The following is a 59,619-nucleotide window of genomic DNA, read 5'->3' on the forward strand; positions in this document are numbered from 1 at the left end:
TGCTTTGCTTTGCTCTTGCTGGCACGGTTTTGCTTTTCCATACCTCCTTTCCTCTGCTGTTCTTGCCCCTGCTTTGCCTCAGAGTGTTTTGCTCTTTCTCTCCTGAAAATACTTTGCATTTCCTTGTGCTACTTTCCTTTGCTTTGCTTTTCCTTGCTCTGCTTTGCCTTCCCTGGCCTTGCTTTGTTTTGCTTTATCAGGCCATGCTTTCCTTGGTTTAGCTTTGCTTTATAGACCTGGCACTGCTTTGCTTTTCCTACCCGTGCTGTGCTTTGCCTTGCCTCAAAGTGCTTTGCTTTCCTTTGTTTGCTTTGTCCTCCCTGGTTATGCTTTGCTTTTCCTGGTGCTACTTTCCTTTGCTCAGCTTTGCCTTCCCTGGCCGTGCTTTGTTTTGCTTTACGGGGCCACGCTTGCCTTTTTTTACCTTTGCCTTGCTCTCTTTTGCCTCACCTGCTCCTGCTCTCACTTCCATTTTCAGGCCATGCTTACCTTTGTTTTGCTTTACTTTGTATTCCTGGCATTGCTTTGCTTTTCCTTTTGCTACTTTCTTTTGTTCTGCTTTGCCTTGCCTGGCCATGTTTTCCTTTGCCTAGCTTTGTATTCCTGGCATTGCTTTGCTTTTCCTTCTCTGCTCTGCTTAGCTTCTCTTAACCCTGCTCTGATTTGCCTTACCTTGAACTTTTTCGCTTTGTTGTGGTTTTATTTATTTTTTGATTGTTTGTTTGTTTTTATTTTTTTCTCATTAATATTTCTTTTCTTTCTCTTTACCAGCACTGCTTTGCATTTCCTGGTACTACTTTCCTTTGCTCTGCTTTGCCTTCCTGTGCTTTGCCTTCCCTGGCCTTGCTTTGTTTTGCTTTATCAGGCCATGCTTTCCTTGGTTTACCTTTGGTTTATAGACCTGGCACAAGTCTGTAAACCGGCCTTGCTCTCACCTGCAGGTACATTTATATCCATTCACCACAAATCTTTGGACCCAGCCACACAGCCAGTTTTTAACCCAATGAAACGTAATTCTTTCCAGGCCTTAAGCAGCCAGGTCCTCTGGAAGAATGCTGTGGGAAATGGTTTCAAAAGCCTTATTGAAGTTTAGGTAGACCACATCCACAGCCTTTCCCTTGTCCACTGAGCACATCACCTTCTCATAGATTTAGATCTGATTTGTCAAGCAGGTCCTGCTTTGATAAACTCAACTGGGCTTATCAAAGGGCCTGATTAGCTGGTTGTCCTGTTGTGTGATGGTACTCAAGATAATCTGCTCCATGAGTTTCCCTGGCTCAGAGGTCAGACTGACAGGCCTGTAGGTCTCGGATCATCCTTCTGTCTCTTCTTGTAGATATCCATCATATTTGCTAGTTGACAGTTGACAGGGACCTCCCCTGATAGCCAGGACTGCTGAAAAATGATGGAAAATGGCTTGGTGAGTACTTCAGCCAGCTCCCTCAGTACCAATGGGTGGATCCCATCTAGCCCCCTATACGTCTGCATATCTGGGTGGAGTAGCAGTTCTCTAACCATTTCCTCATGGATTATGAGAGCTTCATTCTGTTCGAAGTCCTTATCTACCAGCTCAGGGGCAGAGTATCAGGGTAACAACTGGTCTTGCTGCAAAACACTGAGGTAAAGAATGCACTGAGTACCTCAGCCTTTTCATCATCTCTTTTAATTCAAATGAACAAACAAACAAAAACCATTTTTATTGTCTTTAACGGTAATAGACATATTGAGCTCCAGCTGGGTTTTGGCCATTCTAATTTTTTTTCTTTGCCCAGCCTAACAACATTTAGGACTCCAGAGAAAATGATAGGGCTTCAGAGAAAATGACAGCATACATGAGAAGCACAGAAAAAGTGGAACTGGGCAACCTTCCATCCTCTACCCTTCTGTGAGCCTGTTCTGCAGCTCCATTCAACTAGTTACTCCTCTACTGTTCACACTCTCCTACAACTGCTGATACTGTTATCTTGTGAGAGCACAATTAGAATGAGACATCTCCCTGCAGATATTAACAGCTGACAGAATGTGGCATCTGTCCAGAGGAACCTTGAGAACTGCAGGATTTTCCCTATACAAACTTCTTGACATTGAGAAGGAGAAGAGCCCAGTCCTGCACTGGAGGAAGAGGAACCCCACACATCAGGGCAGACTGGGACTGTGCTGAGTGAGCAGTGCCCAGGGCACCACGAGGGATGCCATACGAGCATTAGTGCCTGCTCACCAGGAACCAGGCCAGCTTCCTACAGAGCTGCCTTATGAGGAGCATAGCCACCAAGAAGATCTGGATTGTCAGACTCAGCTCACATCCAGTGTGACACCACATGGACAAGTGTCTACAGCTAGCCGGTAAAGAGGTACATGGGAGTCCCTACAATATCCTGATTTGGAGAGGAGCTAGGGCTATGGAAAGGCTGAAAGTCCCAACAGGACCCAGGTCTTTGTGTCTATGGCTATGGCTGTTGTCTCTGCCAGTGAGACCTACGAGGAGAGAGCACCAGGGCCTCATTGCCTCCTTGCCCCTACCCATGAACCAGGAAGGGGTTGTACCATTCTCCTGAACTTGGCAATGCACATCCCCATCTCCTACTGCCCCAGGAAGAGCCCTGAGCAAGGTGTAAAGGGAAAGGTTCTCTCTCCCAGAGGCAGGGTGTCAAGGTTTGGCCCTTGTGCTTGGTGAAATGCATCCACTTTGTCTACACCTCAGTGTCACCTTCACACTGTCTTTGTCTCCTTGTCCTCACTGCCTCCAATGTTCTACTCTAACGAGCTCCAAGGGGGAGCTGTGTCAGTGCTGGCCATCAGGGGGACACTCCAGGAAATATACATCTGACATGGACTTCTGAAGAGATGTCTTCAATTGTCTCTTAGTACTTGAGGTCTGTGGGCTCATCATCAAAGCCCCCAGAGGAGTAATTACAATGCCTTGGGTTGCTGAGCTGGGCTGGGCTCCTGGGACAGAGAGAGCTCCTGGCAAGAGGCCCTGGTGCAGAGAGACAGCTCTGCCCAAGAGCAGCTCCTCTGCAAAGTGCAGCAGGGCTGGGAGCTCTGACCACAGCTGGCAAGAGGAGAGGAGAGAAGGAGAGAGGGCTTGGAGGCAGTTGGGAGAGGGAGGATGCTGAGCGCTGACCGCAGGAGAAATCTGCACAGCCCTTGACGAGGTAAGTGTCTGGCTGCAAGGCCATGCAGCTGCAGGTCCTGGAAGGGTCTCCTGCTGGGTCTTGTTTCTGGGAGGGCAGTGGGCAATGCAGTAGGCTTTGAGAGTCCTGCTGGATTGCACTGAGAGGTGAGGACGTCTGGCAGAAGCCTCTTGGAGTGCCCTAAGCCAGGTGCCCCCAGTCAGCCCAGAACACCCTGCCGTGGCTGCCCATGCCAGGCTCTCTGTCAGCTACCCCATAGCTCCTGCAGCCATGGAGGTGCCCCTTGGCAGGGTCCTGTTGGTGGCAGGGTGCTGCAGGGCAGCGCTGAGCACAGCCGCATGGGATGGGGTCTGTGAGCATGGGCAGGGGGAAAGAAGAGGTGGTCGCAGATCAGAAGCTCCCGGCAGGAACAGCTGCAGGCAGCAGAGAGAGGGGCAGGTGGCCAGAAGGAGCTGTTGCTAGAAATGCTGTGGAAGGGGGGATTCGGGCACCTCGTGGCCATGCCCTGCAGTGCAGATGCCTTCTCCTTGAGCAGTCCCTCCCTGGCTTCCTCTCCCCCTGCATCCCATGGGCTGTGGGGCAGGCATGGCCAGCAGAGCAGGCAGAGCTCAGACGAGGAGAAGCTCTCAAGCTCCTTCTGGCTTGCTGTGGCTCTCCTCAATTAGCAGCCATCTAATTTTTTTTATTTTTATTTTTATTTTTTTTTTCCTCAGGGAAACACCAGAGTGGGATGGTCCTGTAGCTCAGAGGAATGACAAAAGTGACAGAGCTGCACTGGTCAGTCTTCACCAAGGCACGGTCCCTTTGCCTCCTGGCACCCACAGGATTTCTCTGGGAGTGCACAGGTAATGTAAGGGAGTTCAAGCATCCAACACCTGTCATAAGCATTAGAAGTGTTATTGAAAGCTAAATTAAAAAAAAAAAAAGGGGGGGGGGCAAAAAAAAATAAAATAAAATACCTGCAGCTCTGCTCTGCATTGGGTTGTTGACAACAACACTGAAAAGCTCATGGATGTGACAAGTGGACGGCACTTGAGTTTCTCCCATCTTCCTGCTTCCATCCTGCAGCACAGCAGGAAGGACTCCTCTGGAGCCCACAGCAGCCTCTGCTCCCAGTGCCACTGTCAGCCAGCACCAGCTGGAGCTCAAGCAAGAAAGCTGCAGAAAGGTTCTCCTGCAAACAAATGCTCGGGCTGGGGGTGCTCTAAGGCTTGTAATAAGTCTCCCTCAGAGAAGTGTGTACTAACTTGTTCTGCCTTATCCTCTTCAACAGACAGCTGTGTTTAATGTCAGCAAATGCCCAACGTCAGCACCGTGAGTGAGTTCCTCCTGCTGGCATTTGCAAACAAGCAGGAGCTGCAGCTCCTGCACTTTGCGCTCTTCTTGGACATCTACATGGCTGCCCTCCTGGGCAACGGCCTCATCCTCACCGCTGTAGCCTGCGACCACCGCCTCCACACCCCCATGTACTTCTTCCTCCTCAACCTCGTCCGCCTCGACCTGGGCTGCATCTCCACCACTCTGCCCAAAGCAACAGCCAATGCCCTCTGGGACACCAGGGCCATCTCCTATCAAGGCTGTGCTGCACAAGTCCTTTTCATAGTCTTCTGTTTTGATGCAGAGTATTCCCTTCTCACTGTCATGGCCTACGACCACTACGTTGCCATCTGCAAGCCCCTGCATTATGGGAGCCTCCTGGGCAGCAGAGCTTGTGCCCAGATGGCAGCAGCTGCCTGGGGCAGTGGCTTTCTCAACGCTGTCCTGCACATGGCCAACACATTTTCCCTGCCCCTCTGCCAAGGCAATGCTGTGGACCAGTTCTTCTGTGAAATCCCCCAGATCCTCAAGCTCTCCTGCTCAGATGCCTACCTCAGGGAAGTTGGGGCACTTGTCTTTAGTGTTTCTTTAGTTTTTGGTTGTTTTGTTTACATTGTGGTGTCCTATATGCTGATCTTTAGAGCGGTGATGAGGATGCCCTCTGAGCCAGGCCAGCACAAAGCCTTTTCCACGTGCCTCCCTCACCTGGCTGTTGTCTCTATGACTGTCAGCACTGGTTTGTTTGCCTACCTGAAGCCTCCTTCCGTCTCTTCCCCATCCCTAGACCTGGCGGTGGCATTTTTGTACGTAGTGATGCCTCCAGCAGTGAATCCTATAATCTACAGCATGAGGAACCAGGAACTGAAAAATGCTCTCAGGAAATTACTTTCATACATACTTCTTAAGCATCATTAATATGCTCACCAGCCTAAAAATACTGAGCGAATATCTCACAAAATATTTTCTGATTTTTTTTAATTTTTTAATTTTTATTTTTTAACGTGTGATAGTATTATTTTAATTTAAGGGAATTTCTTCTTATCCTCCTACATATTGATTTTTATTTTGACCTAGTCATCTACGGTACTTCAAGAACCAATCTTCCAGTGTAGATAAAGACAATAAAGAAGCCATTAGATATTCACAGCTCTCAGATCCCATCTCATTCTCCCAATGGAGAAGGGGCTCAAGGCCAAAAGCACTGCTGTCACATTTAGGAATAGCTCAGCTGGCTATTGGGGCTGCCCATCACTACTCAGTGGGGCAATCTAGAGCTTCACAGACTGGAATCTGGAGCTGCTCTGTGCCTGGGCCAGGCCTCTTGTGCTGGCCCTGTGGGACACAGATACTCTGTGCTAGGGATCTCCCAGGTAAGAGACCAGGGCTCCTGCAGCTTCATGGACCTCCATCGCCTGAGCCATGGCTGGCCCCAGCCTGGGGACTGCTGGGGAGGCCCAGAGCCGCTTTTGTCCCAGCAGCTGAGGTGCCTTGCGAGGGGCTGGGGCTGTGGTGGCCATGCCCAGAGCCCTGCAGCAGCCTGCAGTGGGCACTGCCCTGGGGCCAGCCCAGCCTGGGCTGCTGGGCTGGGCTGGGCATTGGCCGGCAAAGGGCAACAGCAGCGTCAGGGAGTGGTGGGAGCATGCAGGGGAGGGCTCCCAGCAGGGCTTGGTGCTGCAGAGCCAGGACTGCGTGAAGGGAGCCCAGAGCTGGAGGGGCAGGGGAGAGGAAGCTGCTCTGGGCCCTTGCTGGCCTGGTCAAAGCAGAAAGGGGGCCCAGGGCATTTGCCCCCTCACCGCAGCCTGCCAGGACCTGCAACGCACTCATGGAGCATCCAGGGCCAGCCAGCCCCTGCATGGGGATCTGCTGCCCGCCTTGCCCCGGCCCTCTCCAGCGCCCTCCTTGCTGCTCTCTGATGCACGCCAGCACCTCCCCATGCGTGCCAGCCAGCACATCTGCTGAGGGCCAGTGCGGTTGCTTCTGGGGCAGGGAGCTCAGCATGGCCCTTGCAGCCCCCTGCCCTGGGCCTGCCTCTCCCCTTGGCCTCAGCCCCGGCCCCGGCCTTGTCTCTGCTGGCAGGAGCGCTCTTGGCATGCGCTTCCTGGCCTCCCCTCACCAGCGCACAGTTGCTGCCCACTCAGGCTGCTGGCACAAATTTGTCCTCACCAGCAGCACCACCCCTTGGGCTGCTTCTCCTGGTGTTGCCCACACCACTGTCTTGACTCCTTGTCTCTGCTGGGCCCCACCTTCCACACCCAGATGTGCCCCTTGGCTGTCATCGCCTTCTCCCCTGCCACATGGGGTGACAGTGCCATAGTGGGACATGTTTCCAGTGGGCCGTCTACCAGACACAGTAATGAATACTATGAGCAGGACTAGAGGGGTCTTGCTTCCAGCCAGGGGGATGCAGGGAGGAAAGGGACAATTGGGTTTACTGGACTGTGTACATTTAATGGCCTGGCACATCAAACCCACAAATGTATCAGGCTCTACTGGACACCGGTGCACAGTGTACCCTAACGCCATCAAGACTTAAAGAGGTAGAACCCACCTATATTTCTGGAGTGACAGGGGGATCCCAAGAGTTAACTGTCTTGGAGGCTGAAGTGAGTCTAACTGGGGAGGAATGGCAAAAACACCCCATTGGGACTGGCCTGGAGGCTATGTTCATCCTCGGAATAGACTGCTTCAGGAGAGTGTAAGGAATGTTTCAGCAATTCGTGTCAATAGAGGGCTTGAAGGGTAAACCTTGAGTTTCTGATATCTGGGGGGGGGGGGGTCAGAATAACTGCTAACTATTTTGACTATTGCATGGGACTAGTCTCTAGTCTCTGTATCTGGCCAAGAGATTAAGGAGAAGGGGAAAGCTGAAGGACAACTGAAAGAGAAAGCTTGCATGGGACTCTGCACAAGTCTCTGACATCCGGCCAAGATGGACAAAGGGGAAGGAAAAGAAAAAAGCCTGGGAGGAAGACTATGAGCCTTCAGCATGAGAGACCCCCCAGAGGGACCACTGGAGACTGATACTCGTGCCAGTGGGAGGGTTCGGATTCTGGGAACTAATTATAGTAACCCTGCCTTTACTAGAAGTAGTAATGAATATGTATTAGCCTAGGAGCATAAAAACCAGCTGCTTGATGTAACTGGTGTGCATCTTGGTGGAGCAGAGACTCCTGGCGCACCCAGTGCTGTTTGCTTACCTCTATTTGCTTAAAAATTTGTAAACTTTGATTGTAATTCTATCTGGGACTTAGTCATTTATTACAAGAGGGTACTTCAAAGTTCCAGAGGGCACCACTGGTGGGGCTTTGGCATCACTGCCTTGGAGACTGGGGACAGTAAACAGTTGTCTACCTTGCTTGGCCTTCCACAGAATCCTTCAGTTGTGGGTTTGCTGAGGGTTGAAGAACAGCAGGTGCCAATGGCTACCATGGCGGCACACCTGAGACAGCATCATATCACAGAATCACAGAATCACAGAATTTCTAGGTTGGAAGAGAACTCAAGATCATTGAGTCCAACCTCTGACCTAACACTAACAGTCCCCACTAAACCATAACCCTAAGGTCTACATCTAAACGTCTTTTAAAGACCTCCAGGGATGGTGACTCCACCACTTCCCTGGGCAGCCTGTTCCAATGCCTAACAACCCTTTCGGTAAAGAAGTTCTTCCTAAGATCCAACCTAAAACTCCCCTGGCGCAACTTAAGCCCATTCCCCCTCGTCCTGTCACCAGGCACGTGGGAGAACAGACCAATCCCCACCTCTCTACAGCCTCCTTTAAGGTATCTGTAGAGAGCAATAAGGTCATCCCTGAGCCTCCTTTTCTCCAGGCTGAACAAGCTCAGCTCCCTCAGCTGCTCCTCATAGGACTTGTTCTCCAGGCCCCTCACCAGCTTCGTCACCCTTCTCTGGACTCTCCCAAGCACCTCAATGTCCTTCTTGTAGTGAGGGGCCCAAAACTGAACACAGTACTCGAGGTGCGGCCTCACCAGAGCCGAGTACAGGGGGACGATCACCTCCCTAGCCCTGCTGGTCACACTGTTCCTGATACAAGCCAGGATGCCGTTGGCCTTCTTGGCCACCTGAGCACACCTCTGGCTCATATTCAGCCGACTATCCACCATCACTCCCAGGTCCTTCTCCGCCAGGCAGCTCTCCAACCACTCCTCTCCCAGCCTGTAGCTCTGCTTGGGGTTATTGTTTCCCAGGTGGAGGACCCAGCACCTGGCCTTGTTGAACTTCACGCAGTTGACCTCAGCCCATCGGTGCAGCCTATCCAGATCCTCCTGCAGAGCTTTCCTACCCTTGAGCAGATCGACACACGCACCTAACTTGGTGTCATCTGCAAACTTACTGAGGGTGCACTCAATGCCCTCATCCAGATCATTGATGAAGATATTAAAGAGGACCGGCCCCAGCACCGAGCCCTGGGGGACGCCACTAGTGACTGGCCTCCAACTGGACTTGACTCCATTTACCACGACTCTTTGGGCCTGGCTATCCAGCCAGTTTCTAACCCAACGAAGTGTGTGCCAGTCCAAGCCAAGAGCAGCCAGTTTCTTGAGGAGAGTGCTGTGGGAAATGGTGTCAAAAGCCTTGCTGAAGTCAAGGTAGACCACATCCACAGCCTTGCCCTCATCCACCCAGCGCATCACTTTGTCATAGAAGGAGATCAGGTTCGTCAAGCAGGACCTGCCTTTCATAAACCCATGCTGACTGGGCCTGATCGCCTGCTTGCCATGCAAGTGCTGCGTGATGACTCTCAAGAGAATCTTCTCCATGAGCTTTCCTGGCACTGAGGTCAAACTGACAGGCCTGTAGTTTCCTGGGTCTGTCCTCCGGCCCTTCTTGTAGATGGGCGTCACGTTTGCTAGCCACCAGTCAACTGGGACCTCCCCCGATAGCCAGGACTGCTGATAAATGATGGTAAGTGGCTTGGCCAGCTCCTCTGCCAGTTCTCTCAGTACCCTTGGCTGGATCCCATCCGGTTCCATCGACTTGTGCACATCCAAGTGCCGTAGCAGGTCACCAACCAGTTCTTCATGGATAATGAGGGCCACATCCTGCTCCCCATCCCCTTCCACCAGATCAGGGTACTGGGTATCCAGAGAACAACCGGTATTGCTGCTAAAGACTGAGGCGAAGAAGGCATTGAGCACCTCCGCCTTTTCCTTATCTCTTGTCACTAAGTTTTCCCCCGCATCCAGTAAAGGATGGAGATTCTCCTTAGTCCTCCTTTTTGTGTTGATGTATTTATAAAAACATTTTTTGTTATCTTTAACGGCAGTAGCCAGATTGAGCTCCAGATGAGCTTTGGCCTTTCAAATTTTGTCCCTGCACAGCCTCGCAACATCCTTAAAGTCGTCCCTAGTGGCCTGCCCACTTTTCCAAAGATTATAAACCCTCTTTTTTCTCCTAAGCTCAAGCCACAATTCTCTGTTCAGCCAGGCTGGTCTTCTTCCCCGCCAGCTCGTCTTTGGGCACGTGGGGACAGACCGTTCCTGCGCCATTAAGATTTCCCTCTTGAAGAGCACCCAGCCTTCCTGGACTCCTCTGCCCTTCAGAACCGCCTCCCAAGGGACTCCACCAACCAGTGTCCTCAGCAGCACAAAGTCAGTCCTCCGGAAGTCCAATACAGTGGTTTTACTGGTCCCCTTCCTGGCCTTGCCAAGAATAGAGAACTCCACCATTTCGTGGTCACTCTGCCCAAGACAGCTCCCGACAATCACATCCTCCACCAGTCCTTCTCTGTTTGTGAAGAGAAGGTCTAGCGGGGCACCACACCTGGTAGGTTCACTAACCAGCTGCGTCAGGAAGCTATCTTCCACGCTCTCCAGAAACCTCCTAGATTGCTTTCTCAGGGCTGTGTTGTGCTTTCAGGATATGTCAGGGAAGTTGAAGTCCCCCATGAGAACAAGAGCTGAAGATTTTGCAACTTCTGTCAGCTGTCTGTAGAACTCCTCATCCGTCTCCTCATCCTGGTTTGGCGATCTATAACAGACCCCGACCAGGACACTAGCCTTGTTGTCCCTGCTGATCCTAACCCAAAAGGACTCGACCTTGTCATTCCTAGCCTCGAGTTCTACAACATCGAAAGACTCTCTAATATAGAGAGCCACACCACCACCCCTTCTGTGCTGCCTGTCCCTTCTGAAGAGCTTATAGCCAGTCATTGCAGCACTCCAGTCATGAGACTGGTCCCACCACGTCTCCGTGATGGCAACCAAGTCGTAGCCTGCCTGCCGCACGATGGCTTCCAGGTCCTCCTGTCATGCTAACCTCCAGCTCCTCCTTACCATGCTAACCGGGACTCCCTGATTGCCATCCATGAGCTAGTTCATTGACTGGAGAGCCAAGGTGTAGTTGTAGAACTTAGTAGCATGGTTTAGTGATGGACTTGTCAGTACTGAGGCAAAGTTGCATGACCTGGGTTACACATCCTTGAGCAGTGTAAGGCAAAATGCAATTCTTTTTGCCTTTTGCATCTATAGCACAGGAAGCATGACTTTGCCCTACTCTATTGACTGGGCAGGTCTTTTCACATTACTCAGTTTATGTTTCTGTGACTGGAAGGGGACAATTTCCCAAAAGAGGCCTAGCTCGTGGGTACAACTACAGCCACTTGAAGAAATATTTTCTTTACTTTTCTTCCAGAGTTTTCCACAGAAGACCCATGAGAGACCATGGATGTCCAGGTGTTTACTAATATTCAAGCAGAATTTCTCAGATTCCAATGGTTATTTCAATTATTTTATTTTATTTTATTTTATTTTATTTTATTTTATTTTATTTTATTTTTATTTATTTTAATATATTTTATTATTTATTTTGTTCCCAAAGAACACCTGACTTTTCTTAGAAAGGGTTTCATGTGCTGGGCTGGGCTACAGTTACAGGGACAAAGACCACTGCTGGCAGTGGAGGTGTCAGACCTCCAGACTTTGCTTTTCCTCCTGATAGAGGTCTCCAAAGAAGTCACCCTGGATGAACAGCAATAGAAGAATGATGCTCAAAACTGAAATGCAGCAAAATTCAGCCTTTAAAAACAGAAAAAATTTGTATTAGGTGCTTTTGGAAATCTTCCTTTTTAAATACACCATGCAAGTTCTGCAATTAGCTGCACAAGGCGTGAAGGTTAGAAGAAAACTATGGAAGAGATGTTAGGAGTTTCTTCATTTTAATGAAGAAACACGCCAGCACCTTCTGCCTTCTCCTCTGCAGGCTGTCCTATGCTGTCCCACACTTTGCCCTATTTCCTGGAGTCTGCAGAACCCCCTTCTCAGTTCACCACCTTGCTCTCATCCCTTGATTTCACCCATGTATCGTCAACCCTCACCAGCTGTTCCCTGAAACACAAAGCCATGGTCTGATCAGAGGGTCACCTCTGACACCATGGCTCAGCCCTTTGAGGGACATTTCTTCTTCCTCATGGCCAATGCATAACTTCCAAGGTACACTCCCTGGAAGTCTTTCTCTCCTGCTCTTTCCTACTACTAATGGAAGCTCCGTCAGGATGGAACCATTCCTAAAAGGCATCCCAACCCATCAGGCTCCTTGCAGCCTGGCAGCCAACCAGGCACATGTCACCTCAGCAGCATCTTCCAAGCCATGGGCCTGCTGCTGGCCTTGCAGTTTCTTGGCTACACACAGCCAAGCTTTGTGCCTCCTGCTCTCCAGTCATGGACTCAAGCAGAAGGGACAGGACAACCCATATGGGGGCCTTCTTTCTGTCTGGGTCCTCCTGGGTATGGAGGAAGAGGGGATCCCACAGTCAGCATGCCAACCAGGTGCCTTCTGCTTGCCTTCCAGGGCCACTGGCAGATGTCAGCCCAAAAGTACAGATCCCAGGGAGAAGGCAAGGCTGACCTGTCAGCTACAGACAGAAGTGACCTCACAGTCCCTTTCCATGACACGTTCCTGCTGCTGCCCTATCCACTGCAGAGGCAGAAGTGACCTCACAGTCCCTGCCACAGTCACATTCCTCCTGCTGTGACAGGAGATCCTGAGGTAGAGCTGGCAGTGCTGCTGTGCAGAGCCAGGGACTGTGGTGCCCTGGGACCCCCGGGAATGCTGCTCGGGGGGGCAGCAGACCCAACTCCATGGGGATCTCTGCTGCTGAGCCCCTCTCCATCTGCCCTGATGGCTCAGCAGCATAGGACAGTGCTGGGCAGGACAATCGGGTGTCTCTAAGGGCACAAAGGGCAGGCAAGTGCTGCACCAGACCTTGCCCACAGCACTTCAAAATGCTTATCCTCAGTTACTCTGCAGTCTTATGGGCCTTTGCCTGATGACTCTTCACCACCACTTCTGGCATTGCAGAGCCCTGCTTTAGCCCATTGTCTCCTCAAATTCGCCTTTTCCTTTACCAAAACCTTTTTTGGATGATCACTCATTTTATGAGGTTCTAATCACTGCCCACTGAACACCTTGTTCCTGCAGATCTTCTGACTTCTCCTGGCAGCTCCAGATTCCTCTCCAGGCCTGCATCGGCCATCAGCCCCGCTACAGGGGTGTAGTCCCATGCAGATGAATCCAGTTGTCTACTTTGGCAAGTGCCACCATAAAGAGAGCTCTTGGTGCAGTCCTTGATCCCTCACAGATCACCCTGGGATTTTCAGCCTGTGTTCTTTACTCCATGAAGAGGCCCAGAAAACAGAAGAGCAAGGAGGAACCCCTTCTCTCTATTCCAGACAGTAGCATTGGAAGAGGCATCCAGGCTTCTTGGTTTGCCCTGAACAGCCCCTTTTGTTACTGTTTGGTTTTTGTTTGGTGCTAGCAGGGAGGCCAGCTGTGACAGAGGACTGCACAGTGCCTGCTGCTGCCTGCTGGGACATGGATGCCAATGCAGAGACAACAGGACTGGCATCAAATTACATGAGATATAAAGTCTAACCCAAATACAAGAAACACAAGAGACCAATGTGGAAGCCAAAAGAAAACAGCAGTGAAAAGGCCACATCCTGCTGCTGGCCATGGCTCCAGGGAAGCAGCAGCCCCGACCCGAAGGCAGCAGAGAGGCAGAACCCAGCGGGCAGTGAGGGGCAGCCCCGAGGGCCACCAGGGCTGCTCGTTCATGTGTCAGCTGGGCTCTTGTCCCTGAGCCCCTCCTGCGTGCCGGGGTTTGCTCCCCCAGCTCCAGAGGAGATGGGAAGAGATGGCAGCTGAGACCAATGAATTTCTGCTGGATTCTTTATTGTCTTTATCTACACAGGAAGCCTGGTTCTATAGGTAAATCTTTAACAAGTAGAAGGCTAAGAATAATATTATTTATATCAGAAACAATAGTTAGTGAAAATAATAACACAGACAAATGTAAACTAAGAAAAAAAATTCTGAGAAAAATAGGTGTTTCTGATTATAGGATAATTGTTATAGGTGAAGAAGCTGAAGAACATGTATTGAAATGGCGTCCTCACTGCATCCCTTAGTTCCAGGTTCCTCATGCTGTAGATGAGGGGGTTCACAGCTGGAGGCACTGGTGATGGGAAGAGATTGCAGTTGAGACCAATGAATTTCTCCGGGTTTCTTTATTGTCTTTATTTAAACATGAATATTGATTGTAAAGGTATTTGAAATTATTGACTTAATAATAATAATAATAATAATAATAATAATAATAATAATAATAAAATTAAGAGACTTAGAATAACATTAAATCAAAGCCACAAGTTAGAGGAAATAATAATAAAGAAAATTACTTTCTAGAATTTGCATGGAGTCTTTTTTTCAGAAATCCTGTGTGTCCTGTTAGTATTATATGCACATTATTTCTGCTGAAGAAAGATGTATTCAAATAGTTTCCTTACTGCATGCTTGATCTCCTTGTTCCTCATGCTGTAAATGAGGGGGTTCACTGCTGGAGGCAACACTGAGTATAGAACAGCCACCACCAGATCCAGGGATGGGGAAGAAATGGAGGGAGGCTTCAGGTAGGCAAATATGCCAGTGCTAAGAAACAGGGAGACCACAGCCAGGTGAGGGAGGCACGTGGAAAAGGCTTTGTGCTGGCCTGGCTCAGAGGGCATCCTCAGAACTGCCCTTAAAATCTGTACATAGGACATCACAATGAAAACAAAACAACCAAAAACTAAAGAAACACTAAAGACAAGTGCCCCAACTTCCCTGAGGTAGGCATCTGAGCAGGAGAGCTTGAGGATCTGGGGGATTTCACAGAAGAACTGGTCCACAGCATTGCCGTGGCAGAGGGGCAGGGAAAATGTGTTGGCCATGTGCAGGACAGCGTTGAGAAAGCCACTGCCCCAGGCAGCTGCTGCCATCTGAGCACAAGCTCTGCTGCCCAGGAGGCTCCCATAATGCAGGGGCTTGCAGATGGCAACGTAGCGGTCGTAGGCCATGACAGTGAGAAGGGAATACTCTGCATCAAAAAAGAAGACTATGAAAGGGACTTGTGCAACACAGCCTTGATAGGAGATGGCCCTGGTGTCCCAGAGCAAATTGGCCATGGCTTTGGGCAGAGTGGTGGAGATGCAGCCCAGGTCGAGGCGGACGAGGTTGAGGAGGAAGAAGTACATGGGGGTGTGGAGGCGGTGGTCGCAGGTTACAGCGGTGAGGATGAGTCTGTTGCCCAGGAGGGCAGCCAGGTAGATGCCCAGGAAAAGCGTGAAGTGCAGGAGCTTCTGCTCCCGCATGGCTGCAAATGGCAGCAGGAGGAACTCACTCACAGAGCTGCTGTTGGACATTTACAGGTTCTGCCACGGAGTCCTGCTCAAGACAGAGGAAGACTATTTACCACAGAGTTATGTGAGAGGAATAATTTCCATTTCTCTTTTAAGCCTCCCTCTGCAAATATTTGTAGACCTTTGGCGGGTCTTTTTCATGCCATATTAGTGATGCTGCCTTAGGGCCTCCATGGGAGCAGGCAACTCTGCTCTGGACAATGCAGGAGTCAGTCCTGACCTACAGCAAGAGATGAAGAACATAGGTGGATTTATATTTTCTATATTATGTTCTAGCTGCCCCACCACACCTGAGGACTGTCTATAAGGCATAAATCCTGGGCACTTCTGTTGCATTCCAAGTGAAATCCTGTGAATCTTCAGAGGCAAAGGTACTGTCCCTTTAGTTCAGGTTGTACTTTCAGAGGGGACAGCCGATCTGTCTATAGAGGCTGGTCTCTTCTGCTGGCATGTGTATGAGCTGTAGGATAATTATGCTCACATGTTCACCTGAAAAGAAGCAGGACACTGCTGAATCCAGACTCAGAGTGCACATCTCCAGACACCTCACCCTGTCCCTGTATTTGCCATTCCCCAAGCACACCAAGGGTTCACTTCATGTGCATGTGAAACCCCATCTCCAGCCAGAATCACAGAATTGCAGGGGTTGGAAGGGACCTCAAGAGATCATCTGGTCCAACCCCCCTGCCAAAGCAGGTTCCTTAGAGCAGGCTGCCCAGGTAGGCATCCAGACAGGCCTTGAATATCTCCAGAGAAGGAGACTCCACAACCTCCCTGGGCAGCCTGTTGCAGAGCTCCATCACCCTCACCGTGAAGAAGTTCTTTCGCATGTTGGTGCGGAACTTCCTGTGTTCCATGTTTTGGCTATTTGCTCCATGTTCTGTCCCCACAAACCACTGAAAAAAGGTTGGCCAAATCCCTCTGTCTCCCACACTAAGATATTTGTAAACATTGATAAGATCCCCTCTCAGTCTTCTCTTCTCAAGGCTGAACAGACCCAGGTTTCAGCCTTTCCTCATAGTGAAGATGCTCCAGGCCCCGTATCATCTTTGTGGCCTTCCGTTGGACTCTTTCCAGGAGATCCCTGTCTTTCTTGCACCGGGCAGACCAGAACTGGACACAGCACTCCAGGTGAGGCCTGACCAAGGCAGAGTAGACGGGGAGGGTCACCTCCCTTGACCTGTCTCCAAGCTCCTTTTAATGCCTGGAAACAAGAACAGCAGTAGCACGGCCAGCTGGAGAAGCCAGGAGGAACACCAGCGTGCTGCTGCCAGGGGAGGCAAGGCCAGGGAGGGACAGACGGACACTCAGCAGACCCTCCTGTGCTGCAGCTCTGCCTGCAGAGGAGGCAGCTCCTGCTCATTGCAAATGCTGTGTGCTCTGCTTTGGCCTGCAGACACCTCTCAAAGACAGGGCACTGGGTATCACAGAGGGTTTGCAGCTCCTAAGGTCAGCTAGGATAAAACCTGAGAGGACCACAATGATGATGTTAGTGCAGTCTGTGGGATGAGGTGTGGGAAGGGACTTCACAAAATTAATAACTGGCACTTTGATTTTTCAATGCAATGCTCCAGGAGCCTCAGTCTGCTGTACAACCCCAATAATCCATTACTATGAAATCTGCCTCCCCTCCATGGCAGGAATCTCAAAACACAGACTGCAGAAAAAGCCTTACCCTTCAGATAAACCAAGAGTCAATCTTCCTCTTGAAATGCTTCCTCATAATGCCATTCTCTAAAACACTTCAGAAACAGAGAGACCCATCCCGACAGATACTATCAGCCATCGAATGTGCCAGCTGTAGAAGACCCCTCTGGCAACCCCACCTGCATTGCTCTGCTGCCAGAGACTCACAGTGTCAAGAGCCTGCAGATGTGTCCTACTACACGCTGCCCTCTGTTGTTGAGCTCCTCACAAGCCCTCTTTCCTTCTCTCCTCTCCCCGTGCCAGCTGCTGTCAGAGCCCCCAGCCCTTCTGCGCTGTGCAGAGGAGCTGCTCCTGGGCAGAGCTGTCTCTCTGATGCGCTGCCCGCTTGCTAGGAGCTCCCCTTGGGCCCAGGAGCCCGGCCCAGCTCAGCAGCACAGCACCCGCTTTGCTTGCTTGCTCTGTGCCCTTGGGCTCCCGCGAGGTGTCCCCAAGGCCTCAGGGCTGACAGCACCTGAAGGCAGCAGGGTCTTTGCTGGGGTGTGGTGTTTGAGGCAGACAGAATTCATCACCGACTGCCCTTCTCTGAACACAGGAAGGATGACTTTTACAAGGGTGATTTGTGCTTTTAGACTGTGGTTGTCAAACATGTTGTGCTTTAACCTGTCAGGCACCTCAGCACCACACAGCTGTTAGCTCACACCCACCCCTAAAAAGACAATGGGTTGAAATAAAGATAATGTAAAAGGACAGAAAATGAAGAGATAGGAATAACAGTAACAATACTACTAATAAATAATAATAAACTTTATTTTTATTATTGTTATATGTATAAAGCAAGTGATGAACAGTGCAATTGCTCATCACACACTGACCGATGCCCAACCTTTCCCCAAGCAGGGGTCCCACAGAACCTGGACAGCCTGCATTAGGCTCTCGTGTGCAGGTCCCTTGACCTTACTTTGTTATAGGGCAATAGAGGTTTTCAGAAGGATTTGGAACATTTGCTTCCCTTTCTCAAATACTTCTGCTGTGTTGCCCCATGTGATGGGGCATCAGTATGTTGGAAGTGTTCAGGAGCTTCCCTGTGTTCCAGGGCAGTCTGGATCAGCCCATGGCAAAAGTAGCCCTGGGGCAGTTGATTCCAGGTGGGCAGGACACCCCTCCATGTGAAAGCTAAGTGTGGCCTTCATACTGCCACCAAAGGGATGGAGAAAAATGCATTAGCAATATTAATTGTGGCATAGCACTTCGCTGCCTTTGACTCCAGTTCGTACTGAATGAAGTTCTAGCATGCCTGGCACAGCATCACTCAGTGGTGGTGGGACTTCATTCAAGCCACAGAAGTGCACCGTTCTCTTCCACTCACCATTAGAATTTTGCACTGTCCATATGGGACTATTAAAGAGTGAGAGAGTATTGCTGATCACTCCGTGGCTCTCCAGCTCATAGATGGGACTCAGGGAGTCTCTGTTAGTGCAATATTGCCTCAGGTGCACTGTTGTGGTAGCGATTGGCACCTGCTGCTCATTGGCCATCAGCACCTCCACTGCAGAAGGGTCCTGTGAAAGAGTGGGCAAGGTAGACAACTGTTTCCTGTCCTCTGTCTCCAAGACAGCTATGCCATAAGCCCACCAATACCCTTGTGGACCTTTGAAGTACCTGCTCCTGAAGTAGTCTACACCAAGGTTACACAGAGCCTCCAGGCCAGTCCCAGTGCGTTGCATTTTCCACTCCCCCATTAGACTCACTTCAGCCTCCAATACAGTTAAGTCTTGGGTTTGATGTGCCAGGCCAATAATCCTCAAAGTCCAATATACCTGATTGTCCTCTCCCTCCCCCAGGGTGAAAGCTGTGCCCCTCGAGTCCTGCTCATAGTATTCTTTACTCTGTTTGGAGGGTTGACCACTAGAAATTGGAGCAGCAAGTGTCTCAGAAGAACCACTTTTTGACAATGTTTTTCCTTGTGCTTCATGTATCCGTGCCTGTAAGGTGGAGGTCAATTTTTGCATCACATTTTCTCATGGCCTCTCCATGGTCACACAGTCAAAAGCACAGGATAGAAACTGGTATGTACCCACTATGTTACCTTTCTTGAGCAGAGGGATGCTTACATCTGATAGCTGAGCTATTGGTTCGTGCAGGTGGGGAGGAAGCCATATTCTCTTGGAGCTGTTGGACCTCTTGGGAAAGTTTCTTTCTGGATGAGACACAGGCCCATAGGGAAGAAGAGAGACTTTCTTTGTAATGCCATAGTTGGCTAGCCAATTCATCCACCATGGGTTCCTCTTGGTCTTTCCTGGTCATCACTGCCAATGGGTTGGCATATGATGATGGTGTGTTCTGTACAAACTCCTGCCACATGGGTCATGTGCACTTGACTTCATCTGGATCTTTGGATAGCTGTTATTTAGGTTTCTACAAATCGCCTTCAGCATGTCTAATTTCCTCAGGAATGGATACCCCTCTGCATGGTGGTCCACTTTCCTGGTTGACGTACAAGATCTTTCAAGGGAGACCTTTCCTTCAAGCATGATGGGAGTAAGTTCCTTGTGCCCTTTTCCAATGGCTTTGTCCATCAGCCCTTCCCTAGAGGGAGATTCTGGCTGCTTGGCTTCCCTGCTCTCCAATTCCAGGCTATTGGCCCTGTTCTCCCCCCACTGGAGCAGCCAGATGACAATGTGCTCACCAAGATGATTGCTGAAATCTTTTCCCATACCTCGTAGCTTACCCTGGGACAGGGACCATTTGGTTTCTGATGCTTATATGATTTCTTCTGCTTTGACCTCCTGCTTCCAAGATGGCCCAACTTTGGAGAAACCTGCCTCATCTTCTTTTTCCTCCTTTCTTGTCTGGGTAGGAGTTTCCTTCCTTTCTAAAGAAAAACTGAGTTTTTCACACCCACTGTTTTCTCTTGCAGGTAGAGGCAACCGATACTGGCTTAGGTTGGTTCTCTGGCCCAGTGATGTGGCCCATTGCAGGGGCTGGAGTGGCTGTAGGGACCATCACAGGGGTTGTTCTGGCTGCGGGGCCTTTTGGATGAGTTGGAGTGGCTGCAAGGCCTATTGCAGGTTTGGGAGTGGTTATAGGGCCTATTATAGGGATGTGTTTAACCATTAAGCCCTGTAGGGCCTGTAGCAGGGTTTGGAGTGGCTTTGGACAGGCTCTGGGCCTGTCAAAGGGGCTGGAGTGTGCCCGCAGGAAAAGTCATAGTGGTTTGAGAGGCGTGGACTGTAGCTTCATAAGCATACCTTAACCACCAGCATATTGCAGTGATTTGTGTCTCTTTGAAATTGCTGGGATGATGACACAAATTTCTAAGCATTTCACAAGTTTTTTTAGGATTCTGCACTTGCTCAGAGGTGAAATTCCAAAGCACTGGACATGCCCACTACACTAGACGTCTGCCCAGATCCTCGAACTCTCCCTGCCACTCCTAACTTTCCTGCCTCTGGACAGATCTCTGGATGGCATGTTTAAGTAATTGTTTAAACTTAAACAAAAACTGAATGGTATTCAGGAGACCTAAAAATAGGAACATGCTGGTTTCACAGAATCACAGAATCACAGAATTTTCTAGGTTGGAAGAGACCTCAAGGTCATCGAGTCCAACCTCCAACCTAACGCTAACAGCCCTCCACTAAACCATATCCCTAAGCTCTACATCTAAACGTCTTTTGAAGACTTCCAGGGATGGTGACTCCACCACTTCCCTGGGCAGCCTGTTCCAATGCCTCACAACCCTTTCTGTAAAGAAGTTCTTCCTAACATCTAACCTAAAACTCCCCTGGCTCAACTTAAGCCCATTCCCCCTCGTCCTGTCACCAGGCACGTGGGAGAACAGGCCAACCCCCACCTCTCTACAGCCTCCTTTAAGGTATCTGTAAAGAGCGATAAGGTCACCCCTGAGCCTCCTCTTCTCCAGAAGACCATCCCAAGGATATTCAAAGCTTTGAAGAGCTATTGTAATTAGCCTGGAAGAGAAGCATGAGGTGAAGGAGAAAGGGAGAGTGAAGAAGTGGGGAAAAGCATCCCCCACCACCCTGCATAGATTTACTCCCTGAGGAGAAAAGACAAAGACTGTAATTCTTAATAGTTTCCAAGAGATGAAGAGATGGTTCCTGAGGTATTGAGGGGGCAATAATTTGATCCTATCAGAAGTCAATGTTATCCAATACAGAAAAACAGTAACCTTAAACCAGCCCCCAGAACTGACAAACAGCATGACATGGAAGTTACTAATGTGCTATACAACACAGTTCTGAAAAGAAGCACAACAGACCCCAGATCAGAAAGATCAATATTGTGATCAGCAACTGTTAAACTGACCTAATGCTTATAATAATTTATTTTTAAAATGCTCTGGTCAGATCTGTCATCTCAACCTTTGTGCTCCACGCTAGGCACCAAGAAGACTTGCTGTGGTTTGACCCTGCAGGCAGCTCAGCACTACAAAACTATTCACCCAATGGGTTGGAGGAGAGAACTCAGAGGAAAAAAAAAAAAAAAAAAAAAAAAAAAAAAAAAAAAAAAAAAGTAAAAGTTCATGGGTTGAGATAAAGGCAATTTAATAGAACGCAAAAGGAATTATTATTATTACTATTATTATTGACACCAATCGACTAAGGTCATGACATTTTTGTGTGTGTATCAAAAGACAGGAAAGGTGGTGGTGATTAATCAGAAAGTGACAGAGCTGAGCATGACATAGATTGTATGGAATAAGTGCTGGACATTATCTTAGTTTTGTCTGAGATAGAGTTAATTTTTCTTCCTAGTAGCTGGTATGGTGCTGTGTTTCATATTTACAGAATCACAGAATAGTTCATGTAGGAAAAGACCTTACAGATCACATAATTCCAACTCACCTCCCATGGGCAGGGAAACCTTCCACTAGATCAGGTTGATGAAAGCCCCATCCAAACTGGCCTTGAATGCATTAAGGGATGGGGCACAGATCTAATAGATCCGTGTCCTTCTTACACATGGAGCCCCAGAGCTGAATGCAATCCTTGAGGTGTGGCCTCACCACGGCCAAATACAGAAGGACAATCACTTCCCTACGTCTGTTGACCACAGTATCCTTGGTACAAGGCAGGCCTTCTTGGCCAACTTAGCACACTGATGGCTCATATTCTGCCGACTATCCACCAATATCCCCAGGTCCTTTTCGACTGGGCAGCTGTCCAGCTGCCCTTCCCACAGCATTGCATGGGGTTGTTGTGCCCCAAGTGCAGGACCCAGCACTTGGCCTTGTTGAACTTCACGCAGTTGGCCTCAGCCCATGGGTGCAGCAATCAACAAGACAGAAGTCACCTCAGCAGCATCTCCTGAGCCATGGGCTGGCTGCTGCTCTTGCAGCTTCTTGGCTACACACAGCCAAGCTTTGTGCCTCCTGCTCTCCAGTCATGGACTCAAGCAGAAGGGACAAGATGACCCATCTTGGGGCCTTCTTTCTGTCTGGGTCCTCCTGGGTATGGAGGAAGAGGGGATCCCATAGTCAGCATGCCAACCAGGTGCCTTCTGCTGGCCTAGCAGGGCCACTGGCAGATGTCAGCTGGAAAGTACAGATCCCAGGGAGAAGGCAAGGCTGACCTGTCAGCTTCAGACAGAAGTGACCTCACAGTCCCTTTCTGTGACACGTTCCTGCTGCTGCCCTATCCACTGCAGAGGCAGAAGTGACCTCACAGTCCCTGCCACAGTCACATTCCACCTGCTGGGGCTGGAGATCCTGAGGCAGAGCTGACCTCTCTAGTCCCTTAGAGACAAGGGTTCACTTTTCTGGATTAGAAATTTAGCACATGGGCTGTTCTGCTTAGGGTGTCAGGTCTGTGGTTAGGTTATGGGCAAGCTTTGTGGAATGGTTTTTTGTTTTACATCTGCCTAGAAGTCTAGGTTTAATGGAACATGTTAATGCTAGTATTGAAGGCAGGGATTAGGGTGAGGACAAGAGTAAAGGCAAGGGCAAAGGACTATGGGCTGAGTTTTGCTTCATGGAATACTTTGAGTTCAAGCATTAGAATAGGGATTCTTGTCAGGGTGTTGGAGTAGCATTTAGGTTTAGGGATTACTCTTTAAAACTCTTCAAATGTGGGTTTTCTTTAAAACTGGTTACTCTTTAAAATTGGCTAACGGCCTTACATCAATGTTTTAATTCTGTGTTAAAGCAGCATCAATATTAGCTGAAGCCTCTTACCTCTACTAAATTGTTGTAGAGGTTCACTCATCCTTCTCCCTCCCTCTCTAGGGATGTCCGGATCAGCCCCTGGCTTTGTGTTTCATGGATTAATGAGGGCAGATTGAGAGAAATCAGTCAAGTCAGGAAGGTGCTCAGAGCAAGGTGAGAGCAAGGTGGGGAAGCAAGGTGGGTATCTAAGTCCTGCAGGGAAACAGGTGCAGACGTGACAGCATAGGTGTCGTGGTTTAACCCGGCTGGCAGCTAAATACCACACAGCCGTTTGCTCACCCTCCCCCCTCCCTCTCTGGGACGGGGGGGAGAAATGGAAAGCGAAGCCCGTGAGTTGAGATAAAGACAGTTTAATAAGACAGGAAAATAATAATAACAAAATAATAATAACAATAATAATAATAATAATACAATGGTGATAATAGGAAAATAATAATAATATGTACAAACAAGTGATGCACAATGCAATTGCTCACCACCCGCTGACCGATGCCCAGCCTAACCCCGAGCAGTCCGGCCCCCTTCCCTGGCTAACCACCCCTATATATTGTTTAACATGACGTCAGATGGTATGGAATACCCCTTTGGCTAGTTTGGGTCAGCTGTCCTGGGTCTGTCCCCTCCCAGCTCTTACTGCACCCCCAGCCTGCCTGTTGGCAGGACAGAGCAAAAGTCTGAGGTGTCCTTGGCTTGGTAGAAGCACTGCTCTGCAACAATTAAAACATCGGGGTGTTATCAACACTCTTCTCATCCTAAGCCAAAACAGAGCATTCCACCAGCTACTAGGAAGAAAATTAATTCTGTTCTAACTGAAACCAGGACAATAGGACAGCGTGTGGTGGTTATTGTCAAGGATCTTTTGCAAGATGAAACCCCCGACAGAGCCAACAGCTTTGTCTGCTGGGCTCTGGCCCTTGTCTCCTTCAGTGATGCCTATGAGGAGACACCTCATCCTTACAGCAGTAGGGCCTCAATGCCTTCTCATCCCCCTCCAGGAGCCTGGGAGATGTCCTCCTGTAGCCTTGTACTTGGCACTTACCCACCGTGCACTGACCCAGGAAGAGCCCTAAACCCCACTGGAGGGACAGCATCTCCCTTCCCAGAGGTTGGGGTCAGGGCCCGACTGTTGGACTTCATGGGACACATCAAGGTTTCCTCAGCATCAGGGCCTTTCCTGGGCCTTGGTCTCCCCGTCTTCACTGCCTGCCTTTTTCTGCTCTAACAAGTCCATGGGGAGGCCTTGACAGTAATGTCCCTCAGTGGGACCGTTAGCACTGTGAGAGGCTTTGGAGTTTGCATCAGACTTGGACTACTTGAGAAGCTGCTTCAGCCACCCAGATAAAGCTCCTCTGCCAGGCACAGCATTGCTGGGGGCACTGCGTGCAGCTGGCATGGGGAGAGGAGAGAAGGGGGAGAGAGGTTCAGGGCAGCCTGGAATAGGAAGGCAGGGGAGAGCTGGCAGAGGGAGAAAGCTTCCCAGCCACCTCCCCATGGTAAGTCTCTGGGTGCAGGGCAATGCCACTGCACACCCTGCCAGGCTCTCCTGGAGCTGGCCCAGCCCTCAGCTGATGGGAGCTGTCAGGAGGATGCTTGGTGTTGGAGCTGAAGGGCATGCAGGGCTTGTGTGCTGCAGGGTCAGCATGCAGGGCCCGAGGGCTCCCGTCTCTTGAGGCCGGCTGCAGGCTGTGAAGCCGGGGATGCAGGCAGGGGTGCCCAGGGCTGTGGTGCAGAGCAGGGTCCCTGCTGTGCCCCAGAGGCTGTGTGCCGCGGCAGGGCCTCTGCTACCTGCCAGTCTCCACAATCAGCCTGCCTGGGGAGCTGCCCAGGGGCTGCGGGGAGAAGCTGAGGGTGGAAGGAGCCCCCCTGGTACCGCAGGGCAGGGCAGGGTCCTGCTGCTGCCCAGAGTCTGCTGCCTGGGGCAGGCTGCTCACAGCCCCACACCTCCCTAGGGCACTGCACTGCAGAACTGCCCGGCAAGAGCTACCTGAAGGCAGTGCACTTTTTAGAATCTGCTTCATTTTCCTGCCCATGTGCTGAGACAGAAGGATGGTAATGGAGTAGGAGCATCTGTAGTAGAGACTAAGGCTCCTCGAGCATTGCTGCTGCTCTGAGGCACCTCACACACCTCCACACACAGACTGTACCAACACCACCTTTGCTGTTTCTTGAGGAGTTATTTGACCTTCTCCATTCCTGTAGACAGGGAGATGACCTTGCCCAGTGGACTTCCCAGATCACTTAGGGTTCCCTTTTACCTGTTGCTGTAGACTAGGACTGACTGCTGCAGAGCCCACAGCACAGCCCCCTGCTTCTTTTGGCACCCTCAGAACACCAAGCAGAAGTAAGCCAAGCAGCTGCAGAAAGCTCTTCCTGTGAAAGGAATGGGAAAGAATGTGTTGTGTGTGACTGTTCTATGAGACATACAAAGTATTTTGGTCAGAGAAGTCCTTAAATTTTACAATGTCACTTCTTCTTTTGGACAAACTACCTTGCTCAGGGGCAATAAATGTGTAACAACAGCTCCATCACTGAGTTCCTCCTGCTGGCATTCACAGAAACGCGGGAGCCGCAGCTCCTACACTTTGGGCTCTTCCTGGGCATCTACCTGGCTGCCCTCCTGGGCAACGGACTCATCCTCACTGCCGTAGCCTGCGACCACCGCCTGCACACCCCCATGTATTTCTTCCTCCTCAACCTTGCCCTCAACGACCTGGGCTGCATCTCCACTACTCTGCCCAAAGCCATGGCCAATTTGCTCTGGGACACCAAGGCCATACCCTATTCAGGATGTGTTGCACAGCTCTTTCTTATAACATTTTGAATTTAGCAGAACTTTCTCTTCTCACTGTCATGGCCTACGACCACTACATTGCCATCTGCAAGCCCCTGCACTACGGGAGCCTCCTGGGCAGCAGAGCTTGTGCCCAGATGGCAGCAGCTGCCTGGGGCAGTGGCTTTCTCCAAGCTGTGCTGCACATTGCCAACGTATTTTCCCTGCCCCTCTGCCAAGGCAATTCTCTCAGCCAGTTCTTCTGTGAAATCCCCCAGATCCTCAAGCTCTCTTGCACAGACTTGTACATAAGGGAAGTTCAACTTACTACAGTTACTGCTTTTCTATTTGGGGGTTGTTTTGTTTTCATTGTGCTGTCCTATGTGCAGATCTTCAGGGCTGTGCTGAGGATGCCCTCTGAGCAGGGCCGGCAAAAAGCCTTTTCCACATGCCTCCCTCACCTGGCTGTGGTCTTCCTCTTTCTCAGCACAGTTATCTTTGCCCACCTGAAGCCCCCATCAATTTCCTTCCCTTCCCTGGATGTTGTTCTGGCATTTCTGTACTTGGTTGTGCCTCCAGTAGTGAACCCCTTCATCTACAGCATGAGGAACAAGGAGATCAAGGTTGCCATGTGGAAAGTGATGACTGGGTGTTTTTCTTCAGCAATATATTGCCTGCCTTCTTCTCTAAATCACTCGTAATGCAAATCATGATAGGTGAAGCCAGTGGGTATTATGTTCTTGTGTTTTTATTGGTGTTCTGCTTTTTCTCAATTTTATTTTATCAAATATTTTCCACAAAGAAATATAATTCTTCATTTTGCTTGAGTATTTAAACCAATTAAAGTGACTTTTTGTCTTATATCCTTCCTCTGAGACATTTTCTGTGGCTTCAGGGACAGTGTGCAGCGGTGGAGGGGAAAAGAGTCGTGGCAGTCCAGCCTGGGAGCACCAGCACTGGGTCCATGCAGAGCTGCTCTCCTGCCACTGACACCCTCTCCTGCTGAGCCCTGTCGGCGGTTTAAGGCCTGGATGCTCCTGTAGCTTGGTGCCAGTGCTGCTGTGAGGCTGTGCTGGGACTGCAGGCAGGGACAGGCAGTTGGCACATGAGTGACACAGCTGGCCTCCAGAACAGAATTTCCCTCCTAAAAGGGCCATGCCTGAAGGCTCACATCATCTTTCAGAGTTGCCGTCACATCAGAACATGCTCAACAAGAGTCCCAAAGGCTCCCTGGTATATAGGATGTGCTGGGAGAAGAGCAGGGCCTGTCCAGGTGCAGGAGAGACACAGGAACAGAAACCCTTTGCAGCTGCTGCTACCTGCAGGCACATTGTATGCACATGGAGAGAGGAACAAGAGCGAGCACAGAGGCCATCAGCTATCCCTAGGGGTGTCATGAAGGCCAGTGGGGCAGAGTGTCTTCAGGTCCTTTCTTCCTGAGAGTAACAACCATGGGGCATCTGTCCAGGGGGAAGGCACCTTCAGAGACCGTCTAGTCCAAAGTGCAAGACCTGAATGCAGCTCTGCAATGTGTTTCCTTGAACCCTCAAGGTCCCTGTGCCCATTTCTCATGCTGTGGGGCATCTCAGAGGAGGACAGAGCAAGGTAATGCACCCACCACAGGGCTGAGGTGCCTCCCAGCCTCTGGCAGTGGCTGCAGGAGCCAGAGGGACCCTTCAAGTGCTGCAGTGCACTGTGTATGTGTAAGGCAGGGACTGGTGTCTCTGAACAGCCCAGTGTGGATGAGCAGTGCACGAGGCCAGATCAGATATGGGCAACTCACAGAGCCTTGACATTTCTCTGTGTAGAACTCCAGTAATTACCCCCAGTGTTCCCATGAGATTTTTGTCACCCTCCTTGCACAGGTTCATTGCAAATGCTTCTCTCTGACATGTCATTCTACTCTGCCTTTTGGACTGGTGGTGACAGCAAACTGGTGGCTGTTGGTGACAGCCAACATGGCTTCACACAGGGCAGATTGTACCTGACAAACCTGGTGGCCTTCTACGATGGGTTTACAGCATTGGTGGAGAGGGGAAGAGCACCTCACATCGTGAACTTTGACTTGTGCAAATCATTTGACTCTGTCCCACACAATAGCCTTGTCTCTCAATTGAAGAGACATGGGTGTGATGGATGGATCACCTGGTGGGTGAGGAATTGTCTGGATGGTCACCCTCAAGGAGCTGGAGTCTACAGCTCAATGTCCAAGTGGAGGTCAGTAAAGAGTGGTGTTCCTCAGGAGTCAGTACTGGGGCCAGCACTGTTGTCAGTGACATGGACAGTGTGATTGAGTGCAGTCTCAGTGAGTATGCTGATGACACCAATCTGGGTGGTGCAGTCAATACACTGGAGGGAAAGGATGATATGCAGATGGACCCGGACCGGATTGAGAGATTTTCCTGTGGGAACCTCATGAGGTTCACAAAGGCCAAGTGCAAGGTCCTGCAGCTGGATTGGGGCAGGGTGGAGAATGAGTAGAGAGCAGCTCTGAGGAGAAGGACCTGGGGTACTGGTGGATGAGAAGCTCAACCTGTGCTGGCAATGTGAGTTTGCAGCCCAGAAAGCCAACTGCATTCTGGGTGGCATCAATCAAGTTTGGCCCAAAGGTTGACAGAGTTGATTCTCTCCCTCAGCTCTGCTTTTCAGTACTGCATTCAGTTCTGGGACCCCAAACTCTAGAAGGACATGGAAGTATTAGAATTATTAGAAAAAGTCTAGAAGAGGCCAAAAACAAGATAGAGAGTCTGGGGCAACTTTTCAGTGAAGACTGGCTGAGAAAGCTGGTTCTCTATAGCAGCCTTCCAGTACCTAAAGGGGGCCTAAAAGAGGGTGCTTTAAAATTAGGTATAAGGAAGACATTCTTTCCTTTGGGGGTGGTGGTCAATGGAACAGGTTGCCCAGAGAAGTTGTGTCAACCCATCCCTTGCCCCTTCATGGCCAGAAGCCTCCCATGCCAAACCACGATGGACACCAGCCCCCCCCCACACACACACTGCAAAGCTGGTGTTTAACCTCATCTTTCCTGCATGGGGCCTCCTCTGCACCACCCAATCTCAGCTCCCACTTTGCCACAAGTGCTCTGCATGGGTGCTACACAGCCTAACTCTACCATGTCCTGCCCTGGTTCTGCCATCCCGCTGGGCAGGGGAGAGGGTGGCCACAGCAAAGGGATGCGTTTGGGTGTGGAATGTGTGGCCTGGAAAAGACAAGGAGTCGAGGGAGAGGACAAGGCAAGGCAGCAAAGGCAGCACAAACAGTGCTGTTGGTGCGGGGCCACGTTTGTACCAGTGTAATAAATGGCTCAGTCTTCAAAATAGGACTATAATCAAAGTTTACAATTTATTAAATGAATACAGGTAAGCAAGCAGCACTGGGTGCGCCGGGAGTCTCTGCTCCACCAAGACGCACACCAGTTACATCAAGCGGATGATTTTTATGCTCCTAGGCTGATACAAATTCATTACTACTTCAAAAAAAACCCACAGGGTTATTATAATTAGTTTCTGGAATCCAAACCCTCCTACTGGAGCATGCGTATCTGGTGGTCCCTCTGAGGGTCTCTGTGGTTCTCTCGTGCTGAAGGCTCATAGTCTTCCTCCCTCTTGTCCTTCTCCTTTGTCCAACTTGGCTGTATGTCAGAGACTTGTGCAGTGTCCCCTGCAAGCTTTGTCTTTTAGTTGTTCTTCAGCTCTCCCCTGCTCCTTAATCTCCTGGCCAGATATCAGAGACTTGCATAGTGTCCCATGCAAAAGTCATAACAGTTAGCAGTTATTCTGAACCCCCCAGATATCAGAGACTCCAAGGAAAAGCCTACAAATACATTTCCCTTCAAGCTCTCTATTGACACAAATTGCTAAAACATTCCTTTGCAAGATACAAGAACTATATACATTAACCACTCTGGTTTTCTTAGACTTGTGGTTATACAAGGGTATGTAAGACAGAAGGTCACATTCATCATACCATGCGGCCCTAGCATTGTTCCATACTGACACGAATCAGATGAACATATTTCACAGCAGGATCCTCAGAGGGCAGCAGCTGGCAGGAGGCGAGGGTGATACTATAAAAGCCAGTCAAAGTAACTCTCTAAGACTCAGTTTGGAGTTTTAGAAAGCAGGCGTTCTTTTATTGAGGTCCTGGACACACAGGGGATCACTCCAGTGCTTACAGAACTGTTTGAGCTATAGGGATTATATACAAGCAAAACATACATGTTAATCACATTTCCCCAAAACATATTCATACTACTTCCTGTAACTCATTAAAATCAGTAAGTGTTGCTGACACATGCACATTTGTTTCCCCTGTCTTTCAGGGGTCTCTGGTGGTCATCGGTAGTCTTCCTCACTATGTTCATTAGTTGAATCCAGTTCTTGTCCATGCTCAAGCCATCGAAATCTTTCTTCTCTTATTCTTTCATCTCAGGCATGCATACAAAGCTTAGGTGGTTACACATCCAAGGATATATGCATAGCATGAGTTTCTCACCTAATCTTCTGACACATGCTCTAGGCCTCGGTCACTTTGCCCTCATTCTGAGATACAAGTCTGTAGGCTCTTACAGATAAAGCTGACTAATTAGTGACTAAAGTAACATCAGGGGTGAATGTTTCTGAACTTCCTTCTTTCTAACAAAACCTAGTAAAGGTTTCACCTATCTCCTAATGAAGCTTTTCAAATTTGAAGCCATTGTTCTGTCAAGGAAGAGACTATTTCTCCTTTCAGCTCAGTATCAATGGGAGGCCAGGAAGCCCCTCCCAAGGCTGCTCCTGCCAGCAGAGACAAGGCCGAGAATGAGGGGAGGAGAGGGGAATGGAAGGGCTGTGGTGAGGTCCCTGCTGCATTGCTGGTTGCCCTGCAGAAGATGTGCTGGCCAGCAGGCCTTGTGAGGTCACCCAGCACCTCACAGAGCACCCCAAGGCAGCAGGGATGGCACTGGAGAGGTGGCTGGCAGAGCCCAGCCAGGGGCTGGCTGTGGGTCCCCTCTGCTGCAGCCGCCTGATGGAGCGTGGCAGGAGGAGGGCAGGCAGGGCTTGGGGCTACCATGCTCACAGTTCCCAGTTTCTTTACATGGTTCCTAACCTGAGACTTGTCCATTGACAGTAAGTGTTCCTTGCAGACGACCTTGTGAAACGCTGGGATTTGGTGGATAAATCTCATTCTGTTTTCCAAGGAGAAGAGAGCCTCTCTTTCCCATCTTGTGATGCTCTGCTCTGCATTAGGGGCAGCACAGCTCCATACATCACAGCAGGCTTAGACCGGACTTCAGGAAGAGCAACCAGGAGGAGAGAGCTTGGGCACAACCAGGGATGCCATATGAGCCGGCAGTGCTATATACGGATATGGTCACATCCACATTGGGATGATCTAGGAGGAGTGTGTCCACCCAGGCAAGGGACTTCTCATCTTCCATGACTCCACACTGGTGTGGCCATAACTGGAAGAGGCCTTCCCAGTGTGAGGCTCCTTTTCTGAAGGACTAGGGAGGAAAGGAAAGGGTTCAGAGGAGGTGTGCCAAGACAGGGCTAGGGGTCATGTGTGTGGAGGCTGAGAGCTCTGCGCTTCCTAGACCTGGTGAAGCACAGGCTCAGGGCACCCTTGTAGGAGCTCCTGACAGACAGAAATCTGCTTTCAGAGATGATGGCACATTTTGGGTAAGGGTAAAGAGCATGAGAAAGGAAATCCACCAAGAAGTGGCTGTTTTGGAGGTCCAGAGTGGTGATGAGGAGGAAGAAATGCCACTCCAAGGGCAGTGCTGTGGTGACTCAGAGGGAGTCTGCTTCAGCCCATGGCTTGTGTTTCAAGTCAGAGGCAATGAGCACAAGGAGTCCCTAGCATGGGTAGGGAGATGCTGTGGTGGGGAAGCAGGTTGGATGTCTCCAGGCTGCAGGGAAAATGGTTCAGGCATGGGACAGGATAGGACAACCTGTGGGGAGATGTCCAAGGGCACTGACAGGGCTGGAAGGCCCTGACACAGCAGAAGTCTTTGTCCCCGTGGCTCTGGCTGTTGTCTCTGCCACTGGAGCCTGTGAGATGACACATGGTGCTCCTGGCACTGGAACCATGTGGCCTCCTTGCAGCCCTGTGCACTGGAGTTGTACTGTTGTCCTTTAGTTGCCATCACACACCCCAGATCCCACTGCCCCTTGAAGAGCAGTGTGAGGGACAGAAGCTCTCTTACCAGAGCCGGGTGTCAGGCCTTGGTGCTTGCTTTGATAAAACACATCAAGGTTTCCTTGCCATCAGGGCCACCTTTACTTTGCCTTTGCCTGCCTATCATCACTGCCTCCCCTTTCCTTTGCTAACAAGTCCATGGGGGAGCTGTGGTGGTAATGGCCCCCAGTGGGACCAATTAACACTCCCAGAACCTTCAGCATTTCTCCTGGCCTTAACCTCTTGAACAGCCTGCGCTATCTCCTCTCAGCATCAGAGGTGCATGGACTCAGCGCCAAATACACCCTGGGGCTCGGCACAATGCAGAGAGCCCTCCTGTGTCCTCTTTCTGCCCAGCAGTTCCTTCAAGGCTTCAGAGCTTTTACGTCTAATTGGGGAGATTTCAGAAAGCTAGTGAATGAGGCACATTTCAATGAGCAGTTGATAATAAGGGAGTTTTCCCTTCAAGCTGGATTCTTTATTGATTTATTTCAATTCCCTGCCCTCTCCCTTTGCTATTGATCCAGAGGGTCTCCTAAGGAGGTCTGGTCAGCTTGGAAAGGCAGTCCCTTGAGGCCAAGCACTCTGTGGGCAACCTTGCTCCTCACCTTCCCAGCCCCACCATTTCTCTCAGGAGCCACCTGGGACTTGCAGCACTTCTCCTCCCATCAGACTTCTCCAGTCAGGGCTGCAGCTGCATGTTACAGCTCCTTTGCACCAACTCCCATCCCTTTTCCCCACAGAACTGCCTGCACGCAGGCACAGAAGGACTGCTCCCCATTGAAAACCAACCAAAGTTAAGTGTGGTGCAGTTCAGTAAACAGTAAAACACTCTCCTCAGCTGTGTGCCCAGTGCAAGCTGCAGCTAATGAGGTTCACCTTCCCCAAGGGATGGCCATACAAGGACTGTTCTAGGCAGAGTGTTTGAAGTGATGAACACGTGCTCTTTTATTTATATATTTATTTATTTATATTTTCTTTCCTATGTTGGAATAATTTGTTCACCTTTCCAGGCAGACCTTGCTAGGTTCAGGGGCCCCTCTGTACTGGAGGTGTTTGCCTGAGGCTGGCAGCTGTCAAGAGGAGCTGTGGGAGACCAGAGGCCCTCAGGAGCTGCAGGTGGAGGCTGGGCAGTGTGTCAAAACATCAATATTGGCCATTTTTAACTATGAAAAAAAAGGAAAGCAGAATCACCAAAGTTTGTAAAAGCTGTAAATGTGCATCCATAAATTATCAATGTTTTAGAAGTTTGACTTTATTTCTGTTTAGTTTTGTTTTCTTTTTTACTTTTATTGACATTTTCAAAGCATTTCTAGTATTGTTAGGCCAACACCATTAAGATCATTCTGCATCTTGTAATCTTGTATAAAGCCCTGTGCCCAAGCCCCCCCCCCCCCCCCCCCGAAGAATCTTTGCATATCCATGACCATTCACAGTCTTTGCAAAAAAGTACATAACACTGAGATGTGGACCTTGCTGCACAGATGGAAGAAAGCAGGGCCACGAACATGCACGCAATATTCACTTTTCCAGGTGACAGATCCAGGAGATGTGGAAGTGTGGCAAAAGTAGTAAACATGCTCAGCTTTATGGCCAGGACAGAGTATGCATTTCCCTCCAGGTAGGAAAGAAAGTGAAAAATGAGACCGTCTCTGAGAGGAGCAGCGTGCAGAGGGAGAGAATTAGCACCCCAGAAAAGCCTAGATCTCTTCCCACACCTCAGAGCACATCCAGGCAATGGACTTTCAGGTGCTTACAGCTGGAAGACAGGAGCTGGAGGTGTAACGCAGAGATGGCTGAGGCAGTGTCTCCCAGGCTACAGTTACAGCCAAGGGAGAAGAGGAGATGTTCACCTGCCTGGCTTTAGATGGTCCCCTACAGCACAGGAGGATTCAGGCCACACAGCATCTCCTCTGGCACCACCAGAAACTGGGCCTGAGGTCAAAGGACCATAAGGCATGTTGGCAGGGTCCTCAGGAGGCCTGCAGCCCAAGCTGTCATAAGCACGGTCAGAACAGGCTGTTCAGGGCTTGATCCTGTTGCATTTTGCAAAACCAGCAAAGACGGAGACTGCACAGCCTCTGGGTGACGCCTAGCTGAGCTCATGGTGGGAAGGCTTTTTGCCTTCTTTTTAGCCTGAAGCTCTCCTCTTTCACCTTCACAGCTGTTGTCTTTTATCCTCCCACCCTGAACCCAGCTGAAGATCCTGGCTACGCATCCTCCACAACCCCCTCAGAGATACAGCCAGAGGAGGTCCCCCTCGCCCTGCCCTTCCCCAGTGTCGTGGTTTAACCTGGCCGGCAGCTAAACACCACGCAGCCGTTCGCTCACCCTCCCCCCTCCCTCTCTGGGACAGGGGGGAGAAATGGAAAGTGAAGCCCGTGAGTTGAGATAAAGACAGTTTAATAAGACAGGAAAATAATAATAACAATAATAAAATAAAATAAAATAAAATAAAATAATAATAATAATAATAATAATAATAATAATAATACAAACGTGATAATAATACTACTACTACTAATATGTACAAACAAGTGATGCACAATGCAATTGCTCACCACCCGCTGACCGATGCCCAGCCTAACCCCGAGCAGTCCGGCCCCCTCCCCCCGGCTAGCCACCCCTATATATTGTTTAGCATGACGTCAGATGGTATGGAATACCCCTTTGGCTAGTTTGGGTCACCTGCCCTGGGTCTGTCCCCTCCCAGCTCTTACTGCACCCCCAGCCTGCCTGTTGGCAGGACAGAGCAAAAGGCTGAGATGTCCTTGGCTTGGTAGAAGCACTGCTCTGCAACAATTAAAACATCGGGGTGTTATCAACACTCTTCTCATCCTAAGCCAAAACAGAGCATTCCACCAGCTACTAGGAAGAAAATTAATTCTGTTCTAACTGAAACCAGGACATCTATCCACCCCTTATTCCATACCATTTACGTCATGCTCAGGTTACACTCTTTTCCATACATTCTAATTAGTCACCTATAGTAGTCATGGTAGTGATAACATACAGTATTATATAGTAATTAACATGGTACAATTCAGTTCATGGGCTATTCTCACCCAGTATTAAATCTCCTTGAGGTACACACCGGACCTCTCCGTTCTTTTGCATCACCCACCAAGTGTATCCAGGTCCCTGAGCAAAAGCAATTCCACGGATGGGTTTGCCTTTTCCTGAGGCAGGAGTAGCCCAGACTGTTTTACCCAGCATATTTTTTACATGCACTACAGGGACTTTATCCCCATCTACAGTACGTAACAGGTTTGATTGGGCAGGTCCAGCTCGGTTGGCAGATCCCCTAGTATTGACTAACCAGGTGGCCTTTGCCAAATGCGTATCCCAATTTTTGAATGTCCCAACGCCCATTGCTTTCAATGTAGTCTTTAACAGTCCATTGTATCGTTCAACTTTCCCGGAGGCTGGTGCATGATAGGGGATGTGATACACCCACTCAATACCATGCTCTTTGGCCCAAGTGTCTATAAGGTTGTTTCGGAAATGAGTTCCATTGTTTGGCTCTATTCTTTCTGGGGTACCATGTCGCCATAGGACTTGCTTTTCAAGGCCCAGGATAGTGTTCTGGGCGGTGGCATGAGGCACAGGATATGTTTCCAGCCATCCGGTGGTTGCTTCTACCATTGTAAGTACGTGGCGCTTGCCATTGCGAGTTTGAGGGAGTGCGATGTAATCAATCTGCCAGGCCTCTCCATATTTATATTTCAGCCGTCATCCTCCATACCAAAGAGGCTTTGTCGTAGTTCTGCTCGAGTGGGCAGCTGAGCTCCACCACAGCCGCTCTCTCACTCCCCCTCCTCAAAGAGGAATGGGGAGAAAATATGTGAAAAGGGGCCCAAGGGTTGAGATAAGGACGAGAAAATCACGCAATAATTATTGTAACGGGCAAAACAGACTCGGCATAAGAAGATAGTAAGATTTATTGCTCATTATTAACAAGCTAGAGAAGTGAGAAACAAAGGAAAGAAACCAAAAGCACCTTCTCCCCCCATCCACCCTCTTCCACCTCCTCCCCCCGAGCGGCGCAGGGGAACGGGGGAATGGGGGTTATGGTCAGTCTACAGCATTTCTTCTCTGCCGCTCCTTCTCGGTCACTCTCGTCCCCTTTGCTGTGGGGTCCCACCCACGGGACACAGTCCTTGATGAACTGATCCGGCATGGGCTTCCCACAGGCAGCAGCTCTTCCAGAACTGTTCCAGATATGGGTCCTTACCACGGGGTCCATCCCTCAGGAGCAAACTGCTCCAACCTGGCTCCCCCACGGGCAGCAGCTCCTGCCAGGTCACCTGCTCCTGTGTGGTCTCCTCTCCACAGGATACAGGTCCAGCCTGGGACCTGTTCGGGCAGGGATCTTCCACAGGCGGCAGCTTCCATCGGTGCAGGGCCACCTGCTCCACCATGGTCTCCTCCACGGAATGCACCATGGAACCCTGCTCCACCGTGGTACTCCATGGGCTGCAGGGGGACATCCTGCTTCACCATGGTCCTCACCACAGGCCGCAGGGGACTTCTGCTCCGGAGCCTGGAGCACTTCTCCCCCTCCTTCTGCACTGACCTTGGCACATGCAAGGCTGTTTTCTCACTCCCTTCACTCTCCTGGCTGCTGTGTACCGCAGCTTTTTTTTCCCTGTCTTAAATATGCTCTCACAGAGGCGCAAAACAACATCGCTTATTGGCTCAGCTCTGGTCACCAGTGGGGCCCTTCCCAAACATGGGGCAGCTTCTAGATCCTTCTCACAGAAACCACCCCTATGGCTCCCTGCTACCAAAACCTTGACACATAAACCCACTACACGCATCACCTTCCCATAGATTGAGATCAGATTTGTCAAGCAGGACCTGGCTTTGATAAACCCATGCTGACTGGGCTTCAACACCTGATTGTCCTGAAAGTGTTGTGTGATGGTACTCAAGACAATCTGCTCCATGAGCTTCCCCAGCTCAGAGGTCAGACTGACAGGCCTGTAGTTCTCGAGATCTTCCTTCTGGCCTTTCTTTTACATGGCTGTCACATTTGCTAGTCACCAGTCAACTGGGACCTCCCCTGATAGCTAGGACTGTTGGCAAGTGATGGAAAGAGGCTTGGTGAGCACTTCAGCCAGCTCCCTCAGTACCAATGTGTGGAGCCCAAATAGACTTGAGTACATCGAAGCAGAATAGCAGTTCTCTAACCATTTCCTTGTGGATTATGAGGGCTTCATTCTATTCAATATCTTTATCTACCAGCTCAGGGGGTTGAGTACAAGGGGAACAACTGGTCTTGCTGCTAAATATTGAGGTAAAGATTGCACTAAGTACCTCAGTCTTTTCCTCATCTCTTCTTATTCTGTTTTCTCACATCCAATATAGGATGAAGATTCCCCTTAATTCTCTCTCTCTCTCTCTCTCTCTCTTTTTTTTTTTTTTCCTTATGTATTTATATTTAAAAAACAAACAAACAAACAAAAAACATTTTTATTGTCTTTAAAAGTAATAGATGTATTGAGCTCCAGTTGGGCTTTGGCCCTTCTAAATTTTTTCTTTGCACAGCCTAACAACATTTAGGACTCAGCTTCCGAGAAATAACAGCATACATGAGAAGAACAGAAAGGTGGAATCTGGCAGCCTTCCATCCTCTACCCTTCTATGACACTGTGCTGGAGCTCCATTCAACTGGTTACTCCTCTACTGCCCAAAATCTCTGCAGCTGCTGATGCTTTTATCTTGTGAGAGACAGCACAGTTAGGATGAGACATCTCCCTGCAGACATTAACAGTTCACAGAGTGGGGCATTTGTCCAGGGGAACCTTGAGAAACTGCAGGATCTTACATACAAAAACCTCTTGACATTTACAAGGAGAAGAGCCTAGTCCTACAGAAGAGGAAGAGGAACCCCACATATCAGGGCAGACGGGGACCCTGCTGAGTGAGCAGCGCCCAGGAGGAGGAGGGGAGCACCATGAGGGATGCCATATGAACAGTGGTGCCTGCTCACCAGGAGCCAGGCCAGCATCCTACAGAGCTGCCTTATGAGGAGCATGTCCATCAAGAAAATACGAGTTATCAGACTCAGCTCCAATATGGTGTTACACCACCTGCACAAGGCTGTCCCAGTGAGTAGCTCCTCATTTACGAGAGGTGCAGGACTGTGCCCAGAGAGGTTGTGCCAAGGTGGGGTTCAGGGCCTAAAGCACCTGCTGTGTATAGAGTGTCTGAGAGACTTGGGTTTCTCTGGCCCAGTGGCATGGAGCATCCAAGTAGAGCAAAAGTAGCCTGAGACTGCCTGAAGGGTGTATTTGGAGATGTTTTAGCTTTCCTCTGTAGGGAAAAATGGCATGACAAAGAAATAATGCTACAAAATTGACTTCAGGATGTTGAGACTGGACTTGAAGAGAAAGAAATTCTCATCTCCTACTGCCGCAGGGGGAGCCCTGAGCAAGGTATGAAAGGAAAATATCTCCCTTCCCAGAGGGTGGGCATCAAGGCCTACCCTTGTGCTTGGTGAAACACATCCACTTTGTCTACACCTCAGTGTCACCTTCACATTGCCTTTGTCTACTTGTCCTCACTGCCTCCAATATTCTGCTCTAACGAGCTCCAAGGGAGGCTGTGTCAGTGCTCGCCTCAGGGGGAAACTCCAGGAAACTTGCATCTAATTTGGACTTCTGGAGAGATGTCTTCAATTGTCTCTGAGTGCCTGAGGTTCATGGGCTCATCACCAAAGCTACCAGAGGAGTCATTACAATGCTTTGGGCTGGGTCTCTGGTGCTGAGCTGGGCCGGGCTCCTGGGACAGAGAGCTCGTGGCAAGAGGACCCTGGTGCAGAGAGACAGCTCTGCCCAGGAGCAGCTCCTCCGCACAGTGCAGCAGGGCTGGGAGCTCTGACCGCAGCTGGCACAAGGAGAGGAGAGAAGGAGAGAGGGCTTGGAGGCAGTTGGCAGTGGGAGGATGCTGAGAGCTGCCTGCAGGAGAAATCTGCACAGCCCTTGACGAGGTAAGTGTCTGGCTGCAGGGCCATGCAGCTGCAGGTCCTGGAAGGCTCTCCTCCTGGGTCTTGCTTATGGGAGGGCAGTGAGCAATGCAGTAGGCTTTGAGACTGCTGCTGGGTTGCACTGCAACATGAGGAAGTCTGGCAGAAACCACTTGGATTGCCATATCCCAGCTGCCCCTGGTCTTTCACAAGCAGGGTGGCCAAACCTCCTCCAGACACTGCAGTGGGATACTGGGACACCCCAGCTTGTGAATATCCAACTCTCTCTGTGGGGTGTTCTCCTGGGCTGCATGTTCCTCTCAGTCAGGTCTTACCTCTCTCATGGCATACTTGTGTTATCCAGGATCCTGAAAGAGAAGACACCTCCATGCTAAGGCGCTCTCCATGCTGCTGGATGGCTGTCTGTGGGCAGCTGGAGTGAGGCCTCGGCACCCCCGGCTAGGAGGGAAGAGCTGAGATTCTGATCAGGTATACCAGAAATGAGGTGAGGATTCTGTGCAGCCTCACTTCGACTGGGGCTTCTCTGCTCTCAGCTGTCTCCACTTTCATCTTGGAAAAACACGGAAGTGTGATCATCGTCCTAAGAATTATAGGGCTAACTACTAGAAAATAAAGCAAAGAATTTACCCCTTGCTCTACAGTGTTTTCAGAAGAGTTGCTTGTAACAACACTGCAAAGCTCATTGATCTGATAAGTGGATTGCACTTGAGTTTCCCCCACGTTCCTGCTTTCCTTTGCTGCACAGCAGGAAGGACTCCTCTGCAGCCCAAACCAGCCCCTGCTCCCAGTGCCACTCTCAGTCAGCCCCAGCCACAGCTCAAGCAAGAGAGCTGCAGAAAGGTTTTCCTGCAAAGAGAGAGGCTCAAGCTGGAGGGTGCTTTTAGACTTGAAATAGGTTTTCCTCAGAGAGGTTTTCTGATTTTGCTCTACATACTCCTCCTTAACAGAAAACTGTGTTCAATGTCAGACAATGCCCAACATCAGCTCTGTGAGTGAGTTCCTTCTGCTGGCATTTGCAGACACATGGGAGCTGCAGCTCCTGCACTTTGCGCTCTTCCTGGGCATCTACCAGGCTGCCCTCCTGGGCAACGGACTCATCCTCACCGCCGTAGCCTGCGACCACCGCCTGCACACCCCCATGTACTTCTTCCTCCTCAACCTCGCCCTCCTTGACCTGGGCTGCATCTCCACCACTCTGCCCAAAGCCATGGCCAATTCTCTCTGAGACACCAGGACCATCTCCTATCAAGGCTGTGCTGCACAGGTCTTTATATTTGTCATCTTGATTACAGCAGAGTTTTATATTCTCACCATCATGGCCTACGACCGCTACGTTGCCATCTGCAAGGCCCTGCATTACGGGAGCCTCCTGGGCAGCAGAGCTTGTGCCACCATGGTAGCAGCTGCCTGTGGCAGTGGCTTTCTCCATGGTGACCTGCACACAGCCAGTACATTTTCCCTGCCCCTCTGCCATGGCAATGCTGTGGACCAGTTCTTCTGTGAAATCCCCCAGATCCTCAAGCTTTCCTGCTCAAATACCTACATAAGAGAATTTGAGCTACTTGTTTTCAGTTTTTCTTTACTCTTCAGTTCTTTTGTTTTCATTGTGTTATCCTATGTGCAGATTTTCAGGGCAGTGCTGAAGATGCCCTCTGAGCAGGGCAGGCACAAAGCCTTTTCCACATGCCTCCCTCACCTGGCCGTGGTCTCCCTCTTTGTCAGCACTGTCCTGTTTGCCCACCTGAAGTCCCCCTCCATCTCTTTCCCATCCCTTGACCTTGTGGTGACAGTTCTGTACTCAGTGGTGTCTCCAGCAGTGAACCTCATCATCTACAGCATGAGGAACCAGGAACTCAAGGATGCCTTGAGGAAACTGATGACCTGATAAGACCTGATAATCTTTTTTAAAAAAAAAAAAAAAAAAGAAGCCCATTGTCTTCTGCATATGACTCATAAAACATTGCAGGAACAAGGTTATCTTTTGGTCATTTTTCATACTCTGGAGAGTGCCATCACAAGCTCAGAGCTGTGGTGTGTACGGGCAGGGGGTTCAGCAATGACTGAGTAGGCCATTGCTCATTGTTCACTTGCTCTTCGGGGGATAGGATTTCCCAGAAGAGCAGGGCCTGATGTATGTGCATGGAAGACATGGAAAGAGAAACCCAATGCTGGTTCCAGCAGGCACATCATATGTGTGTGGAGAGATGAACACGAAGGAGCACAAAGGCCATCAGCTATTCCTAGAAGTCTCATGAAGGCCAGCTGGACAGATAGTGTCACAAAACCAAGTAACGTCCCCTGGGAAGCCACCTGAAGGCAGCTCTGGGATGTGCTTCCTTGAACGTCTCTGTGCCCATTCCTCATGCCTTGGGGTATCTCGGAGGAGGGCAGAGCAGGGTGAGGCACCGCAGGGCTGAGGTGCCTCCCAGCCTCTGGCAGTGGCTGCAGGAGCCAAAGGGACACTGCAGGCACTGCAGTGCACTGCATGTGGATGTGCAAGGCAGGGACCTGTGTCTCCCAACAGCCCCATGTGTATGAGGAGCATGGGAGGCCAGCTCAGACATAGGCACCTCACAGAGCCCTGACGCTGCCCTGTGTGACTCCAGAAACAACCCCTGTTGTCCCTGTGAGATTTCTGTCATGCCTCTTGCACAGATTCAATGCACATGCTCCTCTCCTCCATGTCACACTACCATGACTTTCTGGACTGGGCTTTCTGTCAGAGGTTTGGCTCAGAGATTTCTGGGGACTTGGAAAAGGCAGGCATCAAAAGCATCTTATGGAATGACAGTAAATAAATAATTAAATAAAAGGGCGAGGAGAATTGCAACTGTCACCTCTGCTCCTGCTGACATGATGGGGAAAGTCCTGCCACAGCCATCTTCACGTATGTGGCATAAAAAATAAAGAAATTGCTGAAGCAGTAGGGAAGGGGAAAGAAGGCAATGTGGTGAACCTGGACTTTATCAAGGCCTTTGCCATGGTCTTCTGGAGTCTCCCTTTAGCCAGACTGGTGATATTTGGACTGAAGAAAGGGATGATGATGTGAGGGGGAGGGTGGCTGGACACTAGTGGTACAAAGTCCTCCTGCCACCCAGATACCAGCAGCACCCCTCAGTGATGGGCACTTGGATCAACAACATTGACCCTCTTTTTTATCTCCCTTTATGATGACACGGAGTACATTTTCAGCTCAATTGTGGCTAATGCCAAGCTAGGAGGACTCCTTGAGCAACTTCACCTTGCACAGAGCACAATACTATGTGGGCTGCTGCAGGGCAAGTTAACTCCATCCCTGTCAGACCCAGTACAAGCAGACACTCGATTGCCATGCCGACTGTGAGATCCCCTCTGCCTACATACCCAGTAGGACCCTTACAGGAAGAAGACCTGGCTATAGATCGTCATGTTCCTTCTTGGTGGTAAGGAACTGGACAGGCTTGAGAGGTTGCTTGCGGGAATCTCATGAGACTCCCACCTGCTCTCATGAGACACCACCTGGAGTACTGCGTTCAGCTCTGGGGCTCCCAGTACAAGAATGACTTGAAGCTATTAGAGTGAGTCCAGACAAGGACTACAAGGATGATCAAGGGGCTGGAGCAGCTCTCCTATTAAAACAGGCTGAGGGAGTTGGGGTTGTTCAGCCTGGAGAAGGCTCTGAGGAGACCTTATAGCATCCATCCAGTACTTAAAGTGGGCCAACAGAAAAGCTGGGGAGAGACTTTTACTCAGGGTGTGCACTGATAGGACAAGGGGAATGGCTTTAAACTTAAAGAGGGTAGATTTAGAGTGGGTAGTCAGATGAAATTCTTGATTTGGAGGTGAGGCACTGGAACTGGTGCTGTGGGTCCAGAGGTCACCCAGAGGGAGTTTGGATCAGCCCACACCCTTGTGTTTGAAGGAACAGCTGGCAGGAGTGGAGAGGCGTCACGGAAATCATGGCAATACAGGAGTGAGAGCAAGGTGGGGAAGAGAAGTGCCTGTCTGCAGCCTTCAGAGAGGTGTGGGACGGCATAGGAAAGTCTGCAGAGGAGAAGGCAGAGGGCTTTGACAAGAATGGAAGGCTGTAGCAGCACTGACACCTTTGTCCCCTTGGCCATGGCTTATGAGGAGACATGTTATACTTGCAATAAATGACTGAGTCCCAAATAGGATTGCAATTAAAGTTTACAATTTATTAAAGGAATAGAGGCAAGGAAACAGCACTGGGTGTGCCGGGAGTCTCTGATCCACCAAGACACACACCTATTACATCAGGTGGCTGGTTTTTATGCTCCTAGGCTAATACATATTCTACACCACTTTTTGGAAAAGGCAGGGTTATTATAATTAGTTTCCCAGGATCCAAACCACCCCATGTGCACATGCTTATCGGTCTCCAGTGGTTCCTCTGAGGGGTCGCTCGTACTGAAGGCTCATAGTCTTCCTTCCAGGCTTTGTCCTTCGATTGTTCTTCATCTTCCCCCCTTCTTCTTATTTGGTCATATCTTAGCTGGATATCAGAGACCCGTGCAGCGCCACATGCAATAGTTAGCAGTTATTTTGAAACCCCTTTGTTCTCTTATCCCAGATATCAGAGACTTGTCCCATGGAAAAGTCAGCAGTTTTTGGAAACTCCTTTGTTCTCTTATCCCCTAGACCCGAGTCTCACGATTTACCCTTCAAACCCTCTATTGACACAAACTTCTAGACTCTGTTTCACTTAGACATGTGGTTATCCAAGGGTATGTAAGACAGAAAGTCACATTCATCATACCATGCAGCCCTAGCATTGTTCCATATTGACACGAGTCAGATGAACATATTTCACATACTCATGGCATTCGGACAATGTATTCTCCTTTCAACCATGTGAAAACGCTGGATGGTGTCATAATACTGTCCTTCACATGATATTATCGGCATTGTCCCCTACCCCACAGACTCCAGGAAGAGCCCTGAGTGAGACATGGAGGTGCTGGGGGTGCAGGATCTCCCCTCCCAGTGGCTGGGGTCAGGCCTTGGCCTTCTGCTTCGGCAAAACAAACCGAGACTTTTCTCAGCACAGTGTCTTTGACTGTCTGTAATCAGGGCCTCTAGTTATCTGCTGTAACAGTTCCCATGCGAGGCTTTCATAGTAACAGACTAGAATGGCCAACAGAGTGTAGAGAATAGAGCAGTCTAATACTACGGAATAGAGCAGCCAGCAGAGGTGAGACAGGTACTTTGATATAATGAAAGCCATCAGAAAGCTGATCCCAGTTAGATGACTGATATGGGGAGGTCAGGAGTAACCTGGCCAGGACATATGTGAGATTTGGGGGAGGGAAGAGAAAAGAGGAGGGGCTCAGAAGCTTACCTTTGCAGAGGTAAGAGGGTTCATGTCATGTTGAGGCTGCTGTAACACTGACTTCAAACAGTCTTGTAGGGCCTATAAACTATTTTCAACAGTAACAATAATCCCTAAACCTAAACATTACACAAACACCCTGACAGGACTCCACTATTGTAATGCAGAAATCAAAGTATCACCTGAAGAAAAACTCAGCCCATAGCCCCTTTCCCTTACATTTACTCTCTTGCTCACCTGAATCACTGCCCCTAACACTAACATTAAATTGCTCTATTTCATCCTAGACTTCTTGACAGATGTAAACAAAACCCTTAAGCATAATGTGTGCCCATACCCTAACCAGAGACCTGACACCACAAGCAGAACACAAAACGCTCCATCTAAAACTTTGCTTAATCTCTAACCCAGAAAGGTCAAATCTAGTCCCTAGGAGAGTAGAGAGAGGTCAGCTCTACCTCAGGATCTCCTGCCCCAGCAGGAGGAATGTGACTGTGGCAGGGACTGTGAGGTCCCTTCTGCCTCTGCACTTGATAGGGCAGCAGCAGGAACGTGTCACGGAAAGGGACTGTGAGGTCACTTCTGTCTGAAGCTGACAGGTCACCCTTACTTTCTCCCTCGGATCTGTACTTTTGTGTGGACATGTGCCAGTGGCCCTGCTAGGCCAGCAGAAGGCACCTGGTTGGCATGCTGACTGTGGGATCCCCTCTGCCTACAAACCCAGGAGGATCCAGACAGAAAGAAGGCCCCCATATGGGTTGTCCTGTCCCTTCTGCTTGAGTCCATGACTGCACAGCAGGAGGCACAAAGCTTGGCTGTGTGTAGCCACGAAGCTGCAAGGCCAGCAGTAGGCCCATGGCATGGAAGATGCTGCTGAGGTGACTTGTGTCTGGTTGGCTGCCAGGCCGCAAGGAGCCTGATGGGTTGGGATGCCTCTTCAGGAGTGGTTTCCACCCTGATGGAGCTTCCTTTGATATTAGCAAAGAAGAGGAGAGAATAAGCTGCCACAGAATGCAATATGGAAGGTTGGCACTGGCCTCGACGAGGAAGAAATGCTGGGATGAGAGCAAGGTGGTAAACAGAGATGGGTTTCTGCAGACTTCAAGAAAATAGGGCAAAGTGTGGGACAGCATTGGAAAGCTTGCAGAGGAGAAGGCAGAGGGTGCTGGCAAGAATGGAAAGCCCCAACAGCCCTGAATTTTTTTCCCCTTGTCTAGAGCTTATGAGGTGATGAGATGTAGTCATTACAGTGGGGCCTCCTTCCTTCCTTGCAATCCTTGCAGAGGCTGGAAGGTGTCATTCCAGTGTTCTTCTCATGGCATCACGCTGCCCAGAACATCCCACAGATCGCCACGAAGAGCCCTGAGCCAGACACGGGGTACAAGATCTCCCCTCCAGCAGCTGGTGGCAGGCCTTGAATCTTCTGCTTCACTAAAAGAAGCCAAGACATTTCTCAGCATAGCGCTTTGTCTGTCTGTAATCATGGCCTCCAATTATCTGTCCTAGCAAGGCCCTGGGGAGGCTTCATTAGTAACAGCCCTCAGTGGGGCCCATTAATACTCCAAGTCACTTCAACTTTTGTGCCTCCTGACTTGACATGCTCAAGCGGTTACATCACTCTCCTCTCAGTACCTGAGCTTCATAGACTGAGCACCAAAATACACCATGGACCTCATTAAAATGGAGAAACTCCTAACATCTCTACCACAGTTTTCTTAAAGACTTCAGGATTTGTTCAGCTAATTGCAGAGCTTGCATGATGTAGTTAAAGAAGAAGATTTCAAAAAGCACCTAATAAAAACTTCTTGTTTCAAAGTCTGAATTTTGCTGCATTTCAGTTTTGAGCATTGTTCTCCTATTGCTGTTCATCCAGGGTGACTTCTTTGGAGACCTCTATCAGGAGAAAAAGCAGAGTCTGGAGGTCTTACACCTCCACTGCCAGCAGTGGTCTTTGTCCCTGTAACTGCAGCTCAGCCCAGCACATGAAACCCTTTCTAAGAAAAGTCAGTTGTACTTTGGGAACAAAATAAATAATAAAATAAAATAAAATAAAATAAAATAAAATAAAATAAAATAAAATAAAATAAAATAAAATAAAATAAAATAAAATAAAATAAAATAAAATAAAATTGAAATAACCATTGGAATCTGAGAAATTCTGCTTGAATATTAGTAAACACCTGGACATCCATGGTCTCTCATGGGTCTTCTGTGGAAAACTCTGGAAGAAAAGTAAAGAAAATATTTCTTCAAGTGGCTGTAGTTGTACCCACAAGCTAGGCCTCTTTTGGGAAATTGTCCCCTTCCAGTCACAGAAACATAAACTGAGTAATGTGAAAAGACCTGCCCAGTCAATAGAGTAGGGCAAAGTCATGCTTCCTGTGCTATAGATGCAGAAGGCAAAAAGAATTGCATTTTGCCTTATACTGCTCAAGGATGTGTAAACCAGGTCATGCATCTTTACCTTAGTACTGACAAGTCCATCACTAAACCACACTACCAAGTTCTACAACTACACCTTGGCTCTCCAGTCAATGAACCAGCTCATGGATGGCAATCAGGGAGTCCCGGTTAGCATGGTGCTACCTCAGGTGCGCCACCATGGTAGCCATTGGCACCTGCTGTTCTTCAACCCTCAGCAAACCCACAACAGAAGGATTCTGTGGAAGGCCAAGCAAGGTAGACAACTGTTTAAGATCCTCCATCTTAAAGGCAGGTATGCCAAAGCCCCAGCGGTAGTGCCCTCTTGGAACTTTGAAGTTCCCTCTCCTGAAACAGTCTATGCTGAGAATGCACAGGCCAGTCCCAATGGGGTGTTTTTGCCATTCCTTCCCAGTTAGACTCCCTTCAGCCTCCAGACAGTTAACTGCTGGGATCCCCTTGTCACTCCAGAAATATAGGTGGGTTCTACCTCTTTAAGTCTTGATGGCATTAGGGTACACTGTGTAGAGCCTGAGACATTTGTGGGTGTGATGTGCCAGAAAAACACCAGGAGAAGCATCCCAAGGGGTGGTGCTGCTGGTGAGGACACGTTTGTGCCAGCAGCATGAGTGGGCAGCAGCTGTGTGCAGGCGAGGGGAGGCCAGGAAGTGCATGCCAAGAGCGCTCCTGCCAGCAGAGACAAGGCCGGGCCGAAGCCAAGGGGAGAGGCAGGTCCAGGGCAGGGGGCTTCAAGGGCCATGCTGAGCTCCCTGCCCCAGCAGCAGCCGCACTGGCCCTCAGCAGATGTGCTGGCTGGCACACACGGGGAGGTGCTGGCGTGCATCAGAGAGCAGCAAGGAGGGCGCTGGAGAGGGCCGGGGCGAGGTGGGTGGCAGAGCCCCATGCAGGGGCTGGCTGGGGGTCCCCTCTGCTGCAGCCACCGCACGAAGTATGGCAGGAGGAGGGCAGGCAGGGCTCATGGCCATGGGGCAGATCCTGGCCCTGGACGCTCTATGAGCGCCTTGCAGCTCCTGACAGGCTGCAGTGAGGTGCCCCTCAGCCTTCCTTCCTGTGCTCCCAGGGCACATGGCTGCCTCCTGCCCAGCTCACTGCCCTCCAAGAACGTCTGACAGTGCTGCTTCCCAAGCTGGGCCTTGCCCAGCATTAGTCCCCTGCAGGGGCAGAAAATGGCCCTTGTCTTCATGACTTTTCATGGTGTTCCTTTTGGTACATGCTCTTCTCATCCTTTATCTCTTTTACTGAATAAAGAGGCCTAGGAGAACTTTTTGGTACAGAGTACTACAGAAAAAAACATCGAGTCCCTCAGCCACATCTCTGCTTTTCCCCCACATTGCAGCTGGTTTCTTCATTCTACAACCTCTGCTGTACCTGAAGAGAAATTATGAGAAACAAGACTCACAGAAAATGATTACCTGCTGGTTATTTTATTTGGTTAATTACAAAGCTTACCAGCACCTGTAAATGAGGTCTTTGGGTTAAAAAACAAGAAAGACAACAACAACAAAAGGTTGAAGAAATGAGATGGAGAAAAATATTTTTATTGGACTAGTATTGCAAAGAATGAAAAGCAATTTTGAAATACATGAACAAAGGTGTTTCTGCCTTGTCCAGGTTTATGTGAGGAAGATGTGCAGGCACCTCATTGATGGGGAAATACTGTAGATTAGAATAACATCCTCAGTGCCTCCTTTAGCTCCTTGTTCCTCGTGCTGTAGGTGAGGGTTTCGCTGCTGGAGGCAACACCGAGTATAGAAGTGAAACCGCCAGGCCCAGGGATAGGGAGGTGGTGGAGGGAGGCTTCAGGTAGGCAACCGTGGCAGTGATGCTATGCAGGGAGACCACGGCCAGGTGAGGGAGGCATGTGGAAAAGGCTTTGTGCTGGCCCTGCTCAGAGGGCATCCTCAGCACAGCCCTGACAACCTGCACATAGGACAGAGCACAATGAAAACAAAACATCCAAATGCTAAAAAGACACTGAACGCAAGTACCCCAACTTCCCTGAGGTAGGGATCTGAGCTGGAAGGCTTGAGTTGAGCTTTGAGGAGAGCCTGAGGAGAGCTTTGACTCAAAACAGAGCACTTTGACATGAAACAGCATATCTTTACACTTGCTGAGCACTCTTCTCAGCACTCTTCTCATCCTAATCCAAAACATAGCACCCTTCCTGCACCTGGGGCGCAATAACGCCAAGTAGAGCTACAGGCTGGGAGAGGAATGGTTGGAGAGCTGCCAGGCAGAGAAGGACCTGGGAGTGATGGTGGATAGTCGGCTGAATATGAGCCAGCAGTGTGCTCAGGTGGCCAAGAAGGCCAACGGCATCCTGGCTTGTATCAGGAACAGTGTGACCAGCAGGGCTAGGGAGGTGATCGTCCCCCTGTACTCGGCTCTGGTGAGGCCGCACCTCGAGTACTGTGTTCAGTTTTGGGCCCCTCGCTACAAGAAGGACATCGAGGTGCTTGAGCGGGTGCAGAGAAGGGCGACGAAGCTGGTGAGGGGCCTGGAGAACAAGTCCTACGAGGAGCGGCTGAGGGAGCTGGGCTTGTTCAGCCTGGAGAAGAGGAGGCTCAGGGGCGACCTTATCGCTCTCTATAGGTACCTCAAGGGAGGCTGTAGCGAGGTGGGGGTTGGTCTGTTCTCCCACGTGCCTGGTGACAGGACGAGGGGGAATGGGCTTAAGTTGAGCCAGGGGAGTTTTAGGTTAGATGTTAGGAAGAACTTCTTTACCGAAAGGGTTGTGAGGCATTGGAACAGGCTGCCCAAGGAAGTGGTGGAGTCACCATCCCTGGAAGCCTTCAAAAGACGTTTAGATGTAGAGCTTAGGGATATGGTTTAGTGGGGACTGCTAGGGTTAGATCAGAGGTTGGACTCGATGATCTTGAGGTCTCTTCCAACCTAGAAATTCTGTGATTCTGTGATTCCACCTACTAGGAGGAAAATGAACTCTGTCCTAACTGAAACCAGGACAAGGGTGCACTCTATTCCATCATCCAGGCCACTGACAAATAACTTGAACAGGACTGGACTCAGTGTAGGTCCCTGGGAGACACTGCTGGCTACAGGCCTTCAACTAGACTCTGTTCCACTAAGCACGACCCTCTGAACTCTGCCATCCAGCCAGCTCACATCCCACCTCACCGACCACTCCTCCATCTCACACTTCCTGAGCTAGCCTATGAGGATGTTATGGGAGACTGAAAGCCTTGCTGAAGTCAAAGTAGACAACATCTGCTGCTCTCCCCTCACCCACTCAGCTAGTCATTCCATCATAGAAGCCTGTCAAGTTGGTGAAGCATGGTTTCCCTTGGTGAACCTATGCTGACTACTCCTGATCACCTTCTTCTCTTCCACATGCTGGAGATGACCTCCAGGATGAGCTGTTCCATTGCCTTTCCAGGGATGGAGGTGAGGCTGACCAGCCTGTAGTTGCCTGGGTCCTCCTTCTTGCCCTTGCTGAAGACCGGTATGACATGAGCTTTCTTCCAGTCTTCAGGCAGCTCTCCTGTTCTCCATGACCTTTCAAAAATGATTGGCCAGCAGTAACATCTGTCAGCTCCCTCAGAACTCATGGATGTATCCCATCGGGGTCCATGGATCTGTGGCTGTCAGGTTTGCCTAAGAGATCTCTGACCTGATCCTCTTCAACCAAGGGAAAGTCCTCATTTCTCCAGATTTCCTCCCTTGTCCTGAAGGTCAGAGATTCTGGAGGGCTGCTCTTAGCAGTGAAGACTGAAGCAAAGAAAGCATTCAGTAATTCTGCCTTCTCTGTATCCTTTGTCACCAGGTCACCCACCTCGTTAAGCAGTTGGCCCACATTTTCCTTCCTCTTCCTTCTGCTATTGATGTATTTGAAAAAGACCTTTTCTCAGACAATGGCCCTATATTCTTCCCAAGTGGCTTGTCCCTTTTTTCCACATTATGTATACTTCCTTCTTCCATTTAAGTCACTCCAGGATCTCCTTGATCATTCAAGCAGGTCTCCTGCCCTCTTTGACATTTTGCTCACAGGAATACATATTTTTTGAGCTTGGAGGACTTGGGGGTCAGTGCACTATCGCTGCCGGTGCACCATTGTGGCAGCCATCAGCACCTGCTCTTCAGCTCTCAGCAACCCCACAACAGGAGGGTCCCGTGTGAGACCAGGCAAGGTAGACAACTATTTGATGTTCTCTATATTCATGGCAGTTATGCCAACAGAACTATGGTACTCTTTTGTTTAGTTGTTTGCCCTTGGAAAAAGCCAGAAACGCAGTCTGGAGGCATATCATTAGGGTTACCCAATGATGTTCACATCACTCAAGAGCTATCATGACCAGCCCGAAAGAAAGAAGGGGAAGGTGCCATGCCTTGTTCCCTCCACCAAGTGGATTCATGAGCGTCGTACCAGTAACACCTCAAATAATATTTATTGGTGCATATTTAGGGAAAGCATCACAAACCCATATTTGCTTTCCTAGTGGTAACTTAGTAGTTTCTTGCAATATGTAGTTGCTTTACAGGGAAGGGTTGTACTGGGTCTGGCTGGAATGTTAACTTTCCCTGCAGCAGCCCATACAGTGCTGTGCTCTGCACTTGTAGCTGGAACAGCAGTGTTATCACACCAGTGTTCTGTCTACTGCTGAGCAGTGCTGGCACAGCATCAGGCCTCTCTCTAACCCTCCTAGGGGATGGGCAAAAAGTGAGAAGAGAAACATCACTAGGGCAGCCGACCTCAACCAACCAAAGGGATATTCCATACCATGTGATGTCACACTCAGCAATAAAAGGTGGAAACAGGAAGAAGAGGGGAGGGGTGGGCTCTCATTCTGAAAATGTCAGTCCTCCTCCTGAACACCGGCTACATGCGTTGTGGCCCTGCTTCGAGGACGTGGTCAAGCACCGCTCATTTGTGGGAAGTAGAGAGTAATTTCTTTCCTCTGCACTTCCACATAGGCTTCATCTGTTTTATTTGTTTGTCTTCCTCCCTTTTCCTTTCCCTTTTTATTTCCCTTCAGTTAAATTGTTTAGTTCATAATAATCCTTCTTTAATTATTATTTCCCTTTAATTAAATTATCCTTATCTCAACCCGTGAGTTGTTCTTTGCTTTACTTCTCCCCCTCCTCATCTAAAGAGGGAGAGTGAGAGAGCGGTTGTGGTGTTTAGCAGCCCAGCACGGTAAAACCACCACAAGGGTTTGTAGCAATTTGTAATACAGACATTCATGAAAACAGAGCAACGAGGTGTCCGTGTCCTTGTGTACTGTGGAATCCTACCAACCTACTGCTGTGATCCATGGGCGAGCTGACCCTCCTAGGTCCTGACCATTGATACTGTGATGCCCTTGGAGAGGTCCTCAGAGCTGCAGGAGCAACCACGGACCTGGGGCTTGGTGACATCCCTTTGCTGCAGAGAACAGAATCAACCACAGGGGCTGGACGCTTCAGATGCTGGAGTGACAAGAAACTGTCTTTTTTTCTGCTCAGGTCTGCTGCCTCCTCGCACACAGCCAGGCCTGTGGCTCATCTCCCTGTGGAGGACAAGGAGGCAAAGCTCTGCTGGTGCCCAAGTAAGAGAAAAATACTCCACCTGTGGAAGGGCAGGGCTGGCAGGGAGGTGGCACAGGACAGGCACTGGTCTCTTTCTTCTATTGCCACTCAGGGAGGCTTGAGACCGCAGGTCAGTGTCCATACTGCCCACAGGTGCCTGCAGTCCTGTATCCTGAGATCCATCTGCTCTCCTTCTGTACATAACATTTTTACTTTGTTTCTCACAGTTTGGGGGCTGCATTGGTGGACCTGGAACATGGCACTGAAAGGCTGTGTCTCCCACCGTGTTTTTTTTGGTGAGTTTTTCCTATTGCAGCAGCAGAGCAGCAGCTAATTGCTCCTGGAAGAAAACTGAAACAGCTTCTTCAGTGCATGTTTGAGCTCCTGGTTCCTCATGCTGTAGATGAGGGGGTTCACTGCTGGAGGTACCACTGAGTACAGAACTGCCACCACAAAGTCCAGGTATAGGGAGGAGGTGGCGGGGGGCTTCACACCGGCAAACACAATAATGCTGACAAACAGGGAGACTACCACAAGGTGAGGGAGGCATGTGGAAAAGGCTTTGTGCAGGCTCTGCTCAGCAGGGATCCTAAGCACGGCCCTGAAGATCTGCGCATAGGACAACACAATGAAAACAAAACAGCCAGCACCTAAACAAAAGCTAAATGCAATAAACCCAACTTCCCTGAGGTAGGCATCTGAGCAGGAGAGCTTGAGGATGTGGGGGACTTCACAGAAGAACTGGTCCAAAGCATTGCCTTGGCAAAGGGGCAGGGAAAATGTACTGGCTGTGTGCAGGACACCATGGAGAAAGCCACTGCCCCAGACAGCTGCTGCCATCTGGGCACAAGCTCTGCTGCCCAAGAGGCTCCCATAGTGCAGGGGCTTGCTGATGGCAACATAGCGGTCATAGGCCATGGTGGTGAGAACATAATATTCTGCTGTAATCAGGAAGACTAATAGAAAGACCTGGGCAGCACACCCTTGATAGGAGATGGCCCTGGTGTCCCACAGAGAATTGGCCATGGCTTTGGGCAGAGTGGTGGAGATGCAGCCCAGGTCGAGGAGGGCGAGGTTGAGGAGGAAGAAGTACATGGGGGTGTGCAGGCGGTGGTCGCAGGCTACGGTGGTGAGGATGAGTCCGTTGCTCAGGAGGGCAGCCTGGTAGATGCCCAGGAAGAGCGCAAAGTGCAGGAGCTGCAGCTCCCACATGTCTGCGAATGCCAGCAGGAGGAACTCACTCACAGAGCTGATGTTGGGCATTTGCTGGTTCTGGACATGGACACTGCCAAATGAGAAAAATAAATAAATAAATAAATAAATAAATAAATAAATAAATAAATAAATAAGGAGTGTTAGGAGTAAAGTCTGTGAGAAAAATTCAGTTAATTCCCAGTTAAAACCTTACATTTCCTGTTTCTAAGAGGACCTTTGTGTCTCCCTATCTGGAGCCCTGCTGTGTGCTTCCTGAGTGTCCTGTACACTGCAGCCTCCTCTCTCCATCAGCTCCCAGTGAGCCTGCTCTGCTGCATTCGAGGTTCCAAGAAGGGAGGTTCCTGGGAAGTGGCTCCCTCTGTTGAGTGAGGGGCGTTTGGCTGTGTGACTCTGTGTGCGTCTTCCCTGTTCAATACTCAGGAGACAAAATCAGCAGGTGGATCGTGCATGTCTGGCAGGGAGCATCTCCTCCTGCTTCACCCGCCGTTCACAGCACTCCTTGTCAGAATCAGACACCACCAGCTGCCATGCTGGGGAAGGGGGAGCAGCAGGCATGGGCAGGTAGGGCAGACCCAACCCAGTGCAGAAGCTGCGGTGTTGGTAAGGTAGAGGCTGTCCTCACAGACCTGTGCCATCTGGCTGGCACAGCCAGGAGAGGGACAAGAGCTCTGGCGTGGAAGAAGCATTTGGAATATGCTCCTTGTCATATGGTAGGAATTTGAGGGTAGGACCTCTGGGGAGCCAGGAGCTAGACTCGATGATCCTTGTGGGTCCCTTCCAACTCGGGATATTCTATGATTCTGTGATTCTGTGCCTTCTTCCATGGAGGAAGGTGGAAGGGGCCTGCAGCAAATGTGTCTACTTACACAGAGATTTAGGGTTCAGACACCCCATATTTTCAGCCCATAGGTTATATATGCCATGACAGAAACTGTGAAGGAGTTTCTGGGGAAGAGATGAGACCAGGGGCTGCTGCAAGGAAGGTGCCTGCACTGCAGGGAATGGCAGGGAGGGAGCAGCTCCCTCTCACTGCCTGCCAATGTCCCTGCTGCCTGCAGCTGTCCTGTCAACGTCTCTTTGTCTGTCCCCATGTCTCCTCCTGTCCATGCTCACAGACCCCATCCCATCCTCTGCGTGCCCAGCTCTGTCCTGCAGACACCTCCCGGGGATGGGGACAGCTCTGGGGACATCCCCCTCTCAGTAGGTCCTAAAGAACGGTTCTAAAAATGCCCTGGAGCAGTCTGTAAGGAGAGAGAAGGGAAGGGACACTCTCAGGTTTGTCACTAACCTGTTTATGTCTCATTCCAATGCAATAGGAAGCTCCATTACCTGTGCAAACCCAACCATTCTCTTAACACAGCCTACCCCACAATCAGACTATGAAAGCGCAGGCAGAGAGTGCAGAAAGAGCCTTCTCTTTGCAGGCAGCACCTGCCCTGCCCTTCCTCTGCTCAAGCCCCTGGGCAGCTCGTCAGGCAGGCTGAATGCTGTGTCTGGCAGGCAGCAGAGGCCATGCCCTGGCACACAGCCCTTGGGGCACAGCAGGGACCCTGCTCTGCACCACAGCCCTGGGCACCCCTGCAGCTGCCCTGAAGCACCTTCTCCTCCACACCGCACAAGCCACATGAGACATCCTGGCAGCTCCTGGCCAGGCATAGACATCCCGCATCCAGAAGCCTTTTCCAGGAACCTCCCCTGCACTGTCCTGCAGCCAGATACTTACTGTGGGCAGAGCTGTGAAGGTTTCTCCTGCACTGAGCTCTCCCTCCAGGCTGCCTGGAATCCCTTTCTGCCTGGGTGCCTGTGGTCAGAGCCCCCAGCCCTGCTGCGCTGTGCAGAGGAGCTGCTCCTGGGCAGAGCTGTCTCTCTGCACCAGGGCCCTCTTGCCACGAGCTCTCTCTGTCCCAGGAGCCCGGCCCAGCTCAGCAGCACAGGCCCAGCCCAAGGCATTGGAATCACCCCTCTGGTAGCTTTGGTGATGAGCCCACAAACCTCAGGCACTCAGAGACAATTGAAGACATCTCTCCAGAAGTCCAAGTCAGAGGCAAGTTTCCTGCAGTGTCCCCCTGAGGGCCAGCACTGACACAGCCTCTCTTGGAGCTTGTTAGAGCAGAACACTGGAGGCAGTGAGGACAAGGAGACAAAGACAGTGTGAAGGTGACACGGAGGTGTAGACAAAGTGGATGTGTTTCACCAAGCACCAGGGCCAGGCCTTGACCTCCAGCCTCTGTGAAGGGAGATCTCTTCCCTTCACACACTGCTCAGGGCTCTTCCTGGGGCACTAGGAGATGGGGATGTGCATTGTCAAGTGCAGGAGAATGGTACGACCCCTTCCAGGTTCATGGGTGGGGACAAGGAGACAATGAGGCCCTGGTGCTTTAGCAATAAGCCGTCTCCTCATAGGCCTCAGTGACAGAGGCAACAGCCATAGCCATGTACACAAAGACTTTGGTTCTGTTCAGACTTTCAGCCTTCCATAGCCCTTGCTTCTCTCCAAACCAGGATATCACAGAATCACAGAATCACAGAATCACAGAATTTCTAGGTTGGAAGAGACCTCAAGATCATCGAGTCCAACCTCTGATCTAACCCTAGCAGTCCCCACTAAACCATATCCCTAAGCTCTACATCTAAACGTCTTTTGAAGACTTCCAGGGATGGTGACTCCAACACTTCCTTGGGCAGCCTGTTCCAATGCCTCACAACCCTTTCGGTAAAGAAGTTCTTCCTAACATCTAACCTAAAACTCCCCTGGCTCAACTTAAGCCCATTCCCCCTCGTCCTGTCACCAGGCACGTGGGAGAACAGACCAACCCCCACCTCGCTACAGCCTCCCTTGAGGTACCTATAGAGAGCGATAAGGTCGCCCCTGAGCCTCCTCTTCTCCAGGCTGAACAAGCCCAGCTCCCTCAGCCGCTCCTCGTAGGACTTGTTCTCCAGGCCCCTCACCAGCTTCGTCGCCCTTCTCTGCACCCGCTCAAGCACCTCGATGTCCTTCTTGTAGCGAGGGGCCCAAAACTGAACACAGTACTCGAGGTGCGGCCTCACCAGAGCCGAGTACAGGGGGACGATCACCTCCCTAGCCCTGCTGGTCACACTGTTCCTGATACAAGCCAGGATGCCGTTGGCCTTCTTGGCCACCTGAGCACACTGCTGGCTCATATTCAGCCGACTATCCACCATCACTCCCAGGTCCTTCTCTGCCTGGCAGCTCTCCAACCATTCCTCTCCCAGCCTGTAGCTCTGCTTGGGGTTATTGCACCCCAGGTGCAGGACCCGGCACTTGGCCTTGTTGAACTTCATGCAGTTGACCTCAGCCCATCGGTGCAGCCTATCCAGATCCTCCTGCAGAGCTTTCCTACCCTCGAGCAGATCGACACACGCACCTAACTTGGTGTCATCTGCAAACTTACTGAGGGTGCACTCATTGCCCTCGTCCAGATCATCGATGAGGATATTAAAGAGGACCGGCCCCAGCACCGAGCCCTGGGGGACGCCACTAGTGACTGGCCTCCAACTGGACTTGGCTCCATTCACCACGACTCTTTGGGCCCAGCTATCCAGCCAGTTTCTAACCCAACGAAGCGTGCGCCAGTCCAAGCCAAGAGCAGCCAGTTTCTTGAGGAGAATGCTGTGGGAAATGGTGTCAAAAGCCTTGCTGAAGTCAAGGTAGACCACATCCACAGCCTTTCCCTCATCCACCCAGCGCGTCACTTTGTCATAGAAGGAGATCAGGTTCGTCAAGCAGGACCTGCCTTTCATAAACCCATGCTGACTAGGCCTGATCGCCTGCTTGCCCTACAAGTGCTGCATGATGACTCTCAGGAGGATCTGTTCCATGAGCTTCCCTGGCACTGAGGTCAAACTGACAGGCCTGTAGTTTCCTGGGTCTGCCCTCCGGCCCTTCTTCACAGAATTTCTAGGTTGGAAGAGACCTCAAGGTCATCGAGTCCAACCTCCAACCTAACGCTAACAGCCCTCCACTAAACCATATCCCTAAGCTCTACATCTAAACGTCTTTTGAAGACTTCCAAGGATGGTGACTCCACCACTTCCCTGGGCAGCCTGTTCCAGTGCCTCACAACCCTTTCAGTGAAGAAGTTCTTCCTAACATCTAGCCTAAAACTCCCCTGGCTCAACTTAAACCCATTCCCCCTCGTCCTGTCACCAGAACCATTCTTGTAGATGGGCGTCACATTTGCTAGCCGCCAGTCCACTGGGACCTCCCCCGATCGCCAGGACTGCTGATAAATGATGGATAGTGGCTTACCCAGCTCCTCTGCCAGTTCTCTCAGTACCCTTGGCTGGATCCCATCCGGCCCCATCGACTTGTGCACATCTAAGTGCCGTAGCAGGTCACCAACCAGTTCTTCATGGATAGTGAGGGCCACATCCTGCTCCCCACCCCCTTCCACCAGATCAGGGTACTGAATATCCAGAGAACAACCGGTATTGCCGCTAAAGACTGAGGCGAAGAAGGCATTGAGCACCTCCGCCTTTTCCTCATCTCTTGTAACTAGGTTTCCCCCCGCATCCAGTAAAGGATGGAGATTCTCCTTAGTCCTCCTTTTTGTGTTGATGTATTTATAGAAACGTTTTTTGTTATCTTTAACAGCAGTAGCCAGATTGAGCTCCAGATGAGCTTTGGCCTTCCTAATTTTGTCCCTGCACAGCCTCGCTACATCCTTAAAGTCGTCCCTAGTGGCCTGCCCACTTTTCCAAAGATTATAAACCCTCTTTTTTCTCCTAAGCTCAAGCCACAATTCTCTGTTCAGCCAGGCTGGTCTTCTTCCCCGCCAGCTCGTCTTTGGGCACGTGGGGACAGACCGTTTTGCGCCATTAAGATTTCCCTCTTGAAGAGCGCCCAGCCTTCCTGGACTCCTCTGCCCTTCAGAACCGCCTCCCAAGGGACTCCACCAACTAGTGTCCTGAGCAGCTCAAAGTCAGCCCTCCGAAAGTCCAATACAGCGGTTTTACTGGTCCCCTTCCTGGCCTCGCCTAGAATAGTGAACTCCACCATTTCGTGGTCACTCTGCCCAAGACAGCTCCCGACAATCACATCCTCCACCAGTCCTTCTCTGTTTGTGAAGAGAAGGTCTAGCGGGGCACCACCCCTGGTAGGTTCACTAACCAGCTGCGTCAGGAAGCTATCTTCCATGCTCTCCAGAAACCTCCTAGACTGCTTTCTCAGGGCTGTGTTGTGCTTCCAGGACATGTCAGGGAAGTTGAAGTCCCCCACGAGTACAAGAGCTGACGATTTCGCAACTTCTGTCAGCTGCCTGTAGAATTCCTCATCCGTCTCCTCATCCTGGTTCGGCGGTCTATAGCAGACCCCGACCAGGACACTAGCCTTGTTGTCCCTGCCGATCCTAACCCAAAGGGACTCGACCTTGTCATTCCTAGCCTCGAGTTCTACAACCTCAAAAGACTCTCTAATATAGAGAGCCACACCACCACCCCTTCTGTGCTGCCTGTCCCTTCCAAAGAGCTTATAGCCAGGAATTGCAGTACTCCAGTCATGAGACTGGTCCCACCACGTCTCCGTGATGGCAACCAAGTCGTAGCCTGCCTGCTGCACGATGGCTTCCAGCTCCTCCTGTTTGTTACCCATGCTGCGTGCATTGATGTAGATGCACTTCAGCTGGGCCATTGCCTTATCCTCCGGCCTTGCCATTGTTCCCCCTGGCACAGCCCCAACAATCTTAGCTTCAGCCCCATCCCCCTTCCTACCTAGTTTAAAGCCCTCTCAATGAGCCCTGCCAGCTCCTGGCCCAGGATCCTTTTTCCCCTAAAAGATAGGGACCCGTCTGCGGCCATCAGGCCAGGTGCTGAGTAAAGTGCCCCATGATCAAAAAACCCAAGATTTCTGCGTTGGCACCAGCCCCGGAGCCACGTGTTTAACAGGTGGGCTTTCCGTGTCCTCTCTGTACCCCTCCCTGCCACCGCAGGGATGGATGAAAACACCACCTGCACTCCCACTCCATCCACTAACCGACCCAGTCCCCTAAAGTCTCTTTTGATAGCCTTGAGGCTTCTCTCTTCGATGTTGTCACTGCCCGCCTGGACTATCAAAAGAGGGTAATAGTCAGAGGGGCGTACCAGGTTGGGAAGCTTCCTGGCAACGTCCCTGACCCTGACCCCAGGGAGGCAGCAGACTTCCCTACGAGTAGGGTCAGGCCAACAAATAGGGCCCTCTGTTCCCCTAAGAATC

The 59,619-nt window shown here is 50.3% G+C and overlaps 2 protein-coding genes across 2 annotated transcripts; one reads left to right on the forward strand and one right to left on the reverse strand.

Moving 5' to 3' along the window:
* Positions 1-14,257: 14,257 nt before the first annotated feature.
* On the reverse strand, positions 14,258-19,509 carry LOC311428628 (olfactory receptor 14A16-like; the record flags this gene model as incomplete). The annotated part of the gene is made up of 4 exons (XM_084539983.1): positions 14,258-15,102; positions 18,162-18,354; positions 18,613-18,700; positions 19,256-19,509. Coding segments are annotated over 4 exons (1,380 nt in total), but the record flags the coding sequence as incomplete, so codon positions are not given.
* Positions 19,510-25,766: 6,257 nt separating this feature from the next.
* Positions 25,767-26,450, forward strand: LOC311428629 (olfactory receptor 14C36-like; the record flags this gene model as incomplete). The annotated part of the gene is made up of 1 exon (XM_084539984.1): positions 25,767-26,450. One exon carries the CDS (start codon positions 25,767-25,769, stop codon positions 26,448-26,450), a length of 684 nt encoding a protein of 227 aa, XP_084396110.1.
* Positions 26,451-59,619: the final 33,169 nt, after the last annotated feature.

Source organism: Aythya ferina, assembly GCF_964211825.1.
Source record: "Aythya ferina genome assembly, contig: HAP1_SCAFFOLD_104, whole genome shotgun sequence".
NCBI classification, from domain to species: domain Eukaryota; kingdom Metazoa; phylum Chordata; class Aves; order Anseriformes; family Anatidae; genus Aythya; species Aythya ferina.